Raw genomic sequence first — 72,089 nt, forward strand, 5'->3', positions numbered from 1 at the left:
CTCGATATACTTGGATTTATCTACTTCACCATAGGTCTGAACTTATCTATTTACCAAACATTTCATAAAATGATTGAAACACAATTTAATCGCACAGTCAAAGTCTTTCGATCAGATAATGCCCAAGAATATAATGATAAATCTTTCCTATCCTTTTTAGACAGTCATGGTACCCTTCCTCAGCGGTCTTGTCCTTACACCTCTCAACAAAATGGTCGTGCAGAACGAAAACATCGTCACATTCTTGATATTGTCCATACCCTTCTCATTTCTGCCTCTCTTCTTGAGCACTTTTAGGGTGAGGCAACACTCACTCCTGTGTACACCATTAATCATCTTCCTTCACCAACTACACATAACAAATCACCATTCACACATAACAAATCACCATTCGAGCTTCTCTATGGTCAAACCCCTGACTACTCATCTCTTCGGGTTTTTGGTTGTGCTTGCTTTGTCTCTCTTCCTCCTCATGAACAAACAAAGCTTCAGCCTCGTGCTCATCTCTGTTGTTTCCTTGGTTATGGTGTCTCTCAAAAGGGGTTTCACTGCTATGATCCCATTTCTCATCGGCTTCGTGTCTCCCGTCATGTTGAGTTTTGGGAACAACGTCCTTTCACGAGTCTTCAATAGTTTCCTGCATCCTCTTCCTCAGAGTCTCCCATTTTTACCAATCTTTTCCTCCCTCTCTATCCTGAACTTGTGGAGGATTCTTCGACATCGGCTGCCTCTCCAGACGACTCATCTCCGGTTCCATCCTTGGTATATGACCCGCCTGTCTTGGATCCTGTGGCACCACCCTTTCCTGAGTTACCTATTGGTCCTGAACTTCGTCATTCCACCCGGGTAAGCATTCCTCCCCTTTATCTCACTGATTATCACTTTTCTTTTGCTCTTGCCACCCTTTATGAACCTCACACCTATCGTGAGACCCATACTGACCCTCTTTGGCAGCAACCTATGAACGAAGAACTAGATGCCTTTCATAAGAATCACACTTAGGATATGGTTGATTTGCCTTCTGGTTAGTTTGTAGTAGGTTGTAGGTGGGTTTACAAGATCAAAACCAAGGCTGATGGATCTGTTGAACGATACAAGGCTCGCCTCGTTGCCAAGGGCTTTACTCAGGATTAGGCCTGTCCACACATATCTGGTGACCCGACCCACCCGGAGACCCGACCGGAACCGACTAGAAACCGGCCGACTCGACTTACTCCAGCAATCGACGACGAATTTTCTCCATCAGAAACCAACTCCGGCGGGTCGGTTTTGGTTTTCTCCCCCAAAAACCCGAAAACCCAAACCGACCGACAAAAACCCATAATTCGGCGAAAAACCTAAATTCCAGCGATAAAAACCAAGATTTCGGCTATAAAACCTAGATTTCGGTGATAAAAAACCTAGATCTCGGTGAAAAAACGTTGATTCAGGCACTATTTCACGTAGATCCGATGATATTTTGACCAGATCTACCGAAATCTCATCGAATCAGGTGAGATTATCGCCGGATCTAGCGAAATCTCATAGATTCCGATGAGATTTTCGTCGGATCTGGGTTTTTCTCACCTTTTCTCACGATTTCCTCAGATCTTTGACGCCGACCGAGACCCGTCCACCACCCGTTGAAGTCTAATCCACCCGACCCGTTTACTCCGGCGGTCGAAGGCGGGTGAGTTTTTCCAAAATCCGATTCCGTCGGGTCAGCTCCGGGTTGGGCACAAACCCGACCCGGACCAACCTATGGACAACCCCACTCAGGAGTATGGCATTGACTATGAGGAAACAATTGCTCCTGTTGCTCACCTTACATCTGTCAGATGTCTCATTGCTGTGGCTGTTGTTCGTCATTGGCCTCTTTATCAAATGGATGTGAAGAATGCTTTCCTCAATGGAGACCTCCAAGAAGAAGTGTACATGCAACCACCCCCTGGCTATCCCACTCAGGCAGTCAAGTTTGTCGCCTTCATCGTGCTCTTTATGGCCTCAAGCAGGCTCCTTGAACTTGATTTGAAAAGTTTAGCTTAGTTGTTGCTCAGCAGGGTTTCACTTCCAATCCTCATGACACTACTCTTTTTGTCCAAAGATCCTCTGCTAGTATCACTCTTATTCTTCTTTATGTTGATGATATGATTATTACTAGAGATTATTCTGCAGGTATCCGCTCTCTTAAGCACTTCCTTAGTCAGTATTTTGAGATGAAAGATTTGGGCACTCTTAGCTATTTTCTTGGGCTTGAGGTTACCTCATCCTCTAATGGATACTATCTTTCCCAAGTTAAATATGCTTCTGATCTTCTCTCCAAAGCTGGTATCACCGACAACAAGACAGTTTCCACTCCCTTGGAATACAATGCAAAGCTCACACCCTTGGATGGTGAACCTATATCTAATGCTACTCACTATCGTCAGTTAGTTGGTAGTCTGATCTATCTCACTGTTACTTGTCCGGATATCTCACATGTCGTGGGTATGGTTAGTAAGTTCATGGATGCCCCTCATTCTGTCCACTATGCTGCAGTTCTTCGAATTCTTCGATATGTCAAGGGCACACTTTATCATGGTCTCCACTACTCCTCTCGGTCTTCTCTCGAGCTTCATGCTTATTCAGGTGCAGACTAGGCAGGTGATCTGACTGATCGATGCTCTATTACATGTTTCTGTTTCCTATTGGGTACTTCCCTTGTGGTTTCCCGTTCCAGTACTAAGGCTGAGTATCGTGCCCTTGCTGACACCACCTACGAGCTTGTCTGACTTCGCTGGCTCTTGGCTGACATGGATGCTCCACAGCCCACTGCCACTTCTCTTTATTGTGACAATCGTAGTGCCATCTACATTGCTCATAATGATGTTTTCCATGAACGCATCAAGCACATTAAGATTGACTGCCACATCACTCGCAACATCTCAAGAAAGGCAATCTCAAGTTGTTCTCCATCTTCTTTGCTGGCCAGCCTGCTGATATCTTCACCAAGACTCACCATCTTGGTCATCTTTGAGATCTTATATCCAAACTCCAGTTGGCTTCCTCCTTGCCACCTTGAGTTTGAGGGGGGATGTTAGTGTATAGCTTAGACTAGATTAGCCCATTGGACTTGGCCCAGTATACAGTACTTGTAGTTTACTCATATTACTTGTACTGCACACATACCTAGCCTATATAAGGCTCTCTATTGTACATTATTGTTCACACAGAATATACATATTATTCAATCTTTCTCTCTCACTTTATATTCTTAACAAGGACAATGGATAACGCAATGTTGCATAGCTAGCTAAGTAGGGTAGTCTTTTCAGATATTGTAAATGGTGTAACCACAAGCTTGTTCAATCAAGGGGGTCTGGCAAAGAATTTGGGTTGGAAAGACAGTCAAAAGAAGCACAAAGACGAGGCTTGAAACGGGATTCATGTTTTCACTATCATGTTTTCTTTTCAAATAAATTTTATGTTTTTAAATAGGTGTGGTCAATCTAGCTATTGGGCTTCTTCTTTTTTTGTGTTTTTGAGAAACTTGTAGCTATTGGACTACAGTTATATAGAGAAGAGTTGGGATGTGATTGGTTCTAAGTTCAACTACCTATTTTGAAAGCTAATCAATAAAAGTAAATGGAATGTTTTAGTGCAGGATTGAATTACAGATTACCACACAGCCACACTATTACGAGGAGTTTGTACTTAGAACCATCCACTCCCAAGTTTCTAGCAAAACTTTTCCGTCTTCCCTTTATTTTTAGTTGACATAAGTAATTATTATTTGTTCGGGATTAAGTCTTGTTGAATAAGAATGTTCTTCTCTAGTTCATTTAATTAACTAATATAAGAAAATAACTAATTTCTCTCTCAATTAAAAAAAATATTTTTAAGGAAATATAATTGTTTGAGTAAGATATTTCATAAAATAAATCTATTACAATTCATAACTAAATTTATGAACAGATTTAGTTATTCTATTACAACACATTTTATTCTCAATAATAAATATTACAATTCTTGTTGTAATCTTCATTTAGTGTACTAAACATGCCTTTAATGGTAGGCTTATGTAAAAATAATTGTCAACCATTTACAACTTGCCAACAACAAATTGCAAAAATAAAAATTAAAGACAGTGAAATTTTGTGTCAATAGCAGAGTTGATAAGAGGAACAACAAATTGCAAAAATAAAGAGCGGGAAATTTGTGTCAATAGCAGAGTTATTAAGAGGAACAAATCCCATGGTTGAAATTTCTAATTTTATGAATATCACCATAGTTTAAAACTGAAATGGGAAAAGACACATTGAGTCATCATTGTATTCTGGCCCATCCCATTAGCTATAAGCTATAGATGGTTTTAATACTGTCTTCACAAAATTGGCATAGACTTACGCTTTCAAAGTTTTTTTTGGTGAATGAATGTACGCGAGTTTAAAGTTTAAAAAAATGCTATCATGTATGATTACATGGAATCCTGATATGGATATACTTTCTTGGAGAAGTTCCTTGTTAAACCAATCTCACATGTGCTCAAGCATTTATGTTTTGTTACTGTCTTCTTCCCCGACAGTCCTCTGCCTTGAAAAGCGAAGCTAGCCCTTCCCAAACTCAACTTTTCTGTGCTCTGCATTAACTCCTGTACTGGTCATAACACCTCTCTTTAAATCCCCTAGCTAGCTACTTCCACCACCCCAAGAAGCTTAAGCAGTTAAGCTCATGAGAAAGAGCAAAGAGAAAAAAAGAGTTTTTACTTCTTAGACAGAGAGACAGGCATGGAGGGGATAGATCATAGGATTGTGAGTGTCAATGGCATCAAAATGCACATAGCAGAAAAAGGACAAGGCCCAGTAGTACTATTCCTCCATGGCTTCCCTGAGCTTTGGTACTCCTGGCGCCACCAGATTCATGCTTTGAGCTCACTTGGATACCATGCTGTAGCACCAGATCTCCGGGGCTTCGGTGACACTGAAGCACCAACTTCCATCACCAGCTACACCTGCGATCACATTGTCAATGATCTTGTTGCTCTCATTGACTCTCTGGGTGTGGAGCAAGTGTTTCTTGTAGCACATGATTGGGGAGCCATCATGGGTTGGTACTTGTGCTTGTTTAAGCCTGAAAGAGTGAAGGCATTTGTGTGCCTTAGTGTTCCATTCACGCCAAGGAGTCCACAGATGAAGCCAATGGATAGAATGCGAGGTTTCTTTGGAGATGACTACTATATATGCAGATTTCAGGTTCTTGTTTTGTTAACATAACCAGATTTGGCTTCTTGTATGCTTAAATGATCATGTTTTAGTATAAAATCTTATTTGTTTAATCCCATTTACCTCTTTGGTACCTAGTTTCTATGAAACAGCTGAAACAGTAAGGTAAGCATGCTTGTTTGATTTGAGCAAAGGCTCTCTAAGTCACATTATTTGCTTTGCTATGATTCTTGCTCAAGATTTTTAGGCTTAGACTTTAGTACACGTTACATTCCAAGTTATAAGAGGCTAATCTTGGACTCTGAAATTTGAAAACCAAAACTTGGTAACTAATATCTTATATCGCCACCCAATTTTACTTTGATATTTCCATATGTATTGCAGGCACCAGGAGAAATTGAAGCTGAGATTGCTGAATTAGGTACAGCAAATGTACTCAAGACCATTTTCTCAATTCGAAAACCAGGTCCACCCTGCTTCACTAAAGGAAATGCATTTGGAATCCGTACCAATGCTTCAATTTCCTTGCCCTCTTGGCTTTCAGAAGAAGAGCTTACTTATTATGTCACAAAATTTGACCAGAAAGGCTTCACTGGAGGATTGAACTACTACCGAGCAATTGACCAGTATGTTACAAACTTTAATGAAAAAGTTTCAAAATCTAAATATCAAAACATTTCTTATGCTTAAGATCTGATATTTAGCAAATTCTAGGTGCCCATTTCACGTTTAAGGTTTTAATTCTTAAGTCCAACTATGTATAGAGAGTCATGTTTTTTAAAATGACTATATCTTAGATTTGTAATATTTAATATGAAACATGAGATTGATTCATTTCAAATGGAGTTGATCCTCTTCCAAGACGCTCACCCAGCTCGTTTTTAATCAACAAAAGAACCAAAATCTTGGGCTCACATCAAATATAAGCATGAAAACTTAAATCTTGGCCTTCCTTAACATTAAATGTCCCAGTACTTTGATATTCATAAAAACAAATGTTTGATGATTTGTTTCTGATTATTGTAGAAGCTGGGAGGTCACAGAAAAATGGACCGGAGTGCAAGTGAAGGTACCTGTGAAGTTCATAGTGGGGGATTTGGACATGGTATACACCACCCTGGGGACAAAGGAATATATACACAACGGTGGTTTCAAGAAAGATGTGCCGTTTTTGGAGGAAACTGTTGTGATGGAAGGGGTGGGTCACTTCATCAACCAAGAAAAAGCTGAGGAAATCAGCTCTCACATCTATGACTTCATTAAGAAGTTCAAATAAATTCTGTTAGTAATTTGTGCACTGTTTCTATGGGTTCATTAGGATTTCAATCTGTCACGTCTAGTGGCACTAAGCTTTAGTAGTTGAATAGACCTTGTCATATGATCTACAAGGCTGCTATAATAAGTATGAATTTCTGCTTGAATATCTATTTCTTTACAGTTATTTCATTATGATTGAGAAGCACATATTGGTACATGGATTCCCCAAATCCCAGTTGTTCATGAATGGTTAAAATTTGAATTTAAATTGTTGTTTTAAGACTCACTGGGTGTGTGTGTGTGTAAATTACTAGTAAAAAGAATTATCTAGTTATTTTTGTAGAAGTGGAATTTGAATGGAAGTAGATAGGAGCTTTTGAAAGAAGCCAAAAGACTTTCATAAATTAAAAAATAAAATAACATAACCAAAAGGCTGTGCAAGAATCAAAGAATGGCAAAATAGAGATTTCTTGCTTGTCATGTCCCACTTATTGTTGGATTTAAGTGCAAAAGCCTAAGTAAATACGATGGGGTCTAAATGCATTAAACACCAACTAGCCTCATCTCACGCATGTGTGATGACGCTTATTTTTTCTTTTAGTGTTATAATTTTTTTTTCATTCTAATTTGAGATTTACACATTTTCTCATTAAAAATCAATAGGTGAGTGGCCCTATTTTTTAGACAATGTTATAGTAGGAGTTAGAATTATATTTTTACTAGATTATCCTTTAATTTTGTCTCTACAGGGGCATTTTTTAATAGAAGAAAATGAGAAATCCAAATAGGAAAAATCTCTTAAATAGTAGTATAGATTAAGCCGTATTAATTTTTTAGACTCCATGAAATGGGTTTGGCTTATCTCTAATATTTTTTTAAAATGAATCTTCGGGATTAAAACTCTCTACCACTTGTTATTATATGTTTAAAATAAAATGACATTCAATTAAAAAAATACTGGAGGTAAGCCAAACCCTCCATAGAATCAAAAATTTGTAGAGATTCCGCACTCACAAGGTGCATTGCACTCATTTTGTATGTGACACTTATTTAGGACAAGATTATATAACATAAATGAATTAGAATGCCATCAGCCTCATTAATCTTCTAAAATACTTCTAGTTCTTCATCTTATACCACATTGCACTATTCTCACATTGCAATATTTCTCAGAACATATTTAAGAAGAGGCAAAAATGGAGAGAAAGTTCAATAGCCCAAGAAGGAGTTGTGTTTCAGGATTTGAATCCGGTGCAATGGTATTCCATTAGGTACAATACCACTAATTCATCTCACATTAATTTTTACCATCTTATTTTTTAATTTTAGCTTTTTAACTTTGTAACACTTTTTTAAAACTTTTTTTTATTCAATGATTAAGATTAAAAGTTAAAAATTTAATTTGCAATCTCAGTCATTCAATACCATTTCACCAAGTGCAATACCTAATCCCAATCTGTGTTTCAACGCCTGTGCATCCCCATGCGCACACCAAAAAAAAAAAAAAATCAAATGACACTCACAAGATTGAAGTCGTCAACGCTGCAATGCCCAATAAAGATGATGTTATGGATGTGAAAGGAGTCATTTCTTGATGTCAATGTTGGATGTGATTTATTCAAGTATCATGGTATTTTAAGGTTGTACTTGGGTGCTTCAGTTTTCGACACTTATTTTTACATTAACATTTATTATTGTTACACTCCTATTAAGTTATATTAGCATCAGTTCACTTCGATTTATTTTGGATCACTTTGGTCCATTTGTCGTAATTCAATCTATTTGATCCATTTTGACTGTGGTTTTAACAACACTTTTATGTAAAATATAAAAAAGTTATTAAAAACTTTAGTCTTCTTTCTCTTTTTTCATTAAAAAAAATTCTAAAAATATTTCTAAAAATTTTAGGAGATGTTTGACAAGTGTGTTTAAACACACAACTACACATTTTAAACAACATTACACACATTTTCACACACTTTTTCACTCACACGTATATCAAAAACACTTAAACAACATAATTTAAACTACTCTCCCAAACACTCTCTTAATTATCCACTCGTTAACTTTTCTTATAATTTATTACCCACCATTTTTTTTTTTTGACATAATATCACCCACCATTATCGAGTGTTAGTATGTGAGCGTAATCTTTAGCTGAGATGGGATACGAACTCACAATTAAGAGCATTCACATTAATTTGTCTAAAATTTTTTGTTTATTTTAGCATAAGAACTTACTTTCTTTTTTTTTTTTTTTTTTTTTCTATTTTACACAACTATTGTGTGGGTGTTTTTTTTCTAAGACACAGGCCTAAGTATAAATAAGGATCTTGGGCCCAATACTTATTGTTTTAAGAGATTGGGCTTGTTCACCACAGTTAAATTAGACTGATTTCAAACTAAGTGGTGTACATAGCACAAACCCTACAACACACACATGCTAACATACGAGAAATATATGCATTGAACAACAAGAAGGCAGCAGAGGAACGAAATGATAAAGAAAGACACAAAATAAAATGTTAGAGATCCTTGAAATAATATAAGATACTTTGTTACTTTCTTGATTATATAATACATTACGCTCACTAGGACGTATTACAAGATCCAAATAAGTTCAAAAATCACAGACTTAGATGGCTTTTCAAGCCTCCAAGATTTGCAAAGTTTGAATCTCTCTGAATCCAAGTATGTCCTCTAATGGTTGCTTGAGGATACCGGACGGTATTTCCCTCTCTTTTCTCTCTTTTTCAAATTCTCACAAAGCTTTTTCTCAAGAATTTCACTCTAATGGACGGTTGCTGAATGCCTTTCATTGGTGGCTACTTCCCCTTTTATAGTGTCATTCTAGGGTTTTCGGAGTACCACTAATTCCCTCCATTTGCTCTTATGGGTACTAGAACCAATGTTGTGCCAGCAACGTTAGTGGCTGGTCCCTTTCTCATTCCTTATCATTTTCTTCTTTTGAGTTTTCTTCATCAAAAGCCTCTTGTTGACATTTCGTTCTGGGGTATCTACCTGATTATCTAATTGAACTGGCCTTTTGCGCATTTCCAATTGGGCTTAAGTGTGTAGCTTGGAGTGGGACCAAAATGGACTAATAAGACACTAGCTCCAATGGGCCTTGAGCTCTTTCAAGGCTTCTAGATCTCACCTTTTTAGATTCCCAAGTGAGCTAATTCCTTTCTGTCAAGTTGAAAGTTTCCCAGTCACCTTCCTTCATGGTTCTTCTCTCTAGATTCCTGAAGTACCAGCTTTTTGTTCATGAGTTGTTGGTTCCCAAACCTTCTGATTTCTTTTCTACATCATTGGGTGGCTGATGTGGACACATCTGCTCTTGTTCTTTATGTTTCTTGGCATACCCCCTTGACTTGTCTTAATCCAAACCTAGCATTGCTGCTCGTCCCGAGGATCCTAAGCTCCTGGGAGTTCCGAGGTATCCTGGCCCAATTATTTTTTTGGGCTTCATAATGATTTTTTTGACATTTAATGATTGGGTTGGGCTTTTTTTCCTTCCTTTATTTTGTGGGGGTCGAAAGTTGTCCATTTATGGACTTGGGCCTTTCTTGATGGACCCTTAATGGGTTTGGACCTCTCCCCCTTTTTATATTGGGAGCCCAAATGCTTTATTATTTTCTCAAGTTTCAATCCTTTGCGTCATTTTTGGACCTTGGTACACCATTGTGATTTTTTGGACCTCAACAACTACTTTACAAAAACACTCGCAATTATCTATTATACATTCTATTTTCTTAAAATACTTATTTTTTGTTCTTTTTTTTTTTTAATTATATCTCCTAAGTCCTACCCTTATCAAAATATTCTCTCTTTCTCTCTCAAACAAAAAGTGTATCCTCTCTTCGCTGCATCTTCTTCTCCTACCCTCATCAAAACTCTCTCTTCCTTCTCAAAGCTTCTCCTCTCAGCTCTCTCTCTCTCTCCACTTGTAGTGCTGGATTATGGTGGTGGGTGTTCTTTATTTTGGATCTCCATTGTGTTTAATTTGGGTTCTCTGCCGCCGCTACTGCTTCTTCTTCATTTGTACTATATTGGATTTTATTTTGGGTTTGGGTTGATGGGTTTAAGCCATTGGATTTGATTTGGGATTCCAATTGTTGGGTCAATCATGTATGATAGCCATAGGATGATCTAGGTTGCAAATTGTGGTGGCAATGGTGATGACTGGGTTTATATGAGAGAGATGGTGAAAAGAAGAGAGAAAGAGAGATGAAATAATGATAAATTAATAAAATATTATAATACAATGCTACAGTAATCATGTATATGTAGTAGGGTGGTTTTGAAGAAAAATGTGTAAATTTGACAACTTTTTTCTAATGTTAGTGCTTGATATGAATGTTATAAGGGGCAACACCGGCAACCGGTCTAGTCGTTTAGCACACTTCACAAACACAGGTTTAGTCGTTTAGCACACACTTCACAAACCTCAGCTTGACACCTTCACCTCAATTGGCTACGTCCCACCATTTTTAAGATTTATCATTAATCCCTTCCCATAAGAAAAAAAAATTAGTCAAGGTCAAACTCAAGCTACTCCACACTTCAATTAGGGTTCCTCTACCAAAAAATAGTTCATATGTTAATGCCCCTTAGGGATCAACAACGAATGCATGCCAAGGTTGTGAGAGCTAGAATGTAGGGGTAAGCCATTTATGGAGGCATTAGGTTGTAAAGCTTCCTGATCATTCTATCCTTTGGTAAACCTAGCAAGAAACATTAGCCAACATTTCAAAGCCATTTGATCCAACAGGTTTGTAAACCAAATTTGAGGCCTGCTATTTACACCTATATATGCAATGGGCATGATAAGCAGCATCTGGAATATCATCGGTGCAAGAGACTGAGATTTCTGCTCCTGAGGACTGGAGCTATAAGCAACCATCATTCACTAAATTAACAAAACTTGAATATCATAGATGAACCCAGATACACTTTTAAACAAACCGGTTTGTAACAAAAGTAAAAACAAGTCTTTTAAGTAACAAACATTAAATGATCATTGCCCAAAGTGCATATCAAAATAAGAATGATAGATAACCTCCATAAGTACCTAATAGTCTAGCAAAACTTTGGATTGACAAAGTCAGAAATGACACTTCTTGCTCAACAATTACTAAAATCAACTTAAACTCTAAATCCCCTGCTGTTCCTCTTTCCTCTAGCCCTCTCGAACTTCCTTCCCTTTGCTCGCACGTAGGGCTTGGTGTGGCTGTGTGGCACACCAGGAGCAGGACCAAAATGTTTCACTGCTTCACGACCCTTCTTTGGACCTCTAAGAAGAATCTGCATCCAAGATAATGTTTACTAATTTAAATTTTGGACCTCTCAAAGTGATTCAATAGTTGGCAAATACGACAATCGCCAATATAGAACAATTACTAACAGAGAACTATACAAAGACATGAAACATTCATAGTGGCATCAAAGTCAATACCGTGTTCTGTCCCAATGGAGCCCTTAGCGCCAGCTGATCAAACGTCAAGCACTCACCGCCTGCCTTCTCAATCCTGGCCCTTGCAGTCTCAGTAAACCTAAGTGCTGTAACCTTCAAAGCAGGAACTTCATAAACCCGAATATCATCAGTCACAGTTCCCACAACCACAGCAATCTTGCCATCCTACAAGGCCAACCACAAATGCAATAATATTAAAAAGACAAATAAGATTTATAGTTTAGTTTCCAAGAATTCAGTAGACAAAGAAAAATACAAACCTTTCCTTCCATATATCGGATCAACTTAGACAATGAAAGTGGAGGCTTGTTTACTTTGCTCATGAACAAGCGCTTGAGAATCACCGCATTGAAATTGCTGCCAGTTCTCCGAACAAGGAACCGGTAAAGCTAATCAAGTAACATCAAGTCAGGTTAGATACAATAGACAAACATACACATGTACACAAACATATGGAAACAAGAACCATTATCAATCCATTAACTACAAGCATGTTTTTTCTCTTTGAAGATAAAGAACACAATTAACATTATTAAAATACAACTAAACTTATAAATAACCATTTTAAGAAGAAAACATAATCACATAACAGAGTGCTTTTACCTCAAATTACTTTATATGAAAGAAGAATCAAACAGGGATAAACTTTATCATGGTACAAACTAAGGAAAAAATATACAGAGCAAGAGCAGAATAGCATTTTTTTTTTAAATGTGATAGGGCTTATAGGGTCGGCAGAGATCTATAAATTCACAACTGTGATAACTCACATTATTTATTATGTAAGTTTATATAATATTTTTAAAATTACATTATGAGTAAGTAATATGTTAAGCAAATAACACCCCCACACTAGTGGTGTGTGTCCTGGGCTCAAACTAGGAAACACAAATCTCTTCTTCTTTTTTTTGGTCTCTAATTTCACTTCTTACCTTTCAAGGACACTAAAAAAACACCTTAGGTATTAAACTATGGTTGGGTTTTTAAAGTAAACACAAAAACAAAAGTGAGTCTCCAAGGTTTTCCTAGGACTGTAAGACACCAAACCGACATCTTGAACATCAGGCATATGTCAGAATCATTAAACACACATAAACACTAAATTAACAACATTTCCTCAATCAATATCTTCCCTCTTTTTATCATTTAGAGTTCACACTCATAAAGTGGCTAAGATTCAAAATTTTCTACGTCTAAATCCAAATCCTGCCCATAAACAAAAGTGGGTCATCTTCAATATTTTCCCAAGACCCCAAAACCAAATCACAAACACATCACACAAGCACTCAATATACAACATTTCCTCCAAATTCTTTACATTTCAACAACAACAGAGAAAGATTGTCAAGTCCAAATCCTACCCACCAAAAAAAGAAGAAGCTAAAAAATGAGTCTTTTCCAATGTTACCCAAAGATTAAAAACCAAATCATAAATATAACATCACACATACATAGACACAAACATGCGTAAATATACAAAAATAAAAAGTGGGTTTTTGGGGAGAAACCTTGACGAGGAGTTTAAGGTATATATCATTGGACTTTGGAGCCGTACGCTTGCTCTTCTTGACCTTGCCTCCTGCGACTAAATCAATCCCCTAATGAAACACACAAAACATTAACACTGATTCAGGTTTACAATCACAAACATAATAAACAGACATACAGAGAAAGATAGAGAGAAAGAGGGAGATACCATTGGAGCCTAAAGGGCTTGCTAGAAGAGCTCTCTCTGTGTCGTTGAGGTGGATACGCCGACTGCTGTGAGGAACAAACTAGCTAGGGTTTTGCTTTTATGAGAGTTTCTGCCTTTTTATGTCGCGTGGCATTAGGGTGTACTGGTTTTCATGGGCTCTAAGTATCAATGGGCTAAATAAATGAAAAGGTTGTTCATGTTAGTTGTTGGGCCACTTAGCCCAATAATACTACACGGGAATGGGATTGTCTTAGTCACCTCAATAATAAGTTTTTTTTTTTTTTTTAATAATGTTTTGATAGGACTACTTTGTAATATTAATTAATGGCTTTTTGCTGTTACTCAATTTTTTTTTTAATTAGTGACTTTTGTTAATAGGTGTCAAAGTGAACTCAGGAGGCTTTTGAAATGACCTCATCTAAAGTTAACAAAATAAAATGGATTTTAGGCTGAAAATAACTCAAATCCCTTTATAAAATGGCTTGACTGCATTGTTATTTCACTTTAATAGGTGCATTTCAGTAGTTGTCAACTAAGACCTCACATAACTAAGAATTTTATTAGTTTTAAATCAACTTTTTTTTTTAACGAATATGAAAATATTCATTATAATTAAAATATATTTGTTAAGAGTAATTTAGATATAAATGTAGTACATGACACCATTCCTTGATATGTTCAATTATTTATTTTGTTTTCTATTCACATTGTTTTCTCATTTTTGTGTGGTTTAGCTTGTGTTCATTGTCTATATGATCTAAAAGATGACATGATGTACAAAAGAAACATATGTTAGGATTGGGTTAGGTTGATTATATTTCAACTCATTTAACACAACCCAACCCAACCCACACTTTATATTTTAAAATATAGGTATTTTGAATTTATTAATTTGATATATTTTAAATTTTAATAAATTTGTTAGTTTGATTTATTTTGATATTTTTAAGACAATACACATGTCCCAAAAAGATGACATGGTACACAAAATACATGTAACACAATTACTAATGGTGTTATAGCTTGACGATATTGTTTGATACCTTGAACTCTTCCACAAGAAAAACCTAAAATTGAGTTCAAATACCCTTCACAATTTTGTAGGGAAAAAAAATACATGACACAATCTTCTCTCTCTCTCTCTCTCTCTCTCTCTCTCTCTCTCTCTCTCTCTCTCTCTCTCTCTCTCTCTCTCTCTCTCTCTCACACACACACACACAAATCGATTACATGAGTGTGGACACATACAAAAGAATCCAATGTTTAACATCCCATATACAAAAGAATCGAATTCATTGACACATAAATACACAATTCATGACTTTTGTTGTCTTGTTTAGGGCCAACTCTAGCATATAGGTGAAGGCGACCAAGGTAGTCACCTAAGGCCCCATAAAAAAGGCCACTCTTTTAATTCATATAATATAATATATTTATATTATATTTCAATTAAGACTTATTTACCCTTTTACCTATATTAAATAAAAAAATATTTAAGGTCCTTTTATTAGCTAATAGAATGCATCGTACATTAAAAATGCCCTTCTATAATTCAAAGTTATCCCCTCAAAAAAAAAAAAAAAAATATATATATATATATATATATATATATATATATATATATATATATATAAAACTCAAAGTCATTGGCAACTAGTTTGTAATTTTTTTTAAAAAAATAATAGAAAAAGAGTCTATAGATTCTAGATATTATCACATGGATTGATGTATCACATCAACTACACACCAACCCACATTCAGGTAAAAATTGCTACATCAACTCATTTGTTACTTTATTTAATTTTTTATATTTTAATTAGTGTGATTTTTCCCATTTCTATTGTTTGTACCTATTTTATAAAATTGAAGTAATTCATTTAATTTGTATCTTTTAAGTATATTTTCATTAGTTATTTTTTAAGAATAATCTAATTTTTGGACTAGTGCCAATTTATTCAATTATATGATGAATAAATTTCTATTTGTGCAAGTTTAGAGTGTAAAGTGACTACATAATTTAGTAAAGTTGCAATCTTAATTTTGATAAATTTGGTCTATTATTCTATACTCTAAATTTGATTTTAGTTAAATTATTATTTTCTATTATAAATCTTCATTTATTTATAAATTTTTCTAGAAAATTTACATCTAGACATGAAATAAAAAATAAAAAAGAAGAAGAGAAAACTTGAAAAATAAATTGAATCTCAAAATATATTTATAGATAAATTTGGTATTAATATTAAACAAAACAAAACAAAAAATTTTAGAGGATAATATAACAAATAAACAAGAATTCGAATGTGACAATATAAATGTTATGGATTCTATTTTGTCTAATGGACTTTAGTGGTCTTGGCTTGGCCATGTGTTGGCTGATATCCAAGCTCTCCTAACTCGTCTATGGTGGTTCTCAGTTTGTAGTGTTCGCCAAAATGCTAATTTTGTGACTCATGTTTTGGCCCATTATGTTAGACATATCCCTTCTGATGTATTTTGGTTAGAGGACTCTTCTCCCCTTGCTATGGAGGCTCTGTATTCTAATTTGGCTCATTTGCCTCTTTATAAATGATAATTCGATTTGCTTTCAAAAAAACAAAAAAATCATTAATAATAATGCAAATAGTCTTAATTAAATAATAATTATTTAATATTTAAATATAAAAAATAAAATAAAAAGTCTAGTTTAAAATTTTTACCTTAAACTCCCAAATGTAAAATCTCATAAATTTAACCAAATAAACCAAAAGATGTAGTGAATAACCGGTAAGATGTGTTCACAATATCAATAATCAAATTTATTGGAAAACTGCCTCATAGACTTGTATAATCTCTTGCTTTAATGCTAGAAGTCCTACTATGTTGACTATAAGCAATATGTCTACTCTCTACCCGTGTGAAGTTTGAGCAAACCTTTGCTAGGCTGACCATGAAAAACAATTTGATGATCATTTTTTTAGCCATAGTTCCCCAATGTTTGTTTTTTTTATTTTTTAAATACAAGATAGAAATTCTACTCTAACTTAATATAAGTGTATATGTGTGTGTATATATATACACGCACGCGCGCGCACACACACACACATAAATTGGTTGTAATAATGATTTTTGCGTTTGGAGAATATGGTTCCATAAATTTGTTAAAGTGAAAATTCAAGTTCTAGAATTTTCTAAGTGAAAATTTGAAATTTAGCATCTTCAATCGGTCGAACGATCGATCAGTCGAAGCTTTGGCTCGATCGATCGAAATGGTAAGAAAATAATCTTGAAGTCTCTAGATGATTCGATTGATATTCGATTCTTATTCAATCGATCAAAAAGAGCATTCGATCAATTGAAAGGAACTCCCGACCAATCGAAACTTGAAAATTTAATTTTTCTGTAGAATTTTCTAGTGATTGTTTAGAAAGTTTGAAGAGGTTTCAAGCCCTATGAATGGTTTTATGAAACATTTTAACTCTCCATATGTGCCTTTTGATGAAATATAACCCTATGGATATAAATAGAAGCTTACGTTCACTTGAAAAATAACTAATTCCTCAAAAAATAGTAAGTTAAAGAGAAACACAAGAAATCCCGTGGTCATTCTCTAGAATTAATATCTGTAGAACCCAACATCTTGGTTGTATCCTAGGAACAAATATGAGATAACCCTTTAGCAACAATAGTGTGGAGGCAAATATTGTCTAAGGAAAATGATATTGTGCCTCCAACTTGTTCTTCCATTATTACTTTGTGTAATATCCCCAACAATCTTAGACAATATTTCTTACGATGAAAGGAACTAGTGATGTTTCAGCGTTGAAGATGTTGAATCATGAATTGGATCTTTTTGACAGAACCAATTTCTCTCGATGGAAAGACAAGATGAAATTCCTACTTACTGCACTGAAACTTTTCTATGTCTTGGACCCGAATATGATGCCTTTTCCTATTGCGAGTGATGAAGACACTGATGAGATAAAGGCACAAAAAAATAAATGGGAGGAAGAAAAACTGATTTGCAAAGGGCATATTCTCAATACTCTTTCAGACCGTCTTTATAATCTCTACACATCAATGAAGTCACCGAAGGAGATTTGGAATGCTTTGGAGGTAAAATACAAAACTAAGAAAGTAGGTACGAATAAGTTTATTATTCAAAAGTATTTTGATTATAAAATGCTTGATAATATCTCGGTTTTGGATCAAGTGCATGAGTTACAAATATTGGTCAGTAAACTTTGTGATTTGTCAATCAATATTCTTGAATCATTCCAAGTGGATGCAATCATTGTGAAATTCCCACCAAGTTGGAATAATTTTAGGAAGAAACTTCTACATATATTGGAAGATCTGGCTTTAGAACAATTCAGACAACATCTTCGAATTGAAGAAGAAAGTCAGGTTAGAGATGAGACTAACACCAATTCTAAAGTGAATGTGAAAAATGTGAGCAATGTTCAAAATGGGAGTTCGAGTAAGACTGATAAGCACTTGGAAGTGAACAAAAGTGAGAGTTGTTTCAAAAAGAACAACTCCAAGAATCCCAACAAGGACGAGAAGAACCGAGCTTGTTTCCATTGCGAAAAGAAAGGCCATTACATTCAAAAATGTAAACTCTTAAAGAACAAGAAAAAGAATGAAGAATGCAATGCCAATGAAACAAATGTTATTGAGGACATTGTTGCTATGGTGAGTGGCATACATATTGGTATGATCACTGAAGTTCGCATGGTTGTGATTGCAAATCCTTTTGATTGGTGGTTTGATTCAGGTGCAATGGTGAATATGTGAAACAACAAGGAACAATTCAAGACTTATGATGAATCTTCCATAGAACAAGAAGTGCTGATGGCAACCACAATAAAGCAAAGGTTCTTGGAAAAGGCACCGTTGAAGTGAAGATGGGTTATGGCAAGATGATGATCTTGACCAATATTTTTCATGTACCCGATATCAAGAAGAATCTTGTATCTGCCAACTTGTTATGTAAGAGTGGTTTAAAAGTTGTACTTGAATCAAATAAACTAATCTTGTCCAAGAATAGGATATTTGTAAGAAATGGATATGCTACTGATGACATGTACAAACTAAGTATTATTAATAAAGAAGTTTTAAGTTGTATTTATATTGTTGATTCTTCATATTTGTGGCATGCTAGATTAAAACATTTAAATTTCAAATATTTGAAATTTATGTCAAAGCATGGTATGATTTCATATAAGCATGATAATGAAAATAAATGTGAGACTTGTATTCAAGAAAAGATGACGAAGAAACTCTTTTCTAAGTCAGATAGAAATTCTATTATGCTTGAACTTGTACATTTTGATGAATGTGAATTGAATGGTATATTAACTAGAGGAGGTAAAAGATACCTCATTACATTCATCGGTGATTTCTTTAGGTTTACATATGTGTATTTAATGAGAAATAAAGATGAATCATTTGACATGTTCAAACGTTATAAAAATGAAGTAGAAAATCAAAATGTTAGGAAAATAAAGATCCTACGAAGTGATAGAGGTGGTGAATATTTCCAAATGAATTTTCTACGTTTTGTGAGGAGCATGGCATAATACACCAAAGTTCAGCCCCTTATATCCCCTAACAAAATAATTTGGCTAAAAGAAAAATAGGACTCCTGTAAACATGGTAAATGTTATGATCTTGAGTGTAAAGCTTCCTTTTAATTTATGAGGAGAGGCATTACTTACAGTATGTCATGTGCATAATAGAGTACCTTCCAAGAAGATTAAAGTATCTCCATATGAGTTATGGAATAGAAGGAAATCAAACCTTGAGTGTATCAAAGTGTGGGGGTGTTTAGCCTTTTATAGAGTAGTTTATCCAAAAAGAACGAAATTAGGACCAAGAGCTATGAAAAGTGTGTTTTTAGGTTATGCTGAAAATTCAAAGGTGATGGTGAACTAAAAATCAGACTATCTCCAGTTCGTCTATAGTGTCATCCAGGACCAAGAAGGTTAACCCAACATAAGAAGGTCGTCCACAGTCAGGAGGTCGTCCGTGGGAATGAAAGTCGTCCATCAAGGAAGCACCTGGACAACCTCTCAACACTTAGAAAATTTTCAGAATGGATTTATGTACAAAAGCTTATAATTCAGACCACGTTCAACTATTTTGAATATGAACAAAATCTTTGTTTATCACTATAACTTTCCACTAAGTTCTTAACTTCTAATGGCAGTTGTTAAAGATAAGATTGAGCCTTCTAACTTCTATAGTAGTTGTGGAAGTTAAGTCTAAACCTTCTAACTTCTATATACGTTGAGAAAATTACTAAACAAGTAAACACTCCAAAATTCACTATATAAGGACTCATCCACATTAAATAAAAGTAAATTTCCACTACTCCTAAAAGTTGGAGTTCTTAAGTTCTAAAGGGAAAACTAACTTAAGGATCAAAGGGTTTTTGGTTGGTTCATCCCGGTCACCTTTGATCTTGTGTTTCTTTCTTTTCAATCCTTCCATTGTAGCTCGGAGCATTCAACCCATTGATTTTCTTTGCATCATCTGTTGGTGCCATCTGTGGGAAGATTAAATTAGTGTTTTGCAATTTATCTTTCTTTGACAAAAGGTTGTATGGTCCGGACAAGGTCAATGGCCACTAGTCTAGGCCATTAGGAGAGTGGGAACGCTTCTAGCCATTTCAACCGTGCTCACCAGTCAACACCCGCTATGCAATCGCCTTCCATCCAACAAATCCAGTCCATGGTAGCCGTCATGGCGGAGTTAACCCGTCAAAATTAGGAGTTAACTCAAGAGATTAACCAAAGAAGGCAGTGTCATGAACGGTGTATGGAAGGGAAAGCTTAAAGTTAAGAAGTTAGAGGAGAGAATGTTGAGTGCAAGAATCATTCAAGGGGTACGTCTTTACGTAAGGTGTCATACTTGGAAAAGGAGATGGATCAAATGAAGAAGGTCATGGATGAGATGAGAGAGAATATGGGACGAACGAATCACGTAGATGATATAGTTCATTGAACCGATTCTCTTTTCATAGCTTCCATCAATAGTCATCCCTTGTCTTTCAAGTTTAAGATGCCTTCATTGGATTCGTATGATGGAACGCGCGACCCCTGTGACCACATTACAACCTTCAAGACCACAATGCATCTTCAAGGAGTTCAGATGAAATAATGTGTAAGGCCTTCCCAACCACCCAGAAGGGGCCAGCACGAGTGTGGTTTAGCAAGATTCCTTCAAATATTGTTGGCTCTTTCGAGAAGTTGAGTAAGTTGTTCGTCAGCAACTTTATTGAAGGAAAAAGGCACAAACACTCCTCACCTAGCCTACTGAGAATAGAGCAAGGAGATAATGAGAGCTTGCGGTCTTTCATCACTCGCTTTAACAAAGAAGCCTTGACGGTAGACAAGATAGATGACAAGTTGCTACTAGCAGCCTTTCACAATGGAGTTAGTTCAGATTTATTCATCCACAAGCTCTATGATGAAGAACCATAAACCATGGCTGAACTCGTCCACTCTGCCCAAATTTTCATGAATGCAGATGATGCAATCATTGCCAAGAAGAGGAAGAGAGTAAAGCGGATGGAAGCGAAGCTCCCACATCATATTGAACAAGGCCCTTGTCCAAAAAAGGCCTGGTCAGGAGAGAAGAAGGACAGAGACAATAAGAAGGCAGGTTCGTCCTCAGGATGGAAATCGCATTACACAACCTTGAATGTTCCAATTGATCAAGTGTTTATGCAAATCAAGGATGACCCTTCCTTGAAGTGACTAGAGAAGATGAATAGAGATTCCAGCAAGCGCAATAAGAATAAGTATTGTTGCTTCCATAGAGATCACGGGCATGACACAGACAAGTGTTATGATTTGAAACAACAAATAGAGAATCTCATCAGGCAGGAAAAATTGAGGAATTTTTTTGGATGAGATCATAAAGACGAGAAGTTAAAAGGAAAGGTAAAAGAGACATCATGACCCCCACTTAGAGAAATAAGAGTTATTGTAGGAGGAACTTCAGCAAGACAATCTTCCAAGTAGAGGAAGATATACCTGAAGGTGGTGCAGAATGTCCAACTCTCTAGACGGCCACCGAGGACGCGGGAGGCAGACGAGCAAGCCATTACTTCCACAAACGAAGACGCTAGAAGGATCCATCACCCACATTACGATGCAATAGTCATCATTTTACTCATTGCAGATTATATGACTAGAAGGGTGTTGGTAGATAATGAAAGTTCAACAAATATCTTATATTATCCTACTTTCTAGCAGATGAGACCTGGACGAGAACAACTTGGTCTAGTGAATTCACCCTTAGTAGGATTTGGAGGAATGAAGGTGCAACCAGTAGGAACTATTACTCTACTCGTTGTGGTAAGAGCATATCCACAGCAAATAGCCAAGAAAGTGAATTTCATCGTTGTAGATTGTTCGTCTTCCTACAATGTCATCATTAAACGACTAACTTTAAAAAATTAGAAGGCAGTAACATCTACTTACCACCTATCTGTCAAGTTTTCAACAGACTACGGAATAGGACAAGTATAAGGAGATCAGTTAGCCACAAGAGAATGCTACTTAGCCATGCTGGCTATGGACGAGCATGTACAGAAGATGAATATAGAGGAGAGAAGGGCTGCTGAAGAGCCCACTGAAGTATTGGAAGACATTCATCTGTACGAGAGTAATCCCGAGAAGTTCACCAAAATTGGAACAAGTATGGAGGAGAAGACGAAGCAAGACCTCATCCAATTTCTGAGAAAGAGCATTGATGTTTTCACGTGACCTTATGAAGACTTGCCAAGGATGGACCCTAGTGTTATTACTCATTAATTAAATGTATGCCCATCTTCCAAGCCTGTTCATTAGAAGAAGAGGGTTTTTGCTCCTGAGTGAAATAATGCTTTCAAGGAAAAGGCCCAGAAGTTAACCACAATTGAATTTATTTGGGAAGTTTATTACCAGGATTGGTTAGCTAATGTGGTGATGGCCAAGAAGGCTAATGGCAAGTGGACGATGTGTGTAGACCTCACTGATTTGAACAAGGCTTGCTCTAAGGATAGTTATTCGTTACCACGCATTGAGTAGTTGGTGACTCAACGACAAGTCATCAACTGCTAAGCTTCATGGACATCTTCTTAGGGTATAAACAAATAAAGATGGATGAGGCAGATCAAAAGAAGACATTTTCCAATCAAGGTTTATTTTGTTAGAAAGTGATGCATTTTGGTTTGAAGAATGTGGAGGCAACTTATCAAAGGTTGGTCAATAACATGTTTTGTCCATAGAGAGGACGGAATGTCGAAGTTTATGTAAATGACATGCTGGTGAAGAGCTTGGACTAGAAGAAACATTTGGACGAGCTACAAGAGACCTTTAACACACTTAGAAGATACAACATAAAGCTGAATCCAAGTAAGTGTACCTTCGGGGTTTCATCAGGGAAGTTCTTAGGATTCATGGTTTCACAAAGGGATTTTGAAGTGGATCCTGATAAGGTCTAAGTAATTCTAAACATGGAACCACCAAAAAGTGTTAAAGAAGTCCAGTCTCTCAATGGACAAGTTGCAGCTCTAATTTGTTTTAAAAGCTACTGATAAATGTTTGCCATTTTTTAACTCAAAAAAAGCGTTAGAATGGACAGACAAGTGCCAGAAAGCCTTCCAAGATCTTAAGGTCTATCTTACCATGGCTCCCTTGTTAAGTCCATCCATATCAGGTGAGGAGTTATATTTATACTTAGTAGTGTCCCCACTTGCAATAAGCTCAACATTAATCAAGGAAGAAGGAAAAGTGCAAAAGCCTGTATACTATACAAGCCGAGCACTACGGGGGGCAGAAGGACGTTATTCAATGATTGAAAAGTTGGTCTTTACACTAATAACGACTTTCAGGAAGTTGAGGCACTACTTCTAGGCTCATGTCATCAATGTCATGATGGATCATTCACTCAAGAAGGCGATGAACAAGTTGGAAGCTGCAGGACAACTAATCCAATGAGCCATAGAGCTTAGTGAGTTTAATATCAGGTATCAACCTAGGAGTACAATAAAGGCTCAAGCTCTAGCAGATTTCATTGTAGAATTCACCCTAAGCCATGGTGATTTAGACGAGGTGGATGAAGTGAAGACATGGGTCGTCTATGTAGATGGTTCGTCCACACTACATGCAGGAGGAATAGGAGTTATACTGAATTCTTCAAAAGGGGACAAGTTGAAATACGCAACTCGTTTACAGTACCAAACCACTAACAATGAAGTTGAGTATGAAACTCTCTTCAAAGGGTTGGAATTGGCTAAGTCTTTAGGGGCGAAGTTAGTGGTCGTCCAAGGAGACTCCTAATTGATCATAGGCCAAGTAAATGGAACCTGTGAAGCAAAGGAAGAACGGATGAAGAAGTACCTAAGTAAGGTGAAACATCTTATTAAGAAGTTTAAAGTAGCCAACTTCCTTCAAATCCCAAGGGAGAAAAACATGGAAGCAAATGCCTTAGTAAAGGCAGCATCTGCACTTTTATATCAAATTGTAGGGGTGTTTAGCCTTTTATAGAGTAGTTGATCCAAAAAGAACAAAATTAGGACCAAGAGCTATGAAAAGTGTATTTTTAGGTTATGCTGAAAATTCAAAGGTGATGGTGAACAAAAAATTGGACTATCCCCAATTCGTCCATAATGTCGTCCAGGACCAAGAAGGTTAACTCAACATAAGAAAGTTTTCCACAATCACAAGGTCATCCGTGGGAATGAAGGTCGTCCATCAGGGAAGCATCTGGATGACCTCTCAACACTTAGAAAATTTTCAAAATGGATTTATGTACAAAAGCTTATAATTCGGATCACATTCTACTATTTTGAAGTATGAGCAAAATCTTTGTTTATCACTATAACTTTCCACTAAGTTCTTAACTTATAATGACAGTTGTAGAAGATAAGATTGAGTCTTCTAACTTCTATAGTAGTTGTGGAAGTTAAGTTTGAACCTTTTAACTTCCATACATGTTGAGGAAGTTACTAAACAAGTAACTATTCCAAAACTCACTATATAAGGACTTATCCACATTAAATAAAAGTAAGTTTTCACTACTCCTAAAAGTTGGAATTCTTGAGTTCTAGAGAGAAAACTAACTTAAGTATCAAAGTGCTCTTAACCGGTTCTCCCCAGTCACCTTTGATCTTGTGTTTCTTTCTTTTCAGGCATTCAAAGCAACCATTAGCCCATTGAAGCCCAAAACATTCAGCCTACTGATTTTCTTTACATCATCAAATGGCATATAGATTATTAGACTTAAGTTCTAATACAGTGGTAGAATCAAAAGATGTTGAATTTATTGAGGGTAAACTCAATAAAGATTCCATAAATGCCTTGATACCTACTCAAACACAACAAGGTGACTTTAATCCTAATACTACTTTGGGTGGTACCAAAACAATCGAAAGTGGGTCATCAAGTGAACAAAGAAAGAGTCAAAGGATAAGAAAAGAAAAGAACTTCAATCCATACTTCATTTCTTATCAAGCTTAATTATACCTTGTTAAAGGTAATAGATAAGTGGTCCTAAGTAAAATACCCATAGTGTTTAACACAGAAGATGATCCTAAAACATTTAAAGAAGCTATAGCTTCTAGAGATTAAGCTTGCTAGAAAAAAGTTGTGAATGATGAGATGAACTCAATATTATCTAATAATACTTGGGTTCTAGTGGATCTACCTACTAGTTCTAAACCAATTGGTTGTAAATGGGTATTTAGAAGAAAATATAATACTAATGGATTAATACAATCTTTTAAAGCAAAGTTAGTGGCAAAAGGCTTTAAACAAAGGGAAAGAGTAGACTACTTTGATACCTATGCACCGATGGCTAAGATAACATCTATTCATGTGTTGTTTGCAATTGCATCCATATAAGTTGATTGTACATCAAATGGATGTTAAGACAACTTTCCTAAATGACGATCTTGATGAGGAAGTTTACATGGAACAACCTGAAGGATTTTTACTTCCTAGAAATGAAAAGAAAGTTTACAAATTAGTCAAGTCCTTGTATGGCTTGAAACAAGCTCTAAAACAATGGCATGAGAAGTTTGACTCAGTAATTTTGTCAGATGGCTTTTTGCATAATAGTTCCGACAAATGTATGTATTCCAAATTTACAAAGCAATATTGAGTCATTATATGCCTATATGTGGATGATATGCTCATATTTGGTACGAATATAAAAGGTGTATATGAAACCAAAAAGTATCTTTTTACTATATTTCAAATGAAAGATTTAAACGAAGTAGATACAATTTGGGAATCAAAATTAAAAGACATAGTGAATGCTTTGCACTGTGTCAATCTCATTATGTTGAGAAAGTGCTTTAAAGATTTGAACATCTTAATATAAAGGAAGTAAATACACCTTTTGATCAGAGCATAAAACTAAATGAGAACACTAGAAGAGCAATAGCACAGCTTGAGTATGCTAGTGCTATTGGTAGCATGATGTATGCTATGCATTATACAAGACCAAACAAATCATTTTCAGTGGACAAACTTTTTAGATTCACAAGTAATCCAAGTGTGGATCACTGGAAAGCAATTGGTAGAGTTCTTGGTTATTTAAGGAAAACCATAAGTTTGGGACTCTTTCATTCCGAATTTCCAGCTGTATTGGAAGGTTATTCGGATGCTAGTTGGATTACTAGTGTGAGTAATAACAAATCCACATATGTTTAGATATTCACTCTTGGAGGGGGTGTAATCTCTTGGCATCAAAGAAACAAACATGTATTTCTCACTCCACCATGAAATCGGAATTCATAGCCTTTGCGATAGCAGACAAGGAAGCAGAATGACTAAGAAATATGTTGTTAGACATAGAGTTGTAACTATAACAAATACCAACCATTTTGGTGTACTGCGATAGTGAAGCCACCTTGGGCAGAGCATACAGTAAAATTTATAATGGTAAGTCTAGACATATAGGTCTAAGACATTATTACATAAGACAATTAATTGAAACAGATACCATTTCAATTGTCTATATAAAGTCAAATAGTAATTTGGCAGACCTTTTAATCAAAGCAGTGTCTCGAGATATGGTTAGGGTAACATCCATTGGAATAGGACTAAATCCCTTCTTTTAAGAGAATCACCAATTATGGGAATCCAACCTTAAATTGATTTAATCTAAGAGGTTTAAAGGGTAACAACAAGTTATTGATACGTGGTTAGTAAGAGCACTAATTTTGTATCTCATTCAGGATGGATTAGTGTAGATTGTTATGATATAATAGAGGATGAGTTTTACACTCTTAATGAAGTTCAAAAAGTACAAATGTTTATGTAAAAGGGACATAAGAAGGAACTTCACCTTTGTGAACATAAAAGTGGTGCCGCTTCCAGCAAGTATAAAGGGTTTTCTCTTATAAATGTTCACTAAACTGGGAAGAGCACAAGACCATAATAGTGCTAACAACAATGGATTTCCAAATGTGTTGTGGATATTCTCATGTGTGTGTTGTTTCTGATTTCAACACATAAGGGTTTTGGTTTAAGCACCAAGCTACCATAACTTTGTTGGTGTCTTGAGCAATTACACTAAAAATAGGTTTAAGTTGAAAGACACCTTCCATTATGCATGATAGAATATCAATCAATTAAGTGAGACATATATTATTACAACCTAGTGGGGCATTGTTATATATATAGGTATATACATAGATAGGTTGTAATAATGATGTTTGAGTTTGAAGAATATTGTTTCATAAGGTTGTTAAAGTGAAAATTCAAGTTCTAGAATTTTCTAAGTGAAAATTCAAAAGTCAATATTTTTGATTGGTTGAAACTTTGGCTTGATCGATTAAAATGGTAAGAAAATAATCTTGAAGTCTATGGATGATTCGATTACTATTTGATTCTTTTTCGATCGGTCGAAAGGAACTCTCGACCAATCGAAACTTGAAAAATTGAATTTTCTGTAAAATTTTCTAGTGAATGTTTAGAAAGTTTAAAGAGGTTTCAAACTTTATGAACGGTTTTATGAAATATTTTAACTCTTCATACGTGCTTTTTGATGAAATATAACCTTATGGGTATAAATAGAGGCTTATGTTTACTTGAAAAATAACTAACTTCACAAAAAATAGTAAATTAGAGAGAAACATAAAAAATCCCGTGGTCATTCTCTAAAATTGCTATTTGTAGAACCCAACATCTTAGTTGTATCTTGGAGACAAATTTACGATAACCCTTTAGCAACAATAGTGTGGGGGCAAATATTATCTAAAGAAAAAGATATTATGCCTCCAACTTGTTCTTCTGTTATTATTTTGTGTAATATCCCCAACATAAAACTCCCTTTTGGAAACTTGATCCCTACCCCTTACACTCTACACCCTACAAACACTTATACTTGTGAAGTGACCATCGCACCAAGGATGTGCAGTGGTATAGTTTCCCAATGTTTTAATGCAAGGGAAAGGTTGCTCTCTTTCTTTCTATATTTCAAATATTAGCTATTGACCTTCCATGTAATGATGTTTCCTCCTGCCCATTTTTATCAAACATAATAGATGTACCAAAAACATTTTAAAGAAATAAGAAAAATATATTTTCTTAAGAGAGTCAGGATTGTAGAATTCATCCCCCAATTAATTATGACAAATAATCTAATTAAAAACTTAGTTGTGAAATTTGGTTTTGAATCCTAAACGGCCTCTAATATTCTTCTTAATATTTCTTAGGATTTGCTCCTTTGACAAGATTACACTAATTCATGAATTATAGCATTTCTTGTAATTAAATATAGTTTATAGTAACCCACAAAGCAAGCTTTTGCAAATGGAGGTTCTTAGTTATTTCCCTTTCAAATTAGTATCTTGCTAGTTACTCTTACACCTCACAAGATAGTCCTATAACAGTATCCCCAATTCTCTTGACAAGAGAACACTCAAAGAGTAATAAGTTATTTATACTTTTAATGCATCTCATATAAAACACACACAAACTATCACCAATATAGCCCCTCTAAATTTAAGCTTATACTATAAAGCATTTAAACTTTTTTGTGCAACATAAATCACTTAACTTGAACTCGATATTTGTCAATAGCAGCCCTTTTTAAACATACACATATACGTAAACATAAAATTGGTTTTAAACATGTGAAAGAAATCATGTGCAAAATTGTGTAAATAACAAGTGTGTAATAAATATTGCTAAAAAAATTTTAGATTTGCACAAGGTGGCTTCTTTAATGGAATATTATTTTTAAAGAAAATTTCTACTCAAATTTAGTTTTTTCTTAACTATGGTGAACTCTATCCAACCAATGACACTTTCCATTTCCTTATTCTTGAAAAAAAAAAACCCTTATTCTAGAATATCCAACAAACATGCCAACATGACTACAGTACAAAAATTCATTGTACTGTAGTAATGATGCATATCTGCAACCTCTATTTTTTTTTTTTTTTTTTTTTAAGTTTCACTACGTATGTATTCGTCATTTTTATATATTTGTATTAATAACATCATAACATTTAACTCTTATCAAGAAATTTTTTGGCATATGCAAGTTGTCTCAACCATTTACATTTCAACACTACTTAGAAAAACAAAATTACCATCGTTCATCTTTCTTACACAACAGCCCTAGAAAGAGAATGTTTAGTTATTTCTCCTTAGGAAACCTTTGAAATAAATTGAATTATAATAAATTTAAATGGTTTCAAATTATATTATCAAGGCTATTGTACAATAAGTGTTGCGTATCTCTCACTTTCAAGTGAAAAATATTATTTAAAACTTGACATATTATTTAGTGCCTTGTTTTTACCTAACATTTTTTTTATAAATATTATCCACAAATAAGGACTAAAATAAGAAAAAAGATGTAAAACACCTTTAAACTCAACAAGTATAAATAGCTTTTATACTAGAGCTTCCTCAATTGAATTCCTATCAAATATTTAATATAATTTACTCTATCATTTGTCAATACAAATTTGAAAAACAAAAAATATTTATTATATATGTGAAGTGAACGTAAAAATTAATTATCTTTTTAATATGTTTGAAATTTATGTTTAGAATTGTCAAGAACCTTGTAGTTTGATTGACACCTGCTTTTGTTTTCCACAAAAATGACTGGGGTTAAAATCCTCTCATCCCATGATTGTAACAATTTTTATTAAAAATATATATATGTTTACATGTAAGTATAAGTTTATGTTTAGAAAAAAAAAATATGGGCTATATAATGCAAGAGAGAGATTATATAAAAGCCAATGTTATAAATTCATTATATATGACTAAAATAGTGAATATCGAATAACAAAATTGTTTTTAAGTTTCTTAAAATTGTAGGTAGTTGAATTTTAATTTGATAGTGTTTTAGATATCTATTGTTTTGTTAATATCTTATATTTGCTAATCAAATCCAAGAAACCTCTCTCTTGAAAGTTCCTTTCTCCGCATTCTAAAACAACTATGATTAAAATAGTACACTTGTTTATTTATTTATTTTAATTTCTTTTTGAGAAGGAGCCTATTTGATGTTGTTGAAGAAGAATATTGAGTGCTGATTTTCTGCCCAACTTTTTAAATTTTTATGGGTGTAAAACCTTGGGTTGGATTTTCAGACTTTTTATTTTATTTTTAATATTATCTTTTATATTTTCAAGATAATAGTTTTTCTTTTTCAAGTCAAGAACTCAAACTACGAATCTTTGACGAACTAAATAAACTAAAGAAGTATGGTGTCAATTATCAACTAGATGAAATGGATATAGGATTTAAATTTGGCTAGAGAGAGAGAGAGAGAGAGAGAGAGAGAGATGGATATATTCAAATCAGCAAGGGACATAATTGTGGCCAGTGCCGTCATTTTTTTATAAGGAGTATGAAAGTATTAATATGTTTTCTCCAATGCTTTTGTTTGATTAAATTGAATACCCATCTTTCAGTCTTTTTCAATTGTGATTATATTTTTGTTGTTGAGTTTTCCACTACTTCATATATATTTGTTATGCTTGAAATCCATAACTTCCTCAAATCTTGACATCGGCAACTTGGTCCCTATAACAAATTATAAATATCACAGATTGTAATTCTTCAATAATTGACATATCCTTGATAACATTACCAAGATATTTTTAATGGCATTACTGGAATCAATGTAATGTAATAACACATTGTTATTTATTTTTAGGCTAAAATGCAAAACTCACTCTTTAAGTTTCTCTAAAATTCATTTTAGTACTCTAACTTTGCTTTCAATTATTTTAGTCTTCTAAGTTTCAAGTTTATTCAATTAAAGCATTAAGTGGCATTTTTTCATTGCAAGCATAATCTTTGGGAAGCCAAAACCGAGACTCCACTTTGGGCTTATAATATAGCCCAAAAGCTATCAGTAAAATGTGAAAACCCCTTTTTGCTCAATGTCTTGATTACATCCAATAAAGATTATAATAAAGCCCCAAAAATATCTTTTGCAAAATAAGTTAGCACAAAAGATGACCCATCACAATAAATGTTTAAACAATAGTACAAGACTCCAACAATTTATAAGAGAAACGCCCAATGGTTAGATGACTGACAAATTAATAAATGAATTCACAATTTAAAAATCATGTATTTCCTCCATTATTATTATCCACTTAATAAACTATTTAGAGAGGCCAAAATTGAGACTCAACGTTGGGCTTTAAGACATGGCCCAAAGGCTTTCGGTATCATGTGATGGCATGGGTTCATCCTTAGCTTGAGATATAGGCTGCATCTAAGAAGAACAAAAACAAAACCCAAAATATAAAAGTGGGCACATTTTAATAAGTACACAAAGGGAAAGTGGTCCAACAGTGAAATAAGACAAAATAAGAGCTCTAGCAGTGAAATAAAATATGATAGATCTCTAATGGCATGTTTGGATGGAGGGGGGAAGGAGGGAGAGTAGAGGGGAGTAGAGTAGAGTTGGCTAAAAATAAGCTAATTTTGTACTAAATCTACTCTACTCTACTCTACTCCCCTCCCTCCCCCTCAATCCAAACGGACCATAATGGTCAGTTCTTAAGTAAATTGAGAAATAGATTATATCCTTCAATAGTAAAACAGTAAACAACAATTAGAGGTTGCATACTTGCCAAGAAAGGGAAATTTTAGTATGGAATGGAGAGAGAGAGAGACCGGCTTAATGCAAAAATATTTAACCAATGTTCCTATACCCATGATGGAATATGTGGAAAGATGCACAATAAGTGATGGAAACTACTTTTGTGTGAGTAGGTGAGTACATATGGAATGATATGGGAAGAAAATGGTACAAAAACTTAGCTATTTTTGGCAATGGTGGAGAGAAAGCTGCTTATGGCTAACTAGGGAACATCAATGGTGCTTAGATTTGTTAGAAAATATAATGAATGTTTGTGGGTAAATGAATATGGGCATTTATGGACTAAAAGAAGCTATTTAGGGGCCAAGAAAGTTGATCTATGAAATAAAAATGAACTTTTTTCTAAACTAAATGTTGAAAATAGCATGATTGATTGAAAATTTAAGAGGAGTTGGTGTGTGTTGGACAAGTTAATGGTGGTTTCTTTTTCTAGTGAAGATTAGGGAGCAATTAGCAAAGGCGAAAAACATTAGGTCTAATCAGCAAGAAAAGTGTTAGAGTATTCAACCTAGGATTAGGCCAAAATGGTGTGATTTCCTTTTGGGATGCTTTGCTCTTTTGGGTGATGTCAGCTGAAGCTAAGATTTGGCTAATCTTAGCATTAAATCCTAGGATTTGGGGTTTGATTACGACCATTGAGATTAAGGCAAGTGTTAGGCCTAGATCATTGGCTATTGCAATTAAAGATTTGAGCTTCAAAGAGTGGGGCTTATCATCCCAAGCCAAGTGTCAAGCTTTAGGCCTAGTTTAGGGAGCTCTGCTAAATATCTCTTTATGCCCTCCAAACCACATTTCTTTAAGAGTACATTTGGTTGGAGAGATGGAAAAGTGGGGGGATAGAAAATGGGGAGAAGATAGAAAAGATTTTAGTTTTCCTCATTAGTGTTTTGTTGGAGGGGTGGAAAACTCATTTATTTAGTTGAGAAGAAAAGTGAGAGGATAGAAACTATAGTTTGTATGAAATTATTCACATGCTCCTATTGCATAATATAAGAAATAATTTCCTTACCATTATTAAAAAAATTATTATCAATTAAAATTAAAATAATAACATCTTATAAAAATTAACACATCATTAATATTATAATATTATTTTAGAGGCGTCTTCTAAAAAAAAAGGTGAAGGATACCAAGAACATCTTTGATTAAAAAAGAAAAAAAGCAAAAGTAGCTGAAACATTGAAAAAAAGAAAAGAGAAGAAGCGTAAACACAACTCAAAGATGTTTAAAAAAAAATAAAGGAAAACTTAACTCAACGCATTGGCACAATGATGGGGAAATTTTGGTCTTTGACTGTCATCCATGTTTTCTTTTTAATTTTCTCCCTAACTTGGAGAGAAAACATTTTAGTGGGTCTTGAGAGAAAACGTTTGGACCCCGCCAGCTTTCTTTCTACAAACCCACCTAACCAAACACCCCCAATAAATTTCTTTCCCTCCCCATTTTCTCTCTCTTTTTTTTTTTTTACCATCTTCCCTAAGATCCACCAAACCAAATGAACCTTAAATTTCCCATTTTGGAATTCATGGGCTTGGTTCATGAATTAGTTTTTAGGCATTTTTAGCACTTTACAAGCCAGTTTACTGAAACTTGGATGATTTTGTTATGGCTTCCTTTAGCTGTAACCGAAATTGGGGGAGGAAGATGTACATTTACTGCCCATCAGCTTTTAGGTGCTAGCTCACTGGGTACTATTCACATAAAAAATGACAGTAGCTAATGGGTTGATGGGACAAGTGGCCAGGTTCTCAACCTAGTTTGAGACTTGGTTGCTTTTTGAGGGGTTGTTTTGCTGGAGCTTGGTTAGGTTTAAATTGAAGAAGGGGTAGTCCAGCTAAGTTGGTTGCTTACTTTAGGTTGTTTTGGCTGAGATTTTGGGTTGGACTTGGCTATGAGGACTGAGCATTTTGGTGGGCTTCTGACTTAGTAGTTCTCTCCACTTGGGCCTACCCCTTTGCTTTCACCTTTCAAGCCCTACAAAATGAACAAATTTACTAAATATTGCCATGAGTGTTTATTCCACACGTGCGTTAGTTGTTTGTAAAAATTAAATATGTTTTTGGGCTTCAATAAATAGGTTTTGGACATTAATTTCCATGGGTTTTAAATAATTTTGTATAGTTTCTCGTAATATTTAATAAGCTTAAATAACATTTGCTATAGATTATTTTGTAAATAATATTTTCTATAGGGATTTTAAATAATGACTTCCATGGTTTTTTGTGAATAATATTTACCATGGGTTTAAACTTTTAATAGGGGCAATATTCATGGGTTTCAAATAAGAAACAGTAAACAACCACTATGATGAAATAATATGATATTTCCAAGGGTTTTTATATAGATAATCATAATGGGCTTGTAGGATGAATAATCACCATGGGTTTTTGAAAATAAATATAATTGTTAGAGATATGAGTATTCGGGTATAAGATAAATAGTAAATGTGAGGTTTTTAAAACAAATTCCATGGATTTTCAACAATGAATGAAGTAAATAAGTGTCATTGGTTTAAGATAAATAATCATGACTTTCCATGAGTTTTTATAAAATGATTGCCATGAGTTTTGAAAATAGATAATTGCCATGGGTTTTTGAGATAGATTTCATGGCTTGTAATATGATGTAGAATAAATTGTAGCTATATGTTTAAAACACCTTTACTTGTCAAGAATTGTTCATCAATGGGGCTTTGATGGTTCAGGTAGTTAGTTTGAGCTTTTGATGGTGTCATGTAGCAATGAGCTTTTGATGGTGCCAATAAGAATTGGGTTTTGATGGTACCATGTAGCAATGTGCTTTAATAAATAATTTTCCATGAGCTTTGAGTATGAGATTTGAATTCCATGGATAAAATAGTTTTGCTATGGGTTTGAACTATAAGTTTTGATTATGAAATTTAAATTTTATTGATAAAATAGTTTTGTCATAGACTTGAATCATGGGCTTTAAAAAGACTGAGATATTTACATTGGGCTCATAGGCCAATTTTGGATATGGCTAAATAATGATGATGAAATTTGATAGGATATGAGTTTTTGAGCTTTTTGTAATGGTTTATATTGCGGCCCAATTTAGATATTGATATAAGAAATATTTGTGGGCTAATTTATTAATGGGATGAGAAATATTTATGGAGATTCCAAATAATTTATGGGTGATATTTGGATATTTCTTGGTAAGTGGATAAATAATATAGAATAGGATTGGGGCATGTGGCATTTGAAGAAAATTTTTTAAAAATTGGACAATTAACCGCAACATATAGCAAAAGTTAGTAAAAAAACCTTAATTAATAAATTTGAAACTAAGAAGATTGAAATGAAAAAAAAAGAAAAAAAAAAGACTTAAATAACTAAAATGAATTATGATGAAACATAAAGGGTAAATTTTGCATCTTAACCTTATTTCTATTATTAATTACTGCTTCAATAAGTTATCCCAAGGATATACATGAAGCTGCTTTGATGATAGGATATTAAAGTAGTTCTATTACATCTTAGAGAAAGCTTCCGTAAGATTGCTTTGTTTATTTATGTGATTTTCATCTTAGTTTTTTCTTCACTATTACAGATTTAGTGAGTAATCTATCGGGTTCTATTTTATTTGTTAGCGGGAGTGAGTCTTGATGCTACTTAAAAAAATGTTCTATTGATTGATACTCACCAATTTTTAAGGTATATTATGGGTGTATGTCCAATTATTGAAAGGCAAAGAATATGCATTTTTTGTCGATGAACTTAATGGTCTAATGGCAACTCCCAGGGAGTAGGTGGTGCTCTCATGTTCAAGACCCCCCAGGGTAGGGGTGGGGGTAGATTTAAGATATTTCTAACCTTTTTTTTTTTTTTTTTGAGAAGCAAATATTTCTAACCATGATATGATGTTTCCTCCCACCCATTGTTATCCAAGAATAATTATAGGACTTTGAACTAGCACCCTTTTTTTTGGACAAGGGGTGGTGCCCCATTACACACACTTGCCCTTGGCCAGATAACTCTTAAACAAGGCTTACAAAAGGTGGAGCTGCTTTTTGCAGATATTAACTTGGCAAGCAAGATAGAGCTTGCCAAGCATTTGCTTACATATCAGGCAGGGCACACTCTTATTTCTCCCTTAGGCTTCCTTAACTTCACATCCAGTAGAACAGTAGGGATAAACTAGCAGCATTTTTGGAAAGAAGAAGAGAAATGGAATGGACAGGATTGAAAAAGGATTTATAAAGGAATATACAATTAAAGAGTTCCCTCTAGTTGACTTTGTGGTTAGATACAGAACATGTTTCTTGTTAGCGCTACCAGTACTGCCAGCAAGTAAAGATAATCAGCACTAATTGGTTTCCCAAAAGGCAAATAAATCCCATCATCTTGTTAAGTTAGTCCATAACTAATAAATCTGTTGTAGGCACGTGCTTCACACTAACGTAATTCATGTGATATAAAATTCAAATTGAATCATTCAAACTTGATGTCGTTCAAGCACAAAATTTAGGATTGAATTAAGCAAGCGTCGACCAATTCAGCTCTTTAACATTTCTGCCAGCTAACAAAACAAAATTCACCAAAGTTACATGAAATATGCATGATAAACTGATCAAAGGATCAGTCTATACTGAAAGAAATGATTTCTTTACTGTATACAGCAACCAAAAAAGGAACAAGGGGCATGGTATACATATAATCCCTCTATCCGCACAGTAATGTCAAGAATACGGTACACCATGTTGCATAGATGAAGAAATAACATATGTTACTTCTTTATCCTGAAATGAGGGTACTGCAGTGGTTCTTGCACATCCTCAATTAAGTCGCTCCATCTGCAAAGACAAAACTCAAGGTTATTGAAACTCAAAATACCATACAAAGCGACATAATAGGCAACAAACAAATTGTTTATGATGAGAATCATTACTGATGTGATAACACTCACAAGTAGTGTAGAAAAAAGGAGAGGTAAGGATTTAACCATTACATACCTTCCAAAGACCATCATTAAGATAATGCATGTTGTCCACTCCAATTCCCTTGTTGATTGATTTTCTGTAGATTAAGCAAATGGTTCAACTTATTAAATATGCCAATCAGTAAAGGAATTACCTCCATACTTCCCGAACAATGCTAGGTACACATTTTTTAACAACTTGTTTAGGTGGAAAGTTGTGATTGGAGCAACATCATTATCACACGGCCTCCCCAGATAACAATTTTATTATTCACCAATCACAACAGGCCACATCAACAGTGGTGAAAAAATTTGTTAAAAGTTTTGTCTCCGTAGACTTTGACACTTCCCAGCAACAGTGTACATTTGATAAATAAATAAATAAGCATGTCTGCATGGGTGTGTGTTTAGCACGATAATAAGAAAAATAGGGCACATAAAGTATGCTACTAATAGGTAAATAGTGTATCCCTTGTTTTTGCTCAATAAGATTGACAGCAAAATGTTGTAGGCATGTGCTTCACACTATTGTCATAGTCACAAATTGCTCTCCTACCTTCTAGGAAAAGGAGGTGGAAAGAGAACCTATAGTTATCTACTTTCCAATTCCACTTTTGAACTCTTAATTAATTGAAAATACAACAGAAACTTACATGTCTTTTGCTGACATTTTTGTAAATCCAATTGCAAGGGCATGTTGCTTTCCTTCAGCCATAATGGCCTGAGAGTATTCAGTTCTACAGATCAGAAACATATATAACAAACTAAACTTTAACACTTTCATATGATATAATTATAATGGATCATAACAATCCAAGTGCAACATTATACGACAGTAGCCACAGACAAAATGTAGAATGCATACCACAGGAGTTTCTGCCTCCACCTCTTCATCCAAAGCACCACCAGGAGATGTAAGACCAGGACACATTATGTTGGCACCAGCAAGAACAAATTTTATTGCACCTCGGTCAACTTGAAATTTTTTCATTATATTTGGATCTGTAAAACCAATAATACAAAACCACATTACAGGCTTTGACTTTAGGGGATAAGCTTCTATTGCAAGATGAGAAAATCAAATCATATGATTACATGATCCATAAAACTATAAAAAAAATCCACTGAATTCAGTGAGAACCTAGCACCTCAATTGAAGTTCCATAGATACTTCCTCTCTAACTGGGAGTAGAAAAGAAGGGGTTGGTCAGAGAGCTCTCTAATTTGGGTATGACGAGAGGTGTATGGAAGAGAAAGAGGAAGAAAGCAAGGATGAAAATTACAGAATACGTGGTCCTCTTCCTCTACAATGTGCAACTTATAGAACTAATCCCCTCTCCTGTATGTGAGTCAGAGCACTTTAGTAATAGCCAGAACCTTAATGGTTTTGCAATGTCAATACCACTTCTTTTTCTTATCTTTTATTATAATTTCCACCCTTTCTGAGCTGTGTGTAAGCCTTGCCCTTAGGATACAGTAACAACCCAACATTTTATGGGGTTACTACTTGGACACTAACATGATATAGGGAGCCAGTGAGTGCTGATAGACCATGAGGCCTGTGGTGGGTGCCACTTGGATGATTAGATGAGTCAAGATTAATATTGAAGAAAGTTTTAAATAATAAGTCTAAAATTACTATAGAAATTCAAATCAGTGGTATACAGATTTGCAACATCCCCCAAACATATAACCTTTCATCTGCCAGAAATCAGACTCTGAATCAGAAGATAACTAAATAAAGAAGTTCCAGTGAAAGTAATCTGATGATATACAATGAGGTTTATGATTGACAATAGGACTCAACCACACATTCAAAGCCTCATTCACACGTCACTTGGAAACAACATGCCTACCAAGGGAAGTAAAATCTAAATAGTTCATTACCCAAGACCCATTTTCATTTTATTTACCACGCAGTTCTTTTTCATTGCTTCTGAGGCATATAATTGAGAAATCTATTGATTCCTTCTTCTTATTCCCTTTTTCTTTTTGATTAGTATGACATGTATGCATTTAGTGGGCCTTGAACCCATGACTACACCCTCGAAGGTGCTATTTGAGCAAGAGCTCATTGGTGAAATCAATTGATTGTTATTATTATTATTATTATTATTTAAGAACCATGCAGCCTTTGATCCAATTTTTAATGTTTCATAAATCAAAACAATATCTACACCCAAAAATTCACTTTGAATTCATTTCAAGACATTCACATCAGATTAAGACAATATCACAAAAAACATAATAAGTAATTTGTAAGTCACAAAATTATAACTGTTGCATTAGAAGTGATAATGTAGATAAGATACTACTGTCAATTAAAAAAGAAAATACTTACATTGATGAAGGAGTCGTAGGGTAGGCATGTATGGTCCATCACGAATGTTAAAAAACAGCGGCACATCATTCACCAAAACCAGATTTAGATGGTTTTGACTGTAAGGCAAGGGGAAAAAAAACAGTTATTTAGATTTATGACTTAATATATTTGGTTACACAGTTTTTTTTTATTTTTTTTTTATTTAATAATTCAATAGTTGAGGGAGAGGGAATTTGAACCCTAGTCATTTCCATTGGAAACACAAAGAGGTGCCAGTTAAGGTAAGAGACTCTTGGCTTTGGTAACACAGTTATCATTAAAAAAATTTGAGGGGAACATCTCTGGAATGAGAACTGCAGATAAATTACAGAAACAGGACCAACAGGATTACAAACCATTTAGCAACAACAAGAGCGGACTTCTTTGGAAGCAACTCATCCAACACTGGTTCTAGTCCTGGGTACTGCAATGGAGGTGACAATGAGTCATGTACATGCATAAATAATTTTTGAAACTTTTTGTTAAGAACAAGGAATGAAAAAAAATCACAAGTAACCATCACCTCCTCCGCAATACTTTGTCGAATTTTACGTTGCACAGATGCCTTGACTTGATTTTGTGCAGAGACTTCTTCGGAGGAAAATCTAGAAGAAACAAAACATTCATGGCTCATGATGAAATTGTTGCCTTTATTAATAAATGGAATCATATTAATGGATAATAAATACACAATGCATGATAGGAATTTAAATACACCAAATACTGTTTTTGTAGAGGTGTGCCAAGAGATTAAAGAAAAGCCTACTACAAAATCAAACCAATGAAACGAATGCTACACTACTTTTTGGTCAAAAAAGCAGTAAACAGTAAGTAAATCCATGAACTTCAATCAATATCTCCAATTCCTCTTAAAAAAAAAAAATTAATAGCACCAGAAATGCATAACAAAATCCAATCTTGAAATTTCCAACACCGCCACCAAGCCTATGTCTCAAAACATTTTGGTCGACTACGGATCCTTAATAGACCAATTAGGGTTGCCTGCATGTATTCTTTTTTGTCATTCTATCCTAACCACACTCATACTCCAGTCACTTCCTTAATTGACATGTCATTTTTTACTATTTCTACTAATTATTATTTTAAGTTTTCCTCTACCTTTTTTTGTTCAATCAACTTGAATCAACAGACATCATCCCATATGCAGACACATCAAGAAATCCCGGAAGAGCCTAAAACAAGGTGATCTCCACAATCCACGAGTCTATAACCTCCCCAAACAACAACCTATGGATTGCCCCATACCTAAGGGTCCGTTTGGATGCAGGGCGGAAGGAGGGAGAGTGGAGGGGAGTAGAGTAGAGATGGCTGAAAATAGGCTAACTTTGAGCCAAATCTACTCTACTCTACTCTACTCCCCTCCCTCTTCCTCAATCCAAACGGACCACAAATGTGGTACTTAATTACTTAAGCATGGGCCATAAAGCTTCAGAATGCCCTCTACAAACAGCAACAATGTGCACCTCCAAATGCCAAAAGTAACAACCTCCATATGGTAACACACACACACACACACACACACACACAATAAGCCAATATCCATAAAACCCAGCTACCCAATTTCTCAAAGTCACTCCCCAAACATGGCATGGTTCATTGTTCAAACATGATGAAAGTACCACCACCAATAACAGTCAAGGCATCAATGAATTGCAAACCGCGAACCACAACCGCCAATACCCCAAAACACACAACCTTTGATTCATACATGACAAATCCAACACAGAAATAAATTAAAAAATAAAACTTTATCATAGTCTAATCCAAATTACAAAAAAAACCCAGAAATAATTTGCCCAAAATAAAGAAGAATAGATACACATAAATATATATTATAAATAGACACATACCTACAAACAAAGAGAGAGAGAGAAAAGAAAAGAGCTTACTTTTTGAACATTTTGCTGAATGAAGCTGGTTTTGTCTTTTTTGTTTCGTGGGGTTTTAGGTTTGGGATCGATCTAAATTCTAAAACCTTTTTTCAAACTCAGTTTTTGGAACAGAGAGAAGTGGAAGAGAATGCTGGGATGGAACACTTAGCTCACGGCGCACTTTAGCCAGCGTGGTTGCTAAGCCACTTTTCCAGTCTGGGCTGGACTCGTTTTGGATCTGTGGGTTGGGACTTGGGATCACAACAAGTGCTCTTTCGGGTCCGAGCTGGGCTTTGTGAAATGGGTTTAGGGTTTCCTTGTAGGGGCCTACTGGTCACAACAAGTCCTATTTTCTTTTTATGCTACAATTAACCAAATTGGGAACATGGAAGTGAGGATGACTCTAGGAAGAATGTGATCACGTACAATTAACCATGTGCAATTTATATCATAACTGGTGGTTCCAGTTACTTCAATTATAAAATCTTTGATGATTAAATATGAGGTCTTAGATTCAATTCCTATTTATACTAAAAACCGATTAATGTTTTGGTGTAATGATAAAGAGCTATCATTAGGAGTGAACACCATAAGTTGGAACTTTCTCAAAAAAGTTATATAACTCCATCAGCGTTCGTGTTCAGTTATAACTTTGGTATCATACTATTGTTATATACTTTGTTCAAAGCAAATTCTAAATTTATAAAAAGAAAGAGATTATGGTTGGTTGACAGCCAACGAAAAATTTAATCATCATTTTATTATGATAGTTGCTCTCAAAGTTTTGAGATAAAAAACTTGGTTGTTGGTATAATTAAAACCATCATACGATAATCTTAATGTGATCTTATGGATTGGACTAATTGTGTATAGATAAGTTTAATTTGAATGAATTAAATATATTAGCCTCATCGCACACACTTCGCGTGTGTGATGAGGATCTTTTTATTTGGGGTTTAGGGCTAAAATTTTCTATATATCCCAATTTGAAGTTTGCACATTTGCTCACTCAGGAGTGTCATGACTCACGAGGCTAGCTTAAAAAAATGAACAAATTAAGATGAGAAAAATCTGTAATATGAGAGAATTAAATATGCAATATATACTTTTACGAAGGCGGAGGAGTAATTAGAGAAAAAGAGACAAAGGGAAAGAGAAAGCAAAATTATGTAATTTATTAAAAACAAATTGTATATTCATACCTTCTTAATTGAGTTTTGAGTGATTGCCTTGTTTTGAAATTAGTGGGAACGTGGATATAGATGTGCATGTTGGATTTGTTTTTAGAATTTGAAGAAGAATGAGAAAGATGGAGAGATATGTAAAATGAAGTAATTCTCTGCTATTGGGAGTATAAAGTTAGTGGGAATGTTGGAGTAGATATGTTTGTCGGGGACGTTTTGCGACAAGGGCAAAAAATGTGAGAATGACCCAAATCTCCCCTTGGGTTCTTTAGAAGTGTTTATTGTGGAGAATCAAGCCCAAAATTCCAAATGTATAATGAACAAAAGGCTAACGGTGCTTTTACAAGAGAAAATCAAAATACTAATAACAAAATTGTAGAAAAAGTATAAAAATATAATAGGTCTGAAATTTCGACTCACAATCACTGAGAAGAGGAAAATGAGGGAGGTTGTGAGGAAGAGAGGGAAGGTTCCCCTGTATCCATATTTCCACCCCTAAAGTTTAGAATTGTGAGAATGTTTCTTGGCTTAGTGGGTTTTTCTCTCAAGTTTTAACTCTATGAGGAAAACGTGGTTCAACAAGTCTGAAATTTCGACCCACAGTCACCGAGAAGAGGAAATTGAGAGAGGTTGTGAGAAAGAAAGGGAAGGTTCTCCTGTACCCATATTTCCACCCCTAAGGTTCAGAATTGTGAGATTGTTGATTGGATGAATGAGTTTTTGCTCTAAAGTTTCAGGTCTCTAGGTAGAACGTGGTTCCCCTTTTTATGAGTTGAAGAGAGAGTTTTATATAGAGTTTGGGTGTTGCTCTTGACTGGTTTTTGAGTAGTGGAATTCCCTATGATACTATTTTGGTGTTTTGGCTTGAGTTGCTTTTGTTTTGGGAAGAGTTTGATATGCTTTTAACGTAATTTTGGAAATAAAGTGGGTTTTCTTTAATTGGTTGCCTTTGGTCAGAAATTTCAAACCATTGGGAGGCTCACCTAAGTGAGGGCTAGCAAATGGAGTTGGCCAATGGGAGCCAACTATGTTTAAAGGAAAAAAAGGATTTGGGCAGAAACTTTGGGTTACAGTCACCAAGAGTATAAAAGTTGTTTTGTGGTGGAAATTTTGGATACAAGATCTCCTCCATGAGCCTGAGGTACTACCAGCATCCTTTGCCCACTTGGTAGCACGCACGGGCTGGGCTCATGCAAAAGGTTTAAAAGGAACCGACCCATACCCTCCAAACCACTCCCTCAATTTCCCCAATAAGTCACATGGGCTGGGGCCATGCTTAAAAGAATAAAATAAATTATAATACATGAATTGAGCCCACAAGGAAGTCGGGCTTGGTTGAATCGGGCTTGTAGAAAATGTGTCACGAAAATGAGTATCAACAATGTTCAAGAGAACAAAGAAGAAAAAAAAAACCTAAAGAAAAGCCGTTAACCTTTTGTTGGTAAATTGCCTTTTTAAAAATTTGTCTAAAATTTAAGAGTTTTAAAATTAGTAATTTTACATGTCCAACTCTATTATTTGAACTTTTTAAACATGTGAATTTGAGGGTATTTTTTTGACATCAAAATGTAGGGACCTAATTTAAAGGAATTCCTTAAATAGTAGTATAGAATAAATAAAATGAGAAGCCAATTTTTACTTTGCTTATCTTTGAATATGAAAATATTGTGGTCATTTTTTTATATGGTTAAACTCGCACACAAGGGGTACAGGGAAGGGGATTTTTGAAAGACTTATATGTGATACACACTCAAAAGGACCTTATATGACGATTGGTACAATCATAAAAGATAAAAATGTTTTTATATCAAATCACTTTCGCTTTGTTTTATAAACACCACATATACCTGCCATGTTTAAATTCCACATTTGTCCAATCCCAAATTGTTTAGTGTTCATTTGACTATAATTTATGTGGAATCTTATTGCCTTATTTGCTGAAAATTGGTTAAAAATAATTGTACCCACAAAAAAGTAGAATTTTAAAACATTGTACATACATAAAGAAATGAATTAAAAAATTAAACTGTTCACGAACACAATCTTAATATGTGAACCAAACATCAGGTCGGTATGTTCTTGGAAAAAAAGAAAAAAAGAGGTCGGTGAAGTGCGTTTTAAGTGTACGGAAAAATTTATTTAATTAAAATAGTAAAGTAGCTAAAAGTACAGTAAAACTCATAAATAGTATCAAAAAGTAACATAAAAGTTATGAAAATAACAAATATAAGTTGAATAATAGTAAAAATAAGTTAGAACCCCTTTTTCTTTCCTTCTTTCTTGTGCGTGTATTTGTTTCTCAAAAAAAAAAAAAGTTAAATACTAAAAAAAATTGTCTTTGTCATACCAAATCCAATCTAGGTATATAAAATCTGTTTAAATACAATTTATTTGCTAAAAATTGAAACTTATTACTAAAAATACTGTAATAAAATAATTTGTGAGAGTATAAATAATGTGGCGAGACTCAAAAATGCATAAATATAGGCGTTTTTCAGTTCTTGTGGTCTGTAAATAATACCTGTATGACCCACTAAAAAACACAAAACACAGTAATGGAGCAAAAGGGCCAATCCAAACGCACGCATAATGTGAGTAATTGACTTATAAAGCCAAGTTCATCCTCCTATTGAGTGTCAATTCACTCCCCAAACTCTTGACTGAAAAGACAAAAGTTTTCTCTGCAAAAAAAAAAAAAGACAAGTCTATGCCCATCCTATCAGTCCGTGGAAGTCAATGAATTCCACAGATAAGTTTCAATGATTTACATCAAGGAATTTCTATACTCAATGTAAAAAAGAACAGTTCAGGTGTGTGTTTGTTTGACAAAACGACCGCTCAAATGTTAAAAGGGCAACAAAAAGTTTGAAGCGAAGCTAACAAAATTTCGAAGTCCAGCAGATTCTTTGGAAAACATCCATAATGAAATTACTAAATTGGTCCTACCTTCATTTGTGAGCCAAATAAAAAGGTACTTTTTATGCTACATTTGGTAACTGATTTTTTCTCTTTATTTTTTGTTTTTATTTTTATTTTTTATCTTTGAAATTAAAAAATTTGTTTAATAATTCAAAAATTGTTCTCAAATCTTAATTTGTAAAGAAAACTAAAAACATACATAAGATTATTTTCAGTTTTTAATAATAATATATTTTAATATTTTATATTTTTTCTTTCAAAATATTTTTTTAATTTCCACTAACTAAACATATTTTTGATTTCATAAATATAAGAAAATCATTATTTTTTACATATTTTTAAAAACAAATTTTTTAAAAATATAAAACAAAAACGGTTATATGTGGTTATGGTAAAAGTGGTAGCCGGCAGATATGTTTTAGAATATTTACGTTTTTATCCTTCAAGACTTTAAATGAGAGGAGTGAAAAGGTGGGGGTAGTTTTGTCATTTTTTCTCTACTTGTCTTATCTCTTTGCTTGAGGTGTGACTTTACTGAAGGAACACGGTAAGGAGAGAAACAGTGAGAGATAAGAACAGAGAGAAAAAAGGGGTTAGCCATGACCCATCAGTCAACTGCTTCCACCAGAAGATAGAGAAAGAGAAGAAGCAAGAAAAAGAAGTAGGTTGGAGAGAAACAATAAAAAGAATAAGGTTGAAGATTTTGTTTTGGTTTATCTCATTAATTTATATTTATAAAGATGAAATTATATTTATTTCTTTTAAATGTAGCTTCTCCAAATGGGTTAATTTTGCATTTGGATTATTATTTTCTTTCTTGCTGGGTTTTTTTATTTATTTATAGAAAGTCTTGCTAATATTTTCCTTTTCTGGTAAAGATATATGTAGTCATGTTGAAATTATTGTGTTGCTGCTAAAAAGAAGTGGATCCCTTCTTGGTACTTTTGTTATCAGTTCTAGAGATTTTCCGTTGGCTTTTTTTTGGGTATATGTGAGCTGAGAAACAAAACATTGGAGGTTTCTATTATTTTGCTGCTGACACATTTCGTTCAAATTATTTTGTTGCTTGTAACTTCATTTGTTACCTAGTCATAATTGTTTACTCAATTATGTACCAATTTGTGTTCCCTTTTGTGGATCAAATGTGTAGACATGGATAAAATCGTTCTTTTAAACCTCTTTTTGTACGCAATATATACTCATCTTTATAAACTAGGCATGCGATATTTAAACTCTTTTTTGTATAAAGTTTAATATGAGCTACGTACTTCAAAAAAAAAAAAAAAAAGAGCTATGTTATTATTATAGTTAATTTGTATATAAAAAAGGTCCTGTACTTAGATTTTGACATAAATATAGCATAATTGACCAAAAAAATAAAATTATATTATCTACTTAGTGATAATTTGGATAGAGCTTAAAGTTACTTTCAGCTGCGTATGTGTCAAAATAAGTGGGTTTTGTGCACGATTTATAGGACTCACAAGCTATTTTTTTTAAAATAACTTTAAAATTGGATTCTATAGCACTATTTACATATATAAAAATTATTTTGTTATAGTATTTTTAATTTTCAGTTTTCAGCAATAAGCGGTATCTAAACAGAGACTTAAGCAATATTTGGATAAGCTGCGTTTGCGTTTTGCTGAGCGTTTTCTGCGGTTTTTTTTTTTTTTTTTCATTCAGCTGAGTGCGCTTGGCACTGTTCACTGTCCATGAACAGTAATTTTAGGCTTATGAACCGTGCTAAGCGCGTGAACAGTAATTTATATATATATTTTACAGTTTTCAACAAAATTAGTGGTATTTATAATTTTATTTATTATTATTATTATTATTTATTTATTTTATGTATGTGATCTTTTACCGTAAAATAGAAAAAATTAGCATTTGGAAGAAAAGTAACGGGAACAGGGCTGAAGTGTTGGTGTCTGTTGAAGGTAACCATTGATTTTTACTGGCTAACACGGGCACTTGCACGCTTAAAAACTAGAATTAAAAAATGATTCGCATTAAAGAAAAAAAAAAAGAGATAAAAAAGTCTCTCATGGCATAAAAGGAATTGCACATACTATTTTCATCTACAACATTTTTCCTAGTACATATATATGATGAAAGAACGAAGTATTTTGTATTCAACAATAGTGGTTGGTTAGGATTACTCAGCAAAAAACAAAAACAATAGTGGTTAGGATTGAAGAAAATGACCACTTATTAGGACAAGGCATACTACACAAAATCCTTTATACTTTCACATATTCCATATGCCTTGCTTTACGAAATAAGCCATATAAAAAGACTTGAGCTTTTTGTAAAATGGTAAAGCTTTTGTAGAGGTATCCTACCGACATACCTATATGCTTGCTATTAAATTTGAATCTATTTCTTTTAGCAGAACACAATAATGCAATCAAAGACCAGCAGAGTATTGTAAGTTGTAGCACACGTTAGTTTGTCATCAGTTATTTTAAAAGTGAAATGACAAAATATCTCAGCACCTAACTACCTTTTTGTTTGGTGGAATAGTCTATAAATTACTTTAAAATGATTTCTAGAGTTTAAAAAACGTGATATTCCTTTTGATCGTCTTAAAATTTGTGAAAATGAATTAAAGAATGTTTGTTTGTATTTGAACTAAAAAAAGAAGAAAAAGAATTAATTAGCAATATTAGATATTCAAGCTCAAGATGAAACCTACCATTATCAACTAATTGTAAATTGAGTTCTAGAAGGCAAACAGATCCAATGTCACTAAACACTACCTAACAAAATGAAAAATCATCTTTCTTTTTGCTAATTAAAACAAAATCTTTCTAATTTTCTTTCTTTATAATATATCAAACCCCTTTTATGTAACACTAAAGGGACCGACAATAAGAGACCACAGAAAATTTCCATAAACTCTGTAGAAAGTAGAAACATGTGAAGATGAATATATCCAGTACAAAAGAGACTGGTCCACCGGGCATGATGAGTGTTGACAAGTGAAAGAGTGTAAGCGTGGCAAACAGAGACACGATACATGCACATAGAGGAATCTATAAAGCTATACCTATATGCATCAAGTTTCAATCTCCATCACATCCACTTTTATCCTTTATATGCAATAACCTCCGCTACATTTCTTCAATTTTCTGTACTTTTCTTTCCATGGCTAGCTTGAGCTTCATCGTTGGCATTATTGGTTAGTCTATGCTGTCTCATACACAGTTTCTTTAAGTTTGTTCCATAGTTATTTATTAGTCCTTTGTTTTCTGCTTATTTTATTAGCTCTCTTCAAGAAAAAAAAAAAAAAATATTAATGCCATAAATTTGTTTCTTTTTTGCAGGCAATATAATTTCAATACTGGTTTTTACTTCTCCCATGTAAGTGAGACCATCAAAAGAAAGATTGTTTTATAGTAGTTCTTTATTTATTAAGACATAATAAGCCGAGCTAAGATGGGTTATTTTATATAAAATTAGTTTTAAATTTAATAATGGAAGTCACCAACTATGATCCACTTCTTAAATTATTTTATATGATAGATTTTAGTTAACTCAACTGGTAAAATCTCTGATGGTTTAATAAGAGATCTGAGGTTCAATCTCCTCCTATGCCAAAAACCAATTAGTATTTTGGTCTGATGATAAAAGTATCATCAAGAGTCGACGTTATAGGCTGAAACTCTCTTAAAAAAAATTTATATGCTTATATGATTGATTTTCATGATTGTGATCAATTACCATTTCTAGAACTTGTTTTGTATATCTTGGTACTCTACTTATGATTGTAAATTCGTGTGAAGTGTCCAAATATGACTACAAGATATCATGTACTTGTCATCAGAACTAAATCTTTTGTTCCTCCAACAAAGTTCATGAACATAATCACCAGTTTGTCGTGCTCAATCTTTAACTATTGTCAAGCATAGAACTCATTGACAAGTTCAAATTGGGCATCAATTAAGTAGTAGCTTCAAGCCGTCAAGTGTGTTTGGCAAGCCTTAAAAAAAAAAAAAAAAAATTTACCACTTCTTTCTACAAATAAGCAATTCATCAAAGTGCCTCCAAATACACTCACTTCCGATCTAACACCAAATTATGGTTTTTATTTTTTATTTTTTTTTATTTTAGAAAGACATTTTGGCAGGTGGTGAAGAAGAAATCAACTGAGAATTACAAAAGCACTCCATATATAACTACTCTACTGAGCACAAGTTTATGGACCTTTTATGGACTTCTTAATCCAGATGGTTTACTTGTAACCACGGTTAATGGAGCTGGCACAGTCTTTCAATTCATATATGTCACTCTCTTTCTCATCTATGCTCCCCAGGATAAGAAGGTGATATAAATGTCTCTCCTCTATCATGTCAACTACTTTTATAAATGCTCAAAAAAAAAAAAAAATCAAGAAGCTCACTTTGAAAATATAAATATTTAACCATATTAATGAATTTAATTAACTCTTTAATTTTTTTTAATTCTCATTTTTTTATGTCAATAAATTAACTCAATTATGAAAGGTGTATTCTGGAACCTAACTCAATATTGTTATATTTTTTTTTTCTCCGTGCGTTTGTGCGTGCGATTTTTATAACCCAATATACCATTACAAATATTAGACTCTTTTGTAATTGTATTTTGGTTAATAATATATTATAAATCCAGTTTAAAACACTAATATTACTATTTTCGTGTGTATTCTAATAAGTATTACCGTTTACTAAAAAAAAAAAAATATAAATGGTATAATTGTTTATCCCTATCTTCCACCTTTTTCTTTTTATTTTATTTTTGAGAAATAATTACAGCATGCTGCTAACCCTACACATCGAACCCTTCCCCTTAGATCCCCAAACACTTTTTATATGGAGAGGTTCTAATTTAGGTACAAGGCCTTTAGCTCCACCTTTTTATTAATTATTGAATTTCTTTCATTTGAAGTTGGCCTGTTGCCAATTTAGGCTTTGTGTGTGTCTCATGAAATACTGCTTTCTCTTTTAAAACCATGATAGACTATTTAATTTCTTGATTGAAAGAAAAAAACAAAAACAAAAACAAAGAATTTATTTATTTTTTTTTGAGAAGAGAAAAACAAAGAAATTATGCCTAATATGAGTCATATGACTAATGTATCGTACATTCGTATGCATCAATTCTTAGTAATTTATCGTTCAATAAAGCGAAGGTGTGGATGCAGGTCAAGACGGCAAAGTTGGCGGCCTTATTGAATGTGGGATTTCTTGGGTTAGTAATTGCAGTAACTCTTCTAGCAATTCCAGGAAGTGTCCGACTTACCGTTGTTGGAGTTTTATGTGCTGGATTAACCATAGGCATGTACGCATCACCTCTATCAATTATGGTACGATCTTTAATTTCCTTCACAAACTATGTACTTTTTTAGTAAAAAATAGTCACATCTCAAGAAAAAATTGTTATTATTATTATTATTTTTTTTGTCGTGGCAAGTAACATTATTTGCAATTTTGCATGTTATTTCTTCACACGGTGATGATGCCACATGTTGCATGTGTATCTCACATGGCACGGATTCATATCACTCCTCTTTTAGTAAAGAAATACACTTTTCAAGGAGCATGGTCTAAAAAGCATAAAAAAAAAAATTCGTTTCACTTTCTTTGATGTTTTGTTTTTTTGGTAAGTCTTTATTTGATGTTCTTTTAACTCTATTCAACAGAGAACAGTGATAAAGACCAAGAGCGTGGAGTACATGCCCTTTTTCCTCTCATTTTTTCTATTCCTTAACGCTGGTATTTGGTCTACTTATGCTTTGCTTGTCAAAGACTTCTATATTGGAGTAAGTTTTCTCATTCATCTTCTCACAGTAATGGTGCTAAAGATTCTAGTAGTTAAGCACTATGACATATAAATTTGAAACAGTCACATATTTTGATATCAACCATGCCGAAAGGAATAAATAAAAAGTGGAACTAGAGTTAAGCAAGACTGAACACCAAATTTCCTTACAAAGTTGGTAATTGGCACAATTAAATGTGGGCCAAAGCTTCCATACTCTAAAAGATAAGGGCACTAGTGTCAATGGGGCCATTTGGTCCATATTAGGACCATGTGAAGTTTCTGGGCCCAGAATGCATGGTCGAATTGCGTAAGGAAAACAATGCAAGTAAACCCTGGATAATTGGAATTTGCAAAATTTGGTTTGGTTGGGTTGGGTTGGGTTGGGTTTGATTCCTAAAAAATGTTCCTACATAGCTCATGCTATGTAACCCAACAAAGACAAGGTGTTTTGTCTTGCTTTTGTTTTGTTTTGTTTTCCCCCCTTAGAAAAATTCATTTAAAACTCTATATTTTATGGAGTGTACAATTAAATCATATAGCTTCAAAACAACAAATTAAATTATAAATATTTAAAAAGTAACAAATTAAATTCTATAGTTTCAAAACTAAAACTTAAGCCTTCGTGATGTTTTGAAAAATAATAAATTCAAATTTAGTCCATTTAAGTTGAATACATTTTTATTTGTGGTTTAATATAGGTTGAGAATTTAATTTACTATCTTTAAAGTTCTAGGGTTTAATAAAATTACAAGTTTAATTTGTTATATCCCTAAATTTTAGAGTTTGAAATATAGGTTTCTCCTTTAAAACTTTCATTAAACATTAGAAATTTCTATTTCTAATACTTGCCTTTGTAAATGTCCTAGAGTGCTACATTTTTACTTTATCCAAACAATTTTAGGTACCAAATGCTGTTGGCTTTGTGTTGGGGTCAATTCAGCTAATCATATATGCAATCTACAACAAGAAGTCAATTTCGAAAAAATCATTGGAGATGATGGAAGAAGAGGGCTCTGCCCATTTTGTCAAAGAAAATGAGATGGGAGCATTTGAGGACGATGAAGTGGCCAATGTAAAAATTCGAAACCTCCACAAAGGAAGCAGCCTCCCAAAACAATCTGTAAATCGACAATATAGCTTCCAAAGGATCTTGAAGACACTTTCTTTGAGTCCATATGAAAGACACCCTAGTTGGCCCCATGAAGAAGATGTTGGAAAGTGAGAAAAGAATCACAGTTGATTATAAGGTTTTTGTTTGAAGGAAAACTTAGAAATTATGTGTTGACCATATGAAGAAGATGTTAGAAAGGGAGAAAAGAATGACAATTAATTACGAGGGTTTTGTTTTGTGGAAAACTTAGAAATCATGTGTTGCTCAACCTTGTAGTTAATGATTTTAACATTGAAAAAGAAGAGGGAAAAAAAAAAAAAAACCTTATAGTGTTGGATATGGTAATAACTTGTAAAGTTGTGATAATTTTCATAACTAATGACATAATTAGTTTCTAGCCTTTATGTTTCAACAACTAACATTACAAGAAAAAGCCTTATTGCAACAAAATTTTTTGTTGCAATAAACTCAAAATTAATTACAATAAACACCAATTTCAACAAAAAAATTTGTTTGCACACTGTTGCAAAAAAGTTTGTGGCAATAAATTATTGTAACAAAATTTTTGGTGCAATAGCATTTTGTTGCAATAAATGATTTTTAATAATTTTAAAATTAGGTTATCGCAACAACATAAATCGTTGTAATTGTTCTATCACTCAATTGAAATTAGTTTGCAGTTACAAAAAAGAAAAAGAAAAAGTTTCAATCGGATGATCCATATCTCTCTTAATTTTTGACATGGATATGTGTTAGATTTTCATGATTGTACCCTTATTACTGATCAAAACACCATGTCTAGAGCTTGTTTTTTTTTCTTGTTACTCAACTTAAGATTATAAATTCGTGTGGAGTGTCCAAATATGACTAAAAGATATCATGTACTTGTCATCAGAACTAAACCTTTTGTTTCTCCAACAAAGTCCATGAACATAATCACCAGTTTATCCTGCTCAATCTTTAACTATATCCAAGCATAGAACTCATTGCCAAGTTCAGACTGGGCATCAATAAAGTAGTTGCTCCGAGTGTGTTTGGGAGGCCTTAACAAAAAAAAAAAAAAAAACCTCTTCTTTTCTACAAAAAAGCAATTCAGCAAAGCCCCTACAAACTCACTTTCCATCTAAATATCTATTATCAGTTATGTTTCCTTTTTCAAGAAAGACATTTTGGCAAGTGGTGAAGAGGAAATCAACTGAGAATTACAAAATCATTCTGTATATAACTACTCTACTAATCACGAGTATATGGACCTTTTATGGACTTTTTAATCCAGTAACGGCTTCAGGAATTTTTTTTTTTGGGTGTTCCTCAAGAAACATAAATTACACAATCTAATAAAAAGAAAATTTTATATATTGACAACAACAACAACAATAAATAAAAAACATGCATATACATAAAGTTTTACAACATAAAGCTTGTGGAGTTCAGTTGTGGTTGTTGTTAATGTTGCTGAACAGGGATGGACGATAATGGTTGGAGAGAGTAAGTGAGTTTCTTATTTCTTTTTAACCTTTAGATTTGATTTAGTTTTAGTTTAATTTGTTTAATGGCTTGTGAATCTGCGAGGCATTGAAGCAGTAGAGATTTTTAAAAAATATTTTTTGAATTAAAAATGTAATTGTGTTGGTGTGGAAGTAGTGATAGTCTTAGTCTGAGATAAGATTGATCTTGTACTGGGCTTTTCTATTGGCATTTGGTTTGGGTCTTGTTAGTGGTTTTATTATAATTTTTTTTTTCTAGATTTTTGTTCAACCTTTTGTTTTTTTTTTTGGTTTTTTTCATGGTTTTATAAACCAATATGGTGAAAGGATTGAAAAAGAGATTGGTTACTAGTTTTTTGGTCAGACCGAAATTCGATTGATGGTCGAACCGGTAACGTCATAAATAATATAAATAATAAAATTTTAAATTATATAAATAAAAATATAATAAGTTTATTACTAATAATTTGATAGCAAAATGTAAAAACATAATATTTAGTGGCACTTTTCGTGTAAATTTAATTAAATTTTCTTAGAATGGACATTCACATGTTTAATTATAATCATAAAAATAAAAAGTTTATTTTATATATATATATATATAATGAATTAATTGATGTTATATAAAAATTAAGTAATTTTTTAAGTTGATTCACTTAATTAGTTAAAAATACTATTTTTTTTTCTAATCAAAATTATCAGAAAAAGAAATAAAAAAGTAGTTGTACATGTGACTTTGACTCATTAGTTGTATAATATATATTACAATGTTTTTGAGGAAAAATAGTCGTACAATGACAGTGTTAGGTGAAGCAAAAACTAAAAGTAAAGCCGTAGTATAGGTTTAAAAGAATATAAAAGTATGTGGTTCTTTTTGCTTGAAAGACCCTAATATATTGTTAAGTTGCTCAAATTATGGACCAAAATTTAATTTATTAGTATAAAAAAAATTTAGAGTATTCCTAAATTTTTTTAGAGGTAGATAAATATAAAATTTTAAATTATTATGTATAATTTTTTTTTCCAAGACTAGATGGTCTTGAGACCACCTTGACCATAAGGTGGTGCCGCCCATGTTTTAATCAGACAGTTTACTTGTAACCACGGTTAATGGAGCTGTTATTGTCTTTTAATTCATACATGTCACTTTCTTTTTAATCTATGCTCCCCGTGACAAAGAAGTTAATATAAATGTCTCTTTGCTATCATGTCAACTACTTTTATAAATGCTCAAAAAAAAAAAAAAAAAATTAAGAAGCACACTTTGAAAATATAAATATTTAACCATATTAATGAACTAACTCATTAATTTTTTTAATTCTCATTTTTTTATGTCAATGAATGAATTAACTCAATAATGAAAGGTTTATTTTGGAACCTAAATCATTCTTGTTCTATCATATATATTAATTGTATAATTGTTTATCCCTATCTTCCACCTTTTTATTAATTATAGAATTTCTTTCAATTGAAGTTGCCTTTTGCCAATTTAGGCTTTGTGTGTGTGTGTCATGAAATTATGCTTTCTCTTTTAAAACCATGATAGACTATTTTCTTGATTAAAAAATAAAATACAAAAACAAAGAAATTATGTCTAATATGACTAATGTATTGTATGCAAATGAACATCAATTATTAGTAAATTATCGTTCAATAAAGCAAAGGTGTAAATGTAGGTCAAGACGGCAAAGCTGGTGGCCTTACTGAATGTGGGATTTCTTGGGTAAATAATTGCAGTAACTCTTCTAGCAATCCCTGTAAGTGTCCAACTTACCGTTGTTGGAATTTTATATGCTAGATTAACCATAGGCATGTATGCATCACCACTATCAATAAAAAATTAATATAATTATTATTATCATTATTTTATTTTGTTTGTGGCAAGTAACATTATTTGCATGTTACTTCTTCACACGGTGATGGTGCCACATGTTGTATGTGGATCTAGAAAGAATTTGGAGCTTCTGGAAAGGTCAACAATGGCGGAAAATATAACAGAAAGAGAGTGTGAGAGAGAGAAAAAAATGGAAGAGTGAATGATCTCTACTGAGAAGAAAAAATGATTATACAAGCTCAAAATACACTGAATAATTTAGACTCTATATATAGAGCTCTGTTTAGATAAGATCTAGAGACTTCCGACAGAATCAACACTAACAGGCTCGTAACCACTCTGTAACAACCTCTCCTTGGTTTCAGATCTTTTCGTTAATCAGTTAATCAGTTAACCACAGCTTGAGCTCATCTTCAAGGTTTGTATAGTGAGGCTCAACAATCTTTACACAGAGGAGGAAAACAGAGTCTCAAATTCTGAATCTCTGATCTTGAAGAAGACTCGAAACGGCGCCGTTCTTAATAAACCAAAACACCACCGTTTCTGTTATATCTTAAAGAGGCATATTCAGTCTTTAAGCACAACGACATCGTTTTGAACTTTGACTGAACTGGCCGTTAGAAACTAGTCGTTCGTCTTCTTCTTCTTCTTCTTCTTCTTCTTCTTCTAGTTTCAATCTCTGTCTTGAACTCTGGTTTGCAGTGCTCACTTTATCATCCCCCTCAAAACCATGGGGTCAACTGAAAACATGAGAGTGCCATTGAGATATTTGAGGATGCATTTGGCTGCAACCATGTGAACATCTGTAGGAATAGGCATGAACTGACATACTTGTTGCACTGCAAAGCTGAGATCAGGGCGTGTGAAGGTTAAATAATGAAGGGAGCCAACCAAACTCCTGTATTCATGTGGATTGGATAGAATGGAACCTTTATTGGGAACCAATCTGAGATGTGGGGCACAAGGAGTGCGAGCTGGCTTAGAGGACTGCATATTAAGCTTTAGAAGAAGATCCTAAGCATACTTGTTCTGATTGAGAAATAAGCCTTTGGTAGTACGAGTAATTTGGAGACCAAGGAAGTAATGAAGAGGACCTATTTCCTTTAGTTAAAAAGCAGCACCAAGTTGAGCAATCAGAGAAGACAGAAACTGAGGACAATTGCCAGTCATTACAATGTCATCAACATACACCAAAAGGTGTACAACTAATTTCCCTTGTCTAAGGAAGAACAATGAAGAATTTGCAAGGGAAGCCTGAAACCCCATATGCAATAATTGGGTAGAAAACCTCTCAAACCAACCTCTAGGAAACTGAGGACAATTGCCAGTCATTACAATGTCATCAACATACACCAAAAGGCATACAACTAATTTCCCTTGTCTAAGGAAGAACAATGAAGAACCTGCAAGGGAAGCCTGAAACCCCATATGCAATAATTGGGTAGAAAACCTCTCAAACCAACCTCTAGGAGTCTGCTTAAGACCATATAGAAATTTCCAAAGCCTGCAGACATGATTGGGATACTTGGGATTAACATAACCTGGTGGTTGAACCATGTAAACTTCCTCCCTTTAGAAGCCATGAAGAAAGGCATTGCTGACATCCAACTGCCTTAGAGGCCAATTGAATTGAACAGCTAGAGAAAGTATGATTCTAAAGGTAGGGGGTTTGATAAAAGGACTAAAAGTCTCCTCAAAATCAACCCTGTATTGTTGATGAAATGAAACCCTTATCCACTAGCTTAGCCTTGTACTTGCTAATACTGCCATCACTGTTGTGTTTAAGTTTAAAAACCCATTTACACCCAACCAAATTCTGAGATGGAGAAGGTGGAACCAAAGTCCAAGTATCTTGTCTTTTAAGGGCAGCAAATTCATCATCCATAGCCGAGCACCATTGAGAATACTATGTTGCAATTTTGTATGAAAGAGGCTTAGTGATAGTATAAGCAGGCTTAGACAAATTTGGATGTACTTGACTTGGTAGCCTTCACTACAAGTGTGGATATAGCAAATGCAACATTGAGCACTACAGAACTGGACTGATCAGGTGCAGCATTAGGAACTGCACAATTAGGTAGACAAGTGAAAGTATTGGAAACTGCAGATAGTGACTGATCAATAGGAAGCTTAGCAGCAGATAGTGACTGATCGATGGGAAGCTTAGCAATAGAATTGGATGGAGGAGAAGATGCTTGAGCAACAAGTGCTTTAGGCTTAAAGATACCATCCTTGGACCTTGTTATCATAAGATGAGTGTTGGTGGATGAAGGAACTGAAAAAGGCACCTCTGGGATGGCACTGACAGAAGGTACAGGTAATGGTGGAACAGACACAAGATTGAGACTAGACTGAGTGGTAGGAGTTGAGGTAAGAGAAGAGGGTTGACCTGGAATACTATGAGTGTGATTAGAAGGAGGAATGGACAAAGGAGTAGACTGTGGGATAGATGTGGACTTAGGCAATGATGTAAGAGTGGAACTAAACTATGAAGTGGGAAAGGAACATGACTGAGATGTAGAAATCAGTGAAGGTATAGAGACCTGTGATTGAGTATTTGAACTAAAGCCATTAGGTACAGACTGAAAAGAAAAGAATTCTGACTCATTAAACAAGACATGTCTTGAAATGCAGACCCGAGAAGTAATAGGATCTTGACAAATATAGCCTTTAGTAAAAGTTGGATAACCAAGAAATATGCAAGATGAGTAATATCTGGTTTGGAAAGAAAATGACTTCCCAAGGTGTTTGATTATTTAGATTAGGTGTGGGAAGCCTACTAATAATGTGAACAACTGTGGAAACTGCAGAGGACCAATAAGATGGTGGTAAATGAGAGTAAGATAACATGGTGAGGGCACACTCAACAACATGCCTATGTTTCCTTTCAGCTACCCCATTTTGCTGGGATGTATAGGGACAAGAAAACTGGTGAATAAGACAATGTGAAGAACAGAAAAGTTTGAAAGCATTGGAAGTAAATTCACCACCATTATTTGTTCTCAAAGTTTTGACTTTGGTGTCCAGTTAATTTTCTACAATAGCTTTAAAAAACTTGAACACATTAAAAACTTGAACACATCAAGAACATCAGACTTATGCTTGAAGAGATAAAGCCATGTAAATTTGGAATAGTCATCAATAAAGAGAATGCAATACTGAAAATCATTAGTGGAAGTAACTAGAGCTGGACCCCATACATTAGAATTGATTAATTCAAGTGGTCTATAAGCATGAAAATCAGGTTTAGGGAAAGAGAGTTGATGTATTTTACCATTAAGACAATGTTTACAATGAGATACAATCCCATCACTTGGTGAGGTACGAAACACATCAATTGAAGATAGTGTTGTACTAAGCACTTTATTGCTTGGATGTCCTAACCTATGATGCTATAAAAGCCATTTCTTAGACCTATTTATATGAAAAACAGAAGGTGATTGAAACTATGAAGTTGAGGAATGCTGTGATGATGCAACAGTATTGAACGAAGGTGACTTGATGAAGTTCTGTGAGTAGATTAAATATACACCATTCTCACTTAAGCCCTTGCAGAAGAGTTTCCCTGTAGGAATATCTTGAATTTTGAGTTCATGGGCATCAAAATGTCAAGAATAGTTATTGTGGAGGCAGAATTTATGAACTGAAAGCAAATTCATAGCTATCCTAGGCACAAGAAGGACATTTCTGAGAATGAAATTATAATATTTGGTATGTAAAGTTGCATTACCTATATCATTGATAGGGAGAGACTGACCATTGCCCATAGTGACTTGTTTAGGACCTTTACACTGGGATTGAAGAGATAGATTGTTGAGGTTTGCAGTAAGATGATTAGAAGTACTTGAATTTGCAAGCCAAGGGTCCTGATTGTTTGTGATGGCTGCATTAGAAGCACTAGCCATGGCAGCAAGCTTAGTAGGAGGATTTTTGCCTTGATAAGAAAAATACATCCTATGATAACAGTTTAAAGCTTGATGTCACAAATTTGGCATGTTGGATGATCAGACTTGTGATTCTGTGAAGAGCCTTGATTCTGAAAATTCTGTGGAGACATACTATTGACCACTATTGTGATTGTATCTTCCTCATCTTCTGCCTCTATTGGAGTTGTTTCTACCCCTTCCTCTTCCAGAACCATGATTCTGAGATTGATTCTTAGAGGAGCTATTAGCTTTACCATTTGAGGCAAACATTGCAAGAGAGTGAGGGACTAAATCTGAGTGTTCAGCCATAGCTTGCTCTTCACTGTGCAACATAATAGCAAGTTGCTCATAAGTGATAGGACCACTCCTAGTTCGAATTGCAGAACAGAAATGTGCAAATTCTCTAGGGAGTCCTCTGAGCACTATACAAAGTAATTTTTCATTGTCCACGACAACACCAACAACAAGAAGTTTGTCATGAGCAATCTTGATCTTCTGCAAAAAATTATTTATAGACTTATTCCTTTTCTTGAGACTTTGTAACTCAAGCTAAGGTTCAAGATATTTGCTCTAGATGTGGATGTGAACCTCTGTCCCAGAGTATTCCAAACTTCTCTCGAGCTTGTGATTCCAACAACAAGCGAGAAAACCTGTGGTGATAGAGTGGAATTAGTCAAGGTAAGCAAAGCTTTATCCTTGATCTTCCAAGCTTGAAAGCCAGGATTCACAACAGAGGTTGTATTTCCTGCACTATCAAGAACAAAAGGTGATGGCTTTGAAGCAGTACTATCGATGTGCTCAATCAAAGAGTAAGCCTCTAGTATTGTAACCAGCTGGTGCTTCCACGGAATATAGTTGGTGTAATCCAACTTAATTGACATGAGGTTTGACATATTGGACAGTAGTAACAATGGAGATTGAGTAGGAGAGGATTGAATAGGTGTTGTATGAACTGGAGTAGTGTGGGTGGATTGTGTTGTATCTGCTGGAGTTGAGGCCATGGATCTGAGCTTTAATAAGAATTTGGAGCAACAATGGCAAAAAAATATAGCAAAAAGAGAGTGAGAGAGAAAAAAAAAAATGGAAGAGAGAATGATCCCTATTAAGAAGAAAAAATGATTATACAAGCTCAAAATGAATAACTTGGGCTCTATTTATAGAGCTCTGTTTAGATAAGATCTAGAGACTTCCAATAGAATCAACACTAACAAACTCGTAACCACCCTGTAACAACCTCTCCTTGATATCAGGATCTCTCCGTGATTGCAGGAGTGTCAGTTACCATGACAGTTAACCACAGCTTGAGCTCATCTTCAAGGTTTGTACGGTGAGGATCAACAATATTCAGTCTTTAAACATGACACCGTTTTGAACTTTGACTGAACTAGCCGTTAGAAACTAGCCGCTGGTCTTCTTCTTCCTCTAGTTTCAATCTCTATCTTGAACTCTGGTTTGCAGTGCTCACTTTATCAGATCTCACATGGCACTGATCCATATCACTCCTCTTTTAATAAAGAAATACACTTTTCAAGGAGCATGGTCTATAAAGAATAAAAGACAAGTGCATGAGCTGAATTTGAATGCTGTTGAGATACACCTGGATGCTAGTGCTATTGTTCAGCTCCTATCCAACCCATCTAATGCTAATTTGTGTGCTTTGCCCCTTATTGATGACTGCAAGCTGCTGATTTCACAGATAGCACAAGTCTGGATCAGTCATTGCTACCGTAAAGCAAATATGTGCGTTGACTTCTTAGCCTGATTAGGAACTAAGCAAGATAGGTCTGTTGTATTGTATAATGATCCGCCTGTGGATCTTTGGAAGCTGCTAAGTTCGGATAGAGATGGGATGTATTATAGCAGAACCATCATTGATCACTTCCCTCCCCCCTAATTCTTTGTTAATGCAGTTTCCAGTTTACCAAAAAAGAAAAAAAAAGTGCATTAATCAATTATATAAAGAATTGATTATCCAAGGTTTTTTTTAAAATTTTTTTATTTTAAATGTGGAAAGGGTATTGTCCTTCAAAAAAAAAAAAAAAATCGTTTCACTTTGAGGTCTTTTTTTTAGCGAGTCATTATTTGATGTTATTTTAACTTTATCCTACAGAAAATAGTGATAAAGCCCAACAGTGTATAGTACACGTCCTTTTTCTCTTATTTTTTAATTCCTTAACACCGGTATTTGGTCTGTTTATGCGGTGCTTGTCAAAAAAAAAAAAAAAAAAGAAAAAAAAGAAAAAAAAAAAAAAGAGAGCAAGTTTTCTCATTCATCTTCTCAGAGTAATGGTGCTAAAAATTCTAGTACTTAAGCACTATGGCATATAAATTTGAAGCAGTCACAAATTTTGATTAACCATGCCGGAAGGAATCAATAAATAAAAAATGGAGCTAGAATTAACCGATAGACTAAACACCGAATTTCCCCTACAAAGTTGGCAATTGGTACAATTAAATGTGGGCCGAAGCTTCCATTCTCTGAAGGTGAAGGGCACTAGTATTTATGGGGCCATGAGATCCATATAAGGACAATGTGAAGGAACATTCTGGGGCCAGAATGTGTGGCCCAATTGCATAAGCAAAACCATGTAACTAAACCGGGATAATTGTAACTTGCAAAATCTGGTTGCGTTGGGTTTGAATCCTTAATGGTCCTACATAGCTCATGCTATGTAGCCCAACAAAGACAAGGTGTTTTGTCTTGCTTTTGTTTTGTTTTGAGTAATGCTTGGGACATATAAAAGTGCACAATTGTGTGTCACAATTGGCCATGTAATGAGTTGTAATTGGTATAGGTGTGTCCTCACATGACCCACCATTACACTTACATTAATCACAACTTGCCACATGGCAAGTCGTGGCACAAAGTTATGCATTTTTTTTTTGGTTGTGTTTTTGTGTTTTGAGCATTACTCTTTTGTTTTTCCCGAAAGATTCTTTTAAAACTTTAAACTCTATAGTTTATGTGTAAAATCAAATCATATAGCATCAAATATTAAAAAAATTAAATTATAATTTTTTTAAAAAGTAACAAATTAAATTCTACCATTTCAAAATTAACATTTAAAAAATTAAATTTTAATTTTAAAAAGTAAAATATTAAATTCTATTTCAAAATTAACAAAGTAAGCCTCTTGATGTTTCAAAAAATAATATATTCAAATTTAGTCATTTAAGTTTAATATATTTTTATTTGTGGTTTAATATACGTTGAGAATGTAAAGAAGTAGGGTTTAATAGAATTACAAGCTTAATTTGTTATATCCCTAAATTTTAAAGTGATAGGCCAAAAATGTATTGATCCCTTGTGATGAATTAATTGATTAATTATCCAAGTTTATTAATTAATCCAATTAACATGCAAGATGCATGGTAGCACAAACAAATCACCAACTAAAGTATAATGCAGTGGAAAATAAATTGACACAGTGATTTGTTTACGAATGGAGAAAACTTTCGAGGCAAAAACCCCACCGGGTGATTTTAAGATCACTACTTTTGAGAATCCACTGTTATCAAAACAAGCAGAGATCTCCAAGAGGAGCAAGAGAGGATGGAAATTGACTAAGGTTTCCTGTCGAGACCATGCTGTTGCTTTGCTGAGTGGCTTGCCACTTGTAGCAATTTGGTCGAGTGTGTCCAGCTGTTCCATAATGATGACAGAGATGCTACTTCCTCTCTTTAGACTTTTGAGCATTTTTCTTCTTAGCCCTATGATTTTTGGTTTCTTTCTTAGCAAGTTTAGGGGGTGCCCTAAGATAGATTTATCATTGTCTATGTTCTCACTAGCTATCACAATTTTAGTATCATTATTCTCAGAATCAATATTATTAGCAGGAGAAAAAAAAAGAGTAGTATTAGAAGAAGCAATATTAGGAGAAGAAAAATCATACCCTAAACTGGATCGATCAGAGGTAGATTTTTGCATGTTGAGCATCTCATCAAGCTTTGCACTCGAGGTCCTTTCCAGCTGAGCTCTTACTTGGAACAGTTTCGCCTCAAGTTTCTTGATCTTCTCAGCCAATAAATTGTTTTCAAACCTCAGTACTCCAATGACCTGATTGGTTTCGTCAACCTTTGTGGAGAGTTGTTTTTGTTCAAGCTCCACATCACTGAGCTTCTTGGTGACCAACCTATACAGATTCTTTTCCGAGACCTTGTATAATTGTACATAAGCTGTGTGGATGTCATCTTGCTCATCCATCTTCTCAAATTTTGATTCCATCAAGTTTTCTTCTTCGTCCACATTTTCTACAATCCCTTCAGTAGGATTAACAGTGGCGGTGAAGGCATTTAGGATTCTGTTATCTTCATTTTCGAAATCATCCGCAGGTTCAGTGTTGCTCAAAGTTGCAGCAAATGCCTTGCTTTTCCCAATGGACTTGAGATAGGTAGGGCACTCTTGTTTCATGTGACTCAAGCCTTGACACCTAAAACACTTGAGTCTTGAGGGAACAGTGTACTGATTACCATCCCTAGTATCCTTCTTCCCTTTGTCTTGACTTTTAGACTAAGAAGAACTTGATTGTCTATGGTCCTCGTTGAAGCCCTTCGCATTAGCATTCTTCATGAACTTCTTGAATTGCCTGGTAATATAGGATTTCATTTTAGAATCTTCATCATCAGAAGACTCATTCGTGTCACTGTTCTTGGCCTTCAATGCCATGCTCTTGCCCTTACCTGACTTGCCTATCCTTGTCAAACCTAATTCATAGGTCTGTAGATTTCCAACGAGCTCTGTCAAAGGAATCTTGTCAATATCCTTTGATTCCTCAATAGTGGTGATCTTGGCATGAAATCTCTCGGGCAAAATTTGAGCACATTTCTCACAATCTTGGATTCGAGAATGGTTTCCCCAAGATTGAAAGCTGAGTTCACTATGTCCTTGAGCCTGACATAGAACTTATCAAATGACTCATCCTCCTCTATCTTGATTTCTTCGAAGCTAGTAGTGAGCCTTTGAATTTTCGAATCCTTGATAACCTTGATTCCTTCATAGGTTGTCTGGAGAATGGTCCAAGCCTCCTTTGCAGTTTTAATGGAGGATATTTTCTTGAATCCTTCATTTATTGATAGGCTAAGAATGTATTGATCCATTGTAATGGATTAATTGATTAATTAGTTAAGTTTAATTAATTAGTCAAATTAACATACAAAATACGTGGTAGCACAAACAAATCACCAAATAACTAAATATGCAGTGAAAATTAAATAACATGGTGATTTGTTTACGAATGGGAAAAACCTACACAACAAAAACCTCGCAGGATAATTTTAAGGTCACCACTTCTAAGAATCCATTATTATCAAAATAAACGGTTATAAGTAAAGAAATCTCGATACCTTATACGAACCTACAGTTGAACCCTTACCCCAATACCCAATTGGACTTGTTTTGTAGTGACAATCTCTCCATGTATTGCATGACTCCTAGTATGTGACTAACCAATAGATGTGTGAATCCCAATACACAACTTTATCACCAACTTGAGAAGGATGTTAGTTGCAAAGTTCTTCAGTTCATCAACCGATGAAGATCATGAAGTTGCTTGAACCTTATGGTGTACAAACACAACAGCTTCTTCAAGATGAACTAGGGCAGCTAGGTTTCCGGTCACACTTTTCTTCACACTTGTGGAATTATGCTCTTGTGCAACTGCATAACCTCTGGCAGCCTTAAAATAATCCTTATATATGTTTAGAGTTGTGAGAAAAGAAAGCCTAAACATATACTCATAGATTGGATGAAAAACAGTTCTGAAAAACTGAGTTTCATAAACCTCAATAGATAGCCATCTATCGAGATAGCTGTCTAGCCATAAGATTCAACAGCTTTTAAACCTTGATAGATACTAGCTGTTGAGTTTTAATGAACAACATTTCCTTACTTGATTATTGGACAGACTTGTATGGATTTAACACTTGAACTTGAAACTTTGTTTCTTGAAGTATTAAACACATCCTAGATCTACCCAATTACAAGTAAAATGCATTTTGTCAAAGAATTATCCAATACATAAAATGTTGACATATGTTCCTAACATCAATCACATATGTCTTAACAATCTCCCCTTTTGGCAATCCGTGACAAAACCACAACAAACAAATGAATATATGAGAGAAGTCATAAATCACTTAACTCATACTCACTTGTTGAATACAATAAAATCTATCCTATCACAACCTCTTGAAAAACTTTGCAAAAAGAGAGTTCATGACAAGTAGACTTTGACAACTTGTATTTCTGAAATACTTCAAACAAAACTCATCAAGGCATCTTAGTGTGAGACAGAAACAAAAAATTGCATACAATAAATAAGAAACATGTGTATAAAGAGAGAAAAGAAACAACACATAAAGAGATAGGTGAAAGAACTATAATAACAACCTCAAATGTATATACCTTAAATGTATATATATCAACAAGCACAAGGTTTGCTATTACAATATGATCACAAGATCTAAGGTACATGAACAATGTATCTAAAAAAGAAAAAAAAGAAAAAGATATATAAAAATCCTCACTACATCCCTCAAAATATAAACACTCTCCCTATCTTCTAAACTAACCCTCCCCTTATGAGTATGACTACTCTTATCTCAAAACTACTTTCCCTTTTTGACACGAGTGACAAAGGGGTAAGTACATCAAGTAAACATCTCATCATCACTAAGTGAGTCAGCATCATCATCCTCATCAACATCATCACTGCCAGAGCCATTGTCACTCTCATCCTCAGATGCCGATGGAGATGGAGAAGAAGCAACTGTGAAACCACCCATGATAGCTTATCATCGAGCAATACGACCGACACGAGTGTTCACCTGACACAACTCATCACTGAGTGTGTCAAGGAGAGCATTTATGTGCACAAGCTATGCCATGATGGTCTCAAGGGTCACACCGCTCATAGAAGACGAAGGAGCAGATGTGGATGGAGCGGTAGAAGCTAGAGGAGCAACCGTCTCGGTCTGAGTCTGCCTCAAGTGAAGTTATGCAAAACTCCACTTAACGGTAGCGGCATCAATGACATATATGAACATGAAGTGGGGAGACTTAGGATAGGAGACAGAAAAATGGCGAAGGAGCCATGTGATAGCTGAAGGAAAAATGAGTTTATCATGGGTCGCCGTATCCTTATAGACATCTATAAGGGAGAGTATAAAGTGAGAAGGAAAATCAATCGAAAGATCCTTAATGGGGGATAACAAAAAGCGAGCACGAGACTCTGTGATAGTGTTATAGTGAGACAAAGGATATAGAACAACAGGGATCCACAATCATTTACATCATCTACTGATTTTAAGGCCATGGATTTGGATTTGCTAGTCTTGGGTAAGTCAAACTCATAGGATTGAAGGGATCCTACAAGTTCATCAATAGGGATGGTATCAACGTCCTTGCTCTTAGTATGGTAGTGACGTTGGGTCTAAAATCTTCAGTTAAGGATCTAAGGACCTTCCTAACTATCTTAAGTTGATCATACACTTCACCCAAATTAAAAGCTGAGTTAACTATGTCATTTAGTTTGGCATAGAACTCATAAATTTTTTTATCATTTGCCACTCTAATGCTCTCAAGCCTAGAGGTTAACTATTGTAGTTCATTAATTTTCATAGCCTTAGTGCCTTCATACATAGTTTGTAGAATATTCCAGGTAGTGTGGGCAACATCTACATTAAAGATCCTTTTGAATTCTTCCATAGAAAAGGCATTGAATATTGCATTCATACCATTGCTATTAAAGCTTGCCGCCTCTTTTTGAGCAGTAGACCATTGATCTATGAGACTAGCAGGTCTTTTCCAACCAGTTTCCACAGACAACCAAACTTCTCATCTAGAGATTTTAGAAAAGCTTTTATCCTCACTTTCTAGTAGGCATAATTATTCCCATCAAAGTGAGTAGAGATCACAAGAGAGTGATCGTGTTCCTGACAGCAAGGGACAAGGATCAACTCAAGGTAAAACTACTTAATCAAGAGCTAACCCTCCCTAATACCACTTGTTCATTTATGTTTAGACCATTTGAAACCAGCTTAGTTTAACCTAATGAATTAGCCAAGTAGTGACTTAGGTTAATTATGAGATTTGGTTTAAACACATGCAAACCTATTACTTAGTGTGAAAAAATAAAGAAGATAGTAATATGATGACCCAATAAAACCAATGAAACCAACCGTTTCAAGGTAAAAACCTGGGGAAGATTTAGCCTAGCTATCCTCAAGGTAAACAAATCTACTATGATAGAATGGAAGATTACAACAGATTTGAACCATAAATCTAAAGTTACTTCTTTTAGAACTTACTAACATGACCACAAGTAGCTCTGACTTCACAGACTCTTCTATCTTGGATTTGCTGAACACAAACTCCCACACTTGTGACTTTGAGATCCTACTCGAAGGTTTCAGATCACAATTAGTAGTATATTTTTATGCAGCAACTTGTTCTACTAGTTCTTGATTGTAGATCTCTTGTTTCGATAGATGCTTGTCAAGTTAGAAGGTACAGAAATCTCACAAGAGTAACTCACAAGACTTCTAAGTGCTTCTAAAACGTAGTTAGGGTTTCGTTTTATACCCAGTAGTGTTGGACTAAAATTCTAGATGTTTTTTGGGCTTGGGCTTGACTTAAAATTTTGCAGATGCTGATTTTCAATTGGTCGAACCTATCTTTCGATCGATCGAGCTTCATTGTAGCTTGCATTTATTTTCTGCAGTTTGACAGTTCTTGAAAGTTGACTTGAACAAACTTGAGCAATATCTAACCCCTAATCTAGACATGTTTTTGTTCTTGGTTTGTCAACATACAAATATTTGGAAACTAAAAATTTAATCCTAAAAATTTAGAACCTAACAAAACCAATATCAATTGTCAACTCATGGCTTACCATAAAGAATCACTGCAAAACATAGAAGTACTTACAACGCTAAGGAATACAATGGGGAACATTGCTCTTTCGTGTCATTAATCACTTGCTAAGAATTCTGTGTAAACCTGTTTGTAGTGCACTTTGAAATTTACATATCCAGGTAAGATAAATTGGATAATCTTTATGGATAACACAATTTAATTGAATATATGATTTTTCATTTGTCTATTAACAACATTTTTGAAGTTGAAGCTGTACAGGGCATAATCTTATTCCTGTCGCATCAATTCCTCAAGATGCTCCTAACACTATGAGTATTCCTACTGAAGTCATGATGCCAAAAGACTAAAGTGACGCATTTTTTCCAACACTAAGTTATCCTGCCACCCATGAGAAGAAATATTTAAAGCCATCTTTCAAATAACAGAAAAAATGACTAGCCACCACCATCTCACTAAAATCAAAGCCCATCATCAATGAAAGCCAAAAAAAAAAAAAAGGAATGGTTTTTAATGGTGGTGGGTTACGGAAGTCTAATGGAGTGAACTTCAAGTGGGTAAAAGTGCCAACTTTTAAACCACAGGTAGGAATTTTAAATTTTGGCCAAACTACATGTGGGTAAGTTGTAATTTGCCCTAAAAAAAAATTGAAAAAAATAGTACAAAATTTTATTAGTTAGGTAGAAGAATGCAATGTTGTTTTATTTATTAGTTTTTTGTGAGAAGAATAAGAGACAAAACGTTGCGTCTCTAGTTTAGTTTGTGTTGTATATATAAGTATATACAAGATAAGTTGTAATATATATTACTAAAAGGTGCCTTTGCATAAACCTTCAAATTGGATAAACCAAAAAGTGCCTATTGAATTGTCGTAACATATTGGATATACTAAAAAGTGCTTATTGAAAGGTCACAACCCTTCATATATATATATATATTAAAGGTGCCCATTGAACGAAAATATGCCTATTGAATAAAAAAGTGTCTATTGACCGATAAAATGTCTATTGAATAAAAATGTGCTTATTGACTAAAAATGTGCATATTGAATGAAAATGTGCCTATTGAAGGGTCATAATCCTTTGTGTATGAATAGTGGTTCATATTCATTTGGTACCTTTTTCTTAACTTCATCTCTTTCATCTTTCTTAGAACAAAAAGAAATTGGTGAGTCTTCTCCGAAATTCCTATTTGTAGAACCTAAAAAACTTAGTTGTATCCTGAGAACAAATTTGTAGTCACCCTTTAGCAACACTTGTGTGGGGGCAAATTTTATCTAAAGATAACATTCAATAGTGCCTCTAACTCAGTCAAATGTTATGTTTGTCTATTGGATCATTTTGTTATTTCATTATATTACTCCTTTAAATTTCCAACATTTTGAGCAAGTCATTTTTTTTTTTCAGTTAAATAGTAAAAAGGTTCATGAATCAAGCCACACCAATGGTACTAACAATAATACTGAATGATTTCTTTAAACTCCTTACAGATGTTTTTCTTCTTAGATTTCTTGTTCTCTTCCCTATGCTTTAGTCCCATCAACAACCAAACGTTTTCTTCTTGTTGTCCTAATTTATTTGCTAGTGAATAATTTTTGGTTTTTGTTTTCATGGTTTTTGAACATTCTTGTTCTTAATGATAGTTTTTTGTTTTAATATATACATTTCATGTGAAACGGTGACTGGATACTAAAACTTAACGGGCAAAATGAAAAGGCATAACTTTTCGGTATTTTTAAATATGGCATAAATTTATATAGCCACATGGTGCATTAAGGAGTGGTCAACAAAAAGTCAAACGTTTTGCTTTTATATTACATTAGTCATTAACCTGTACGATGCATGAGAATAGATATTGAATGAGTTTCAAGAAAAAAAAAAGCCATTATTTTTGAGTTGGAGTATTATGCAAAAATGCATAAAATTAAAAAAGAAGAAGACATATTTGAAACAAATTGAACAAAGTTTTATTAGTTAGGTAGAAGAAAGCAATATTGTTTTATTTATTAGTTTTTTATGGGAATAAAAAAGAGACAAAATATTGTGTCTCTAGTTTAGCTTGTGTTGTATATATAGGTATATATAAGATATGTAATAATATATATGCCAAAAGATGCCAATTGAAAAGTCACAACCTTTCAAATTTGATATACCAAAAGGTGTCTATTGAAAGGTCATAACCCTTCATATTGATATACCAAAAAGTGTCTATTGGCCCAAAAAGTATCTATCGAATGAAAATGTGTCTATTGAATAAAAATGAGTCTATTGACAAAAAATGCACCTATTGATTTAAAAAATGTCTATTGATCGAAAATGTTTCTATTGAAAAATGAAAAAAACACATTTGTTCAGTGTTTTTAAATGTATACGTGCCATTAATTTATGTAGCCACATGAAGCAATCAGGAGTTGTCAACAAAAAGTCAAACATTTAGCTTTTATGTTATCTATAGATATAGATGTGTTATTTTTTTTCTTTATCTTTTTTTTTATTATTATTTTTTTATATAGCTAAACTTTTTAAAGTTTCAGTTCTAAAATGAAAACGTTTCAAGTTTCAAATTAAATGTTCAAATTTCTCATTCACTTAAGAAGATTATTATGATAATCAAATCTTATCACAAATTTCTAGGTTCTATTACTCAAATAATTGATAATCACATTAAATACATAGCCATGTAGATTTTATTTTGATATAAACTCAAATTCTTACTCGCACAATATCTAAGAATTAACTCAAACCAAAATTATAAGAGGTAGAGAAAGTACAGGTGATGAGAAACTCAAAAAACACAACACCAAATTGTATCAAGCTAATGTAGATATATAATAAACAGAAAAAATCATCAATCTAAAGTAGAGTTGCAAGAAAGAATAATAATAATTTAGAGAGAGAGAGAGAGAGAGAGAGAGAGAGAGAGAGAGAGAGATAATCCACTAAAAGCGGGGGAATATTGAACTGTAATTGTAAGGTGAGAATTTAATAAGGAAAAAAATAGTTAAAAATGAAAGAAAAAAAAATGAAAATAAGTGGATGACATGGTCGCTTAAGAGATACGTTGCATTAAACCTAAAATTTAACTGCATACTATTGTAGCTAAAATTGATAGTGTTAGGGCCTTAAGAAGCATGCATTGCTTGTGCTATGAGCCTTAAAAAAAAAAAAAAGAAATAAGATAATAATAAGATGTATGGTATCATTTATAAACTATTTCCTAGTACAAACTAGTATATGTTATTGATATTTTATAGAATATGGAAATTTTATAGGTTGGCAATCTTTGCGCGTCCAGGGCAACACAAAGGTAGATAAGCACCAACTTGATGGTTGGAAAATTTATTTGTACCAACATTGAATCAAGGCTTAGAGGTAATTGGTAATGGCTAACACATTGCTGCTTAGCTGAGTAAATGTGGTACTCAAAGAAGCTATTGGAGACTTGACAGATTGATCTTGGAAACCTTGCTCACACGAGGCTGCATCATTCATGGCAGCTGAGACCCATGTCTTAACATCATTATATTTCTTAGATCCCAAGGAAGTGGTCGAGGACTGAATTTGATCAATTGCATCTCCATAGTTCTCAGCGCAATCTGTTAGGGCTTGCTTCAATCCCTCGTCCTTTGCTGAACCTTGCAGTTTGGTGACTTCGGCATTTACCGCTCGAGCTTTAGCCCCTGTATATTTTAGTGCAACTTTGGCTATAGTCTGGAGATCTTTAGCTAATTTGGCCTCAGAGTCTGATTGAAGAGTGCTTAGGCACAGAGACTTGTACGAAGTGTAACCACAAGCTTGATCAATCAAGTTTTGGCAAAAAATTTAGGTTGGAAAGACAGTCAAAAGAAGCACAAAGATGAGGCTTGAAATGGGATTCATGTTTTCACTATAATGTTTTCTTTTCAGATAAATTTTATGTTTTTAAATAGGTATGGTATAGTACTTTTTTTTTTTGAGAAACTTGTAGCTATAGGACTATGGTTATTATCAGAAAATCAGAGAATTAAAACTGAACATTCTCA

At 34.1% G+C, this 72,089-nt stretch overlaps 4 protein-coding genes across 5 annotated transcripts; 2 read left to right on the forward strand and 2 right to left on the reverse strand.

Annotated features, from left to right (window-relative positions):
- The first annotated feature begins 4,517 nt into the window (after positions 1 to 4,517).
- LOC142626889 (epoxide hydrolase 1-like) lies at positions 4,518 to 6,626 on the forward strand. The gene is made up of 3 exons (XM_075800596.1): positions 4,518 to 5,210; positions 5,565 to 5,806; positions 6,207 to 6,626. Exons 1-3 carry the CDS (start codon positions 4,746 to 4,748, stop codon positions 6,454 to 6,456), a joined length of 957 nt encoding a protein of 318 aa, XP_075656711.1. The 5' UTR covers positions 4,518 to 4,745; the 3' UTR covers positions 6,457 to 6,626.
- Positions 6,627 to 11,354: 4,728 nt separating this feature from the next.
- Positions 11,355 to 13,760, reverse strand: LOC142627995 (large ribosomal subunit protein eL18x). Its single transcript, XM_075801915.1, has 5 exons — positions 13,610 to 13,760; positions 13,422 to 13,511; positions 12,174 to 12,302; positions 11,896 to 12,078; positions 11,355 to 11,744 (listed from the first exon to the last, which is right to left on the reverse strand). Exons 1-5 carry the CDS (start codon positions 13,610 to 13,612, stop codon positions 11,586 to 11,588), a joined length of 564 nt encoding a protein of 187 aa, XP_075658030.1. The 5' UTR covers positions 13,613 to 13,760; the 3' UTR covers positions 11,355 to 11,585.
- A 22,387-nt stretch (positions 13,761 to 36,147) lies between these two features.
- Positions 36,148 to 41,102, reverse strand: LOC142627996 (uncharacterized). The gene is made up of 8 exons (XM_075801916.1): positions 40,949 to 41,102; positions 39,562 to 39,643; positions 39,395 to 39,462; positions 39,018 to 39,115; positions 37,542 to 37,678; positions 37,330 to 37,397; positions 36,711 to 36,774; positions 36,148 to 36,551 (listed from the first exon to the last, which is right to left on the reverse strand). Exons 1-8 carry the CDS (start codon positions 40,957 to 40,959, stop codon positions 36,534 to 36,536), a joined length of 546 nt encoding a protein of 181 aa, XP_075658031.1. The 5' UTR covers positions 40,960 to 41,102; the 3' UTR covers positions 36,148 to 36,533.
- A 6,947-nt stretch (positions 41,103 to 48,049) lies between these two features.
- Positions 48,050 to 52,351, forward strand: LOC142626961 (bidirectional sugar transporter SWEET17-like). Of its 2 annotated transcripts, XM_075800715.1 has the most exons (6): positions 48,050 to 48,217; positions 48,363 to 48,399; positions 49,150 to 49,360; positions 50,219 to 50,380; positions 50,717 to 50,836; positions 51,740 to 52,351. In XM_075800715.1, exons 1-6 carry the CDS (start codon positions 48,184 to 48,186, stop codon positions 52,058 to 52,060), a joined length of 885 nt encoding a protein of 294 aa, XP_075656830.1. In that variant the 5' UTR covers positions 48,050 to 48,183; the 3' UTR covers positions 52,061 to 52,351. The 2 variants fall into 2 exon arrangements, with proteins under 2 accessions (XP_075656830.1, XP_075656829.1); XM_075800714.1 differs by lacking the exon at positions 50,717 to 50,836 and having other exon boundaries at positions 48,054 to 48,217.
- Positions 52,352 to 72,089: the final 19,738 nt, after the last annotated feature.

This window comes from Castanea sativa, chromosome 3 (genome assembly GCF_040712315.1).
Source record: "Castanea sativa cultivar Marrone di Chiusa Pesio chromosome 3, ASM4071231v1".
Classification (NCBI taxonomy): domain Eukaryota; kingdom Viridiplantae; phylum Streptophyta; class Magnoliopsida; order Fagales; family Fagaceae; genus Castanea; species Castanea sativa.

Bases quoted from the DNA above. Each gene is read 5' to 3' on its own strand.
- LOC142626889 (XM_075800596.1), top strand. From the start codon at position 4,746: ATGGAGGGGATAGATCATAGGATTGTGAGTGTCAATGGCATCAAAATG. The intron at 5,211-5,564 runs GTTCTTGTTTTG...TATGTATTGCAG, and splicing joins ACTATATATGCAGATTTCAG to GCACCAGGAGAAATTGAAGC. The intron at 5,807-6,206 runs GTATGTTACAAA...TGATTATTGTAG, and splicing joins TACTACCGAGCAATTGACCA to AAGCTGGGAGGTCACAGAAA.
- LOC142627995 (XM_075801915.1), bottom strand. The intron at 12,303-13,421 runs GTTTCTCCCCAA...TTACTTGATTAG, and splicing joins ACCTTAAACTCCTCGTCAAG to CTTTACCGGTTCCTTGTTCG. The intron at 11,745-11,895 runs GTATTGACTTTG...TCTTGGATGCAG, and splicing joins CTCCATTGGGACAGAACACG to ATTCTTCTTAGAGGTCCAAA.
- LOC142627996 (XM_075801916.1), bottom strand. The intron at 39,116-39,394 runs GTTTGTAATCCT...CTTGCCTTACAG, and splicing joins GCTCTTGTTGTTGCTAAATG to TCAAAACCATCTAAATCTGG. The intron at 36,775-37,329 runs GTAAGTTTCTGT...CTTAATCTACAG, and splicing joins AAAATGTCAGCAAAAGACAT to AAAATCAATCAACAAGGGAA.
- LOC142626961 (XM_075800715.1), top strand. From the start codon at position 48,184: ATGGCTAGCTTGAGCTTCATCGTTGGCATTATTG. The intron at 48,400-49,149 runs GTAAGTGAGACC...TTTTTATTTTAG, and splicing joins CTGGTTTTTACTTCTCCCAT to AAAGACATTTTGGCAGGTGG. The intron at 49,361-50,218 runs GTGATATAAATG...GTGTGGATGCAG, and splicing joins ATGCTCCCCAGGATAAGAAG to GTCAAGACGGCAAAGTTGGC.